Source organism: Rutidosis leptorrhynchoides, chromosome 3 (genome assembly GCF_046630445.1).
Source record: "Rutidosis leptorrhynchoides isolate AG116_Rl617_1_P2 chromosome 3, CSIRO_AGI_Rlap_v1, whole genome shotgun sequence".
NCBI classification, from domain to species: domain Eukaryota; kingdom Viridiplantae; phylum Streptophyta; class Magnoliopsida; order Asterales; family Asteraceae; genus Rutidosis; species Rutidosis leptorrhynchoides.
In genome coordinates this window covers 567,941,929-568,014,017 of record NC_092335.1, presented here as the reverse complement: position 1 = coordinate 568,014,017, position 72,089 = coordinate 567,941,929, and the positions used below count along the sequence as shown (strand labels likewise).

The 72,089-nt window shown below is 31.9% G+C and overlaps 2 protein-coding genes, 1 long non-coding RNA gene and 1 other non-coding gene across 6 annotated transcripts; 3 read left to right on the top strand and 1 right to left on the bottom strand.

The window, feature by feature from the left end:
- Positions 1–17,283: 17,283 nt before the first annotated feature.
- Positions 17,284–17,863, bottom strand: LOC139902787 (uncharacterized). The gene is made up of 3 exons (XR_011777680.1): positions 17,786–17,863; positions 17,472–17,535; positions 17,284–17,386 (listed from the first exon to the last, which is right to left on the bottom strand). It is a non-coding gene; the product is annotated as an uncharacterized lncRNA (long non-coding RNA).
- A 12,740-nt stretch (positions 17,864–30,603) lies between these two features.
- On the top strand, positions 30,604–30,677 carry TRNAV-CAC (transfer RNA valine (anticodon CAC)). Its single transcript has one exon. It is a non-coding gene; the product is annotated as a tRNA-Val (tRNA).
- Positions 30,678–39,531: 8,854 nt separating this feature from the next.
- LOC139898624 (methylsterol monooxygenase 2-2) lies at positions 39,532–46,049 on the top strand. Of its 3 annotated transcripts, none has more exons than XM_071881378.1 (8): positions 39,532–39,646; positions 41,441–41,578; positions 42,447–42,592; positions 42,745–42,864; positions 43,551–43,763; positions 44,140–44,220; positions 44,844–44,963; positions 45,933–46,049. In XM_071881378.1, exons 1-7 carry the CDS (start codon positions 39,617–39,619, stop codon positions 44,920–44,922), a joined length of 807 nt encoding a protein of 268 aa, XP_071737479.1. In that variant the 5' UTR covers positions 39,532–39,616; the 3' UTR covers positions 44,923–44,963; positions 45,933–46,049. The 3 variants fall into 3 exon arrangements, with proteins under 3 accessions (XP_071737479.1, XP_071737480.1, XP_071737478.1); XM_071881379.1 differs by lacking the exon at positions 45,933–46,049 and adding an exon at positions 45,047–45,092; XM_071881377.1 differs by lacking the exon at positions 45,933–46,049 and having other exon boundaries at positions 44,844–45,112.
- Positions 46,050–64,640: 18,591 nt separating this feature from the next.
- On the top strand, positions 64,641–65,054 carry LOC139902094 (uncharacterized). Its single transcript, XM_071884749.1, has one exon. The coding sequence runs from the start codon at positions 64,641–64,643 to the stop codon at positions 65,052–65,054; it is 414 nt and encodes a 137-aa protein (XP_071740850.1).
- Positions 65,055–72,089: the final 7,035 nt, after the last annotated feature.

Genomic DNA, 72,089 nt, shown 5'->3' with positions numbered 1-72,089 from the left:
ATACATTTAAATGTCGTTACAACGATAATCGTTACATATATGTCTCGTTTCGAAATCCTTAAGTTAGTAGTCTTGTTTATATGTATATAACTCATTATTAATATACTTATGGAGATACTTACTTATCATAATCTCATGTTAACCATATGTATATCCATATATATATCGTCATGTCATTTTTACAAGTTTTAACGTTCGTGAATCGCCGGTCAACTTGGGTGGTCAATTGTCTATATGAAACATATTTCAATTAATCAAGTCTTAACAAGTTTGATTGCTTAACATGTTGGAAACATTTAATCATGTAAATATCAATCTCAATTAATATATATAAACATGGAAAAGTTCGGGTCACTACACCAGATTTGCTTGTTTTGAATGCCCTGCACAGTAGCTAAGAGATTAGTTCTTTTTTGGAATTCATCCAAGGATGGGTTCTGGAAGGGTCATCTTCGATGATCTCTTCCTATCTGCTGGCTTGCTTGAAGAGGAAGCAGCGGATGGGGTTAGGGTTAGAGTACACCAGTTGGCTAAGTGAAACTTGCTGCTACACTTGTAGCATTTTCTCACATTTGGTATCGGTGACTGGTCATACACTGAGTAAATGGGTGCAGTAAGATAGGGTCTACTTTTAGATATGGCAGCTATGAGCTGGTCAAGCTTGACAGTCATTATCTCAGTGATAGATGACTCAGCACATGATTTCACAATTTGGTTCACTTTAGCTTTTCCATTAAGGGCAGCTTTCCTTTTAGAACCAGTACCATAATCATGGTATACTGCCTTGCCTTTGTTATTCGACAAGCTAGTGTGGGAAGTTACTGACCCGTCAGCTGATACCAGATGATTCGTGTGAATCTTGATTGCTGCCTTTGACTTGCCAGTATTGCGTTTTGCTGGCTTGTCAGCAGCTACTGGTTGACCAGTACAATTTTCATCAGCTGGCTCAGCATTGGTAGAATTTGAACATGAAGGGGAATCAATTGTTTTTGACTTTCTTTGGTTGTTTTCAGTGATTTCCATTTTAATGCGTCTTTCCTTTGGAGTCATATAGTAAATGCTTGAGGGATCAGTAGTTTCATCAATTAAAGTACTGGTTTCCTTGGCTTTTACTTCATCCTCCAAGATTTCTTTCATGGACGGTGGTGGGGTCTCTGTAGGTCTGACAAACTTATTTGTTAAGACATTTTTACCCTTAACTATCTTGGCAAAAGTATTTGACAAGACAGCTTCAGGATCAATTTCGAGAATGGGGTCCATGTAAGTAACTTCTGCAAGAGCAGCAGCATCAGCATAAGCAAAGAATGCTTCAACTTGGGCAGGCACATGTTCATTCATACATTTTGTTGTGCGTTGAGCAGATGTATGTGACAACCCAGAAATTTCCAACCAAATTTAAACTTTAATCTTTATATGTTTCCGACACGATAAGCAATATTTGTTAAGTTAAATTTCAAGAATTTTAAACTATGTTCATACATTCATTCAACCTCGACTAAGTTCCAACGGTTCACGAACCATTAAACGAATATGATTATATATGTATATGTGTATATATATTATAACTTGAAACGTAAACAAAATATTAGATTAAATACTTTATATGATTGTATATGTTTCAAAATGTTTATCAACGGAATTAGAAGATAAGATCAAATGATTGAATTATCAGATATATTGAATTATGATTACAAGTCTCTGTTGAAAGGCCCACGTTGATTTGAGAAATCTTTCCATTTTAACAATATTCGGAAAATGGTAAAGTGATTTATAAATAAGAACAAATTGTCAATCATTGAGAACTAGACAAAGGATAGTGGAAGATTGAATCTCATAAAGACTCGATTGATCTATTTAGTTTCAAACGTACAAAAACGTTTTCAGTTTAAAAAGAACTTTATTATTAAAACGTATATAACTTTTATAAATATCTAGAACCACTTTTGACAACTCATTACTTAACTAGTATGATAAAGATAACGATATTTATATTTTATTTTATTAAACGATTTAAATTAATATTATATATATTTATACGCGTATTATACGTACATAGTTTTATACTTTTACTATACTTAAACTTTACCTCTACTTTATTTTTACTTTACTTTAACTTTAATAATTCACTTTAATAATTCACTTTAATAATTCATACTTTAATAATTTACTTTAATAATTCATACTTTAATAATTCACTTTAATAATTCATACTTTAATAATTCACTTTAATAATTCATACTTTAATAATTCACTTTAATAATTCACTTTAATAATTCAAAAATCTATTATAAATAGAATTCATTAGGTTTCATTATTTCATAGAAACTTGAAAATATTTTTCTCTAAACTCTCTCAATCAATTTACATATATATATTTACTCCGTATTATTTCAAGATATTATTAGTATACATAAAATATTACGACGGAGTGCTGTCCGAGTGATTTCGAAATTGTTTTTCGAGTAGGATAGGATTAAGGAAATTATGGGTTATAGCTATGGAGGTGATTGAGTATGGTTCATGGGTATGCTCGTGAGGTCAATATAGTGTTTATCATTTCCGTTACGTCTACGTACATTTCCTGCAATATTGAATCTCAATATTGATACGTGAGTACTCATAATTTAACTTTTACATACTAATAGTGTATCCCTAACTAGTGCTCGAGTATTTAGAATTATGCATGCTTGTACTTTTGATATTGCCCTTAGACAGGTTAGGTTGAATCTTGAATTAGTTACACTTGCGGTTGAGATAAGGTATAAGATATGCATGTCCTTGGAAAGCTAGCGAAAAATTAAGAACTTTTCCTTTAGATATCGAATGGTTTCGATGAACGGATTAGAAGTTATAATCAATTGAATTTTCGATATTTTTATTAAAAATGATTATTATTATCGTCGTTTTTATCGTCGTTCTAGTTTTATCTTATTATTATCATTATTATTATCTTTATCAATAAAAGGAATTTATCATTAAAAAATGTTATTTTTTTTATTATTACTATCGTTATTATCATTAAAGTTATAATTAGTATTATTATTATTATCCAATTATTATTATTATTATTATTATTATTATTATTATTATTATTATTATTATTATTATTATTATTGGTATTATTATTATTATTATTATCATTATTAATATATATATCATTATTTAAAAATGGTTATTGTTATTGTTATTATTATTATTACTATATTATCATTAAGATAATTATTAGTATTATCGTTAATAATGTTATAGTAATTATCATTATTAATATTAGTGTAATTAAAACAAATATTTGTAACACCTAATTATTTTGATTACTATTATTATCATTATTGTGAATACGATATAAAAGACGATTAAAAGCTATTAAACGAAACGATTAGGAAATAATGGGCAAGAGTATCATGATAAAATTAAAATATTATAAGATATTGATTTAGATAAAATTATCGTTCTTATTATTTTTATCATTACTATTATTATTAAAAGTATCGTTAGTATTAAAATTATCATTTTAACAAAAAATATCATTTTAATAGAAATGTCATTGTTACTATAAAATATCATTATTATTATTATTTTAAATAGAATTATTATTTTAAAGATAATATTAAAAATTATCGTAAATATTAAAGTTATCATAATTAGAATTATCGTTTTATCATAATGTCATCTTAGTAATTATAAATATTGATATTTTTATAATAATAATTATTATTACAAAATAATACAATTTTTACTTACTATCATTATAGATATTATTTTATCAAATAAATATGTGATACAAACATATTTTACTACGTGTAATAACTTACTTTAATAATACCTATCATATTATCTTTATGATATTAAATGAACCCTATAAATTTTATTACTTAATATATATAAAAGTATATTTTAGTATATAAATTTTATTTATTAATAAATAAATTATATTATTTACTCTAATAAATCTTTTAAAAATATTTAAAAATATAAAACGACAATATTTAAACTATATATTAATCATGTATAGATTTTTGGAAATTATTTTGAGTCAAATTTACTTTTGTTGACTTTTGCATATTAGTCTCGGGCATTAGGATTGTGGTACACTATGACTTGACCTAATTTGTTAGACAAATATTGACCAACACATAAATATATATAATTAATTCAGGTTCGTGAATCTGAGGTCAACCTTGCACTAGTTCAATGACGTTATATGTATTTTCACTACGAAATACAGTATGGTGAGTTTCATTTGCCTTTTTACCCTTTATATTTTTGGGACTGAGAATACATGCGCTTTTATAAATGTTTGACGAAATAGACACAAGTAATTGAAACTACATTCTATGGTTGAATTATCGAAATAGAATATGCCCCTTTTTATTAAGTCTGGTAATCTAAGAATTAGGGAACAGACACCCTAATTGACGCGAATCCTAAAGATAGATCTATTGGGCCTAACAAACCCTATCCAAAGTACCGGATGCTTTAGTACTTCGAAATTTATATCATATCCGAAGGGTGTCCCGGAATGATGGGGATATTCTTATATATGCATCTTGTTAATGTCAGTTACCAGGTGTTCAATCCATATGAATGATTTTTGTCTCTATGCATGGGACGTATATTTATGAGAACTGAAAATGAAATTCTTGTGGTCTATTAAAATGATGAAAATGAATGATTATGATAAACTAATGAACTCACCAACCTTTTGGTTGACACTTTAAAGCATGTTTATTCTCAGGTATTAAAGAAATCTTCCGCTGTGCATTTGCTCATTGTAAAGATATTACTTGGAGTCTTTCATAGCATATTTCGAAGAATGTTGCATTCGAGTCATTGAGTTCATCAAATATTATTATTAAATCAATTTATAGTTGGATAGTGGATATTATGAAATGGTATGCATGCCTGTCAATTTTCGATGTAAAGAAAGTTTGTCTTTTAAAAACGAATGCAATGTTTGTAAAATGTATCATATAGAGGTCAAATACCTCACAATGTAATCAACTATTGTGAATCGTTTATAATATATATGAACGGGTCCTTTCAATGTACACCGTGAAGCAACAACCTTCTTGAGATTGTTTAGCTGGTTCTTAACATCTGCTGCCTCAACGTGAAGAGACTTTAAAGCAAAATTTTGTTTTTCAAGTTTAGAAATTTCATCCTTTAAGATCTTAATTTCATCAGTTTTGCTTTTAAGTTTTTCATTTAGAAATTTGTTATCAGATTTTAAAACTTCTTCACATTTACTGCCTCTACATAAATTAACTCTTAGGTAGTCAAACATTTCAACTTTTTCATCATCAGTATAGGTTCGAAAATTATCAACCTTATACAGCATTTCAGATTTCCATTGAGGTGAATCCTTTTTCAGATCAGCTTCCCTCATATCAGCCATGAACGTACTACCATTATCATCCTCATCAGACTCCTCGGCCTCCTTAGCCATCAAATACAACTTTTTACTAGAAGCATAACCAGCATCATCATCATCATCAGTATCACTGTCAGAAGATGAAGAAGAGCTGGTTTCATTCCAATCATGATGCTCAGCAACTAGAACTTTTTCTGGCTTCTTTCCCTTTTTATCAGCCTTTGCACTTTCCTTCATCTGAGCTTTCATAGCTTTGTACTTGTTCTTGTACTTGTCAACTTTTGAGAAAGAGTTAGCATGTGAGACATTAAGTTTCCTGGACATGCATTCAGCCGCAAAATGTCCAACCTTCCCATAATTGTAACACTCAGATTTAGGACCCTTGACTGATTTGCTGCTATACTTAGCACTTGGTTTCTTACTCCCTTTGTATGACTTGCTGGTTTTATTACGATTAAACCTTTTGAACTGCCTAGCCAGTAAAGCCATACCTTCAGCCATACCTTCAGCCATACCTTCCACATCATCTTCATCATCACTGCTTTCTTCAGACCCAGTACCACTATCCACATCATCTTCAGCTGACTCTTCTTCTGCTGTCAACTTTAGAACCAGTAAAGCCTTTTGAGCTTTCTTTTTAGCAGCAGCCATAAGAGCAGTATCATCTGTTTTAGAAGATTTTGAAGTGGTGGGGGCAGACGTAAAGTTTTCTTTCAAGTTTAGTTCAAGTTTAGCTTCTGCCTTCTCATGGTTCCAAAGTGTACCATAGAGGGAAGACATGTTAAAGTTCTTTAAAGTCTGGGTGATTCTTAGAGGGTCAGTCACTGGTTTCCATTTGGCAGACAATGAGTCAATGAATTTGTTTACTTGTTCAAAATCAGTATATGTGATTTTCAAAGTAAGCAGGTCAGCAACTAAGGAGTTAAACCTAATGAAGGTTTGCTTAAGGGTCTCATTCTTATAGGCAAAGAACATTTCATACTCTCTTTTCAAAGCAATAATCTTGTTCTGCCTAACCTCATCCATGCCTTCATAAGTAACATCTAGGTAGTCTAAAATAAGCTTAGCATTCAGTTTTTTCTTAATCAGTTTGAACAGGTGATTAGGTAAAGTTATAGCTAACAGAATTCTGATCTTAGGGTAAAGTCTAACACGACGTTTGTCCTCAGCATCCCATTTAGCTGGAGTGAGAACAACCTCTCTGCCAGGAATGGCAGGAGTGTTAGCAGTGGCTGGAATGCTATCAATAGTTTCAGTTGGGACAAATGGACCATCTGTGGCAATACCATGCATAAGTGGGTCAATAGACTCCAAGTGAAGCATGATTCTTGCCTTTCAAGTTTCATACTCATCTTCATCAAATTTGGGTGGTCTATTGGATGAGCCATTTTCAAGGTAAGTTGTATTTGAGTATGCAGCCATGAGAGAATTCAGATCCAAGATATTAAATTATCAAGACTGAAGCTCTGATACCAGTTGTTGGTCCCTTGATTAACAACAGGAGTATTGTAGAGGGGGTGAATACAATTTCTCTTTAATTAACTTAACAGTTAAACACAATTTAGTATTCAAGTAAGTAAATTAAATAGAGTCAGAGGTAATTTTCAAAGGTTATTCTTTATTGATAAAATCACAAAGAATTACAACTATCCTTGGCGGAATGATAGTTGGTTGATACAGATTTACCTAGATTATAGCTATGAGGATAAACTTAAAGCTATTATACGTTTTGGACTCTAAATAATAAAACTCACACCACTAGTTGTTACAATAGTGGATACACCAATTTATAGTAGTCCTTTTATCCGAGTTATTATTCCATTGTCCACTGGTACATAGGATGTCTGTACTTGTAGAGACAACTGCATCAGAGAGCGTGCTCTCCTCTTTTCTCTTTGTTAGCTATTTGCAGAAACACCCCAATTTATTTTGGCACCACTATTTGTTTAAACAAATAGAATATTGTGTTCCCTAGGCATTGACAAAGTATAGCACATGTCTGCACATACGTTAAACTTATGCATTCTCACGTGGTCTTGTAAGGTCACTTGTCAGCCGCCGACGCGTGTCCTTTCCTGTTCAACTTTGTCTTTGATTTCTGTTAAATAGTACAATTGATGTAGACCACTCAAAAAACTACTATGCTTGTAATGGAGCATATCTGTCTTGTGTAGTAAGCTGCATTCCAGCTATGTTGATTCTTCATTGCTGAGTCACTTGATATTATTGAATTGCTGAGTATACATTCTGTGCTGATTGAAGAACATTGTCTACCTTGTGCTGGTAGACTAAGTAGCAACTAAACACTCGACACAGCAATATATGCTGTCTATACATAAACAAACTTGTGCTGGCTGCACATAACATTTTAGTGCAAATAAATTACAGTTTTGTCATAATTAAATCCTTAATTATTTTGGAGACTCAACATATATATATATATATATATATATATATATATATATATATATATATATATATATATATATATATATATATATATAAGAAAAGATCTGGTGATGTGATACAATTGATACAGATTTCGCAATCTGTTTGACAAACTGAGCGTAAAACAAAATGCCCCATCGACCCTACCTATACAACCTTTACATTACCAACATAACCTAATACATTAAAAGCAACAACACGTGTTCGGGAAAAAACAGGATCCCGGGGAATCAACAAACCAACTGATGTCGTGTTTGCTGTAGCGTTGACGTATCCACCACCAAGAAAACTAAATCAAGAAAGTCTTCACTTAAACCGAAGTTTGCAACTGCGAACCTCAATCCACAAGTCCCACACCTACCGGGCAACCCAGGAATATAGTTTGTTATAGCAAGGCCCTTTGAATATCAACAAATTATAGTGTAGTATTAATTATTTGTATTATGCATAAAAAAATAAATTACTCCGTAATCTATAGTATCTAATAAATTTCTAAAATAATGATTCTTTAAGTTAAAAAAAATCAAAAATAAAGAGAAAAGTTTTAAGGTCCCATGATGATGTCATTAAAATAGTTAATTCTATTTAATAAATATATTTACATGTTAATTCTATAATTTGTGAAACATTATGTACAACCTTATGATAAAACACCCCAATGACTATATATATATATATATATATATATATATATATATATATATATATATATATATATATATATATATATATATATATATATATATAATATTTGAAATATTATGTACAACCTTATGGCAAAACACTCAAATGACCTTTTGTACAATATTTGAAGATTATGTACAACTTTATGATAAAACACATTCATGACAATATGTAAAAATTTTATTACAAATTGTAAAATCTTTTACAAAACACTTCACGAACACATGTACAGACTTTAAAGCATATTGTATAATATTCATATAATAATTGTATTTTATTATTTTATTTTAAAATATGAAGAGTCATTTGTTATTACTAATAATTATTATATAAATATAAATACTCAATTTTTAAGCAAACTTTATTATTATTATTATTATTATTATTATTATTATTATTATTATTATTATTATTATTATTATTATTATTATTATTTATAATTATATTTGGTATATTATAATAATTATTATTATTTAAATATGAATTCTTTTTACGAGATTTATTACGTTACATATGTATGTGAAGTACATGTCTCAATAAAAGCTTGTAATGTAGGCTTCTATGACAAAGAAAATAGTAATTATGATGAAAATTGGAAGATATTGGTGGACGAATAAATGTAGTTCATTTATTCTGACAAAGTTAAGTAAATCAATATATGTTTGTAAAAAAACAAGTTTCTTAGTCGGAATCCTTGGTTTTACGGGTCATTAAAAACTAAATGACTAGCCTTTACATTTACTTAATATCTAAAGCATATCATTAAAGTGTTTCATTTAACAAATCCATGGTTTCACGGGTTATTTCACTAATATTTAAGAAAAATCTCATTAATAGAGATATGTATAATCCGTCAGACCACTTGTATCGGTATAGACGTTTCTTACTCGTATTTCTTGTTTTTTGCACTTTTTTAGTGACTATGACGTGTTTTTTTTTTATTTTTTTTTTTTGGGTGGAGTAGTGGCGGTGTTGGTTAAAAGTATATTGTGATGATGTGCTAAAATATAATTGAGTTAAGTATTAAATATGAATAAAAACAATATTTTTAAATTAATAATAAAAAAAAAGAAACGCATGTTTCTTCTTTCGTTAGAATCAAACGCAAAACAAAGAAACGCCTAATGTGACACACGGATACGGCTGGGTGTGACGTTTCTTCGGATCCAGGTGTGCAAGATACGCGGTCTCTTCCAACTGATACAAATAGCCTAAGTACTAAATAATTAGGATATGTTTATATCTATCCGTTTTCCTTATTAATGTGATACATGAAATAAAGTTATACTGGAGGAGTATATATATTTATTATAATCTTTTAAAGAAATAAAACTACATAATATAAGTATTTTATGTTTATTTGACCCAATGAGTGTCACATTTTGTAAGTAACCCACTTTCACGATTGTTTTCAAAAAAGTTTATGTGTTTTATAATTTCGTTAAACAGTTTTTTTAGTAAGCGAGGAAAACCCTCTAATGAACGAGCACATTGACTTTCCCATAAAAGGTAAAACCCCGAGTAGTAAACATGAATAGAATTTCATTAATATTTGTTACACAACATGTAGCTACTACACATAGTTCGTCACTACTAATCCGTTTCAATTCAAGTAAGAAACACATACTTAATAACGCAACTCGCAGCGAAGCGCGAGCCTAAATCATATATATTAATCCTCATGAGTTGTCACTGTTCACAATGAAAACACCGTAAATACCCCCAACTTCTGAGGTAATTTGGCATTTTATTTATTTATTATTTTGTTCTTTTTTCTTTACAACTTCTTTTCACTTCCTTTTTTCATTCCGTTATTTTACAAACGTCCAATTAACTGACCAAAACCATCATCCGTTAACCGATCGAATCCACCTTGCAGCGAAGCGCGGTTTTGTTTTCCTCGTTATTAAGCATATAAGATGCATGATCTAAACACTCCTTTAGTATGGGTGAGGTTTTAAAAAACGAGTCAGACCATTATTGGTGGTGATGAGGGTGATGGGATGTGATGAGTGTTTTTGTGGGGTATAGTGGTGATTTGGCAAAAGTGATGACTTGATGACGTGATGTAGTTTGTAGTAGTATGAGGTAATAGTTGTGTGATGGAGTTATTTTATTATTATAATTGATTTAATTAAATTATAAAAGGATTTATCTAAATTGTAATTGGTTAAAATCCATCCCCCCTCACCCAGAGAATTTTTACCTCTATCACGCTCGGAGGCGTGATGGTGGTGGATACTAGGTGATCAAGCTTCACTATTAATGGTCTAACTAGGAAACTAATTACTACTCCGTACTAACTGTGTTGAAAAAAAAAAAAAAAAAGCCTTCATAGTGTACGTTCCTATTTCTGTTGTTACATTTGGTACTCTTCATATAACTATCCAAAACAATCATCATAATTTTGGTTCAAACATGGTATCATGATAGATACGATCACAAAATGAATGATTCACAAACACACAATTCAAAACCGAATTAGTTCTCACATATATTGTTAACAAATCCAATAATACTAATACGTACGGAGTATAAAGCTTCTACCATAAGTATTGGGATGTTGCTAAATTAATTCATACGATGATTAGACATACTTCATTTTCCAATAAATGCCACCAAATTCTATCTAATCATTGAAGACACTGAAACAATACCCTGCAAAACTGGCAAATTTTCATGCCGACGAGTCATAGGAAACGCAAATATGATATCATCTTTCTTTCATTCTAATTGTTATAAAAGGTTTTGTTTATTCACAATTTTCGTACACTAGCTTGTACCGAAATTGTTTACTTGAATATATATATAAACTATGTATTAAGGAAACATAAATCATACTGTACAATTTTTTTAGAAGAAAACTAACCAAAGAATTTTCATCAACCGATAAATCATACTATTGGGTTTGTATATAAGTAGCTAATAACTAGTGTAGATGCATGTGTTTGTTTCCCATTAATAGAGTTCAGTAATTACATTATAACATATATAACATAATAACATATAAATCATCATACAAAATATATGTTCAAGCTTCAATATGTTATTAATGATGATGATATTTTTTAATCAAATTAGATGAATCAAATAGAAAACAATATTCAAATATATTCATTCTCAAAACACTTGTAGAGAGTTTGAGCCATCTATCATATATGAACCGACCAATATATAGTACGTGATTATTAAAATATTATTTTTGAAAACCAAGCATTTAAATTTCAAACTTCAGTATTTCCTATCGGTCAAAATTCATGGAGTTTTCTATAATTACTTGCATGGTCACGTGACAATGCGATGGGAAATCTACTATATAAAGATGCCGATAGCTCACTTTCTATACCACAAGCTAGCTTTTAGCCATGGAGGTAACAAAATCACATTTGCTCGTTTGGATCATAGTTGTGACAATATGGACTCACAATGTGATTGTTGCTAATGGAAGAATGCCGAATCAATATGGTGGATATAACCCATCTCCACCATCTCAAACTCCACCATCTTCTCAAACTCCCCCACCCTCTCAAGATAATCAACCACCTCCAACACCTCAAAGTCCTCCTCCATCATCATCTTCACCACCATCTTATGATGTTCCACCACCGTCTCAAGATAATCAACCACCTCCATCATCCTCTTCACCACCATCTTATGGTAATCCACCACCATCTTATGATAATACACCACCGTCTCAAGATAACCAACCACCTACATCATCCTCTTCACCACCATCTCATGATAATCAACCACCTCCATCATCCTCTTCACCACCATCTTATGATAATCCACCACCGTCTCAAGATAATCAACCACCTCCAACACCTCAAAGTCCACCTCCATCATCCTCTTCACCACCATCTTATGATAATCCACCACCATCTCAAGATAATCAACCACCTCCATCATCCTCTTCACCACCATCTTATGGTAATCCACCACCATCTCAAGATAATCAACCACCTCCATCATCCTCTTCACCACCATCTTATAATAATCCACCACCATCTCAAGATAATCAACCACCTCCATCATCCTCTTCACCACCTTCTTATGATAATCCACCACCATCTCAAGATAATCAACCACCTCCATCATCCTCTTCACCACCTTCTTATGATAATCCACCACCATCTCAAGATAATCAACCACCTCCAACACCTGAAAGTCCACCTCCATCATCTTCTTCACCACCATCTTATGATATTCCACCACCGTCTCAAGATAATCAACCACCTCCAACACCTCAAAGTCCACCTCCGTCATATCCTTCACCACCATCTTACGGAAGTCCACCATCATATCAAGGTAATCAGCCGCCTCCAACACCTCAAAGTCCACCTCCAACACCTCAAAGTCCACCACCATCACCTCCTTCACCACCATCTTACGAAAGCCCACCACCATCTCAAGGTAATCAGCCACCTCCATCTCAAAGTCCACCTCCTTCTCAAGGCTATCAACCTCCTCCATCTCAAAGTCCACCTCCTTCTCAAGGCTATCAACCTCCTCCATCTCAAAGTCCACCACCTTCTCAAAGTTCACCACCATCTTATGGAAACCCGCCACCTTCTCAAAGCCATCAACCACCTCCAATGTCTCATAACCGACCACCAACTCATCATCATCATCACCATCAACATCATCATCATCATCATCAACCACCACATTCACCACCACCATCGCCTTCAAGTGGTAACACTCCACCAACTTCTTATTACTCTCCACCACCTTCTCCTGTTCAATATTCTCCACCGCCTCCAACATATGGGTCCGGATATCAGTCCCCACCCTTTGTTCAATCACCACCACCTCCTCCTCAATATCCACCCCCAACACCATCGCCACCTGCATCGCCATCACCTTACCATTACCAACCTCCAAGTCCGTACCTAAAACTCATTTCAACTTAAAAACTCGCTTCACTAGTCATCTACCAGCGTACGTTACTTTTATATGCAACATCGACTACGCCTCATGTTTACTTTTGTTCTTTTACCTATTTCCCATTAATAATCTTGTCGTGTACACGAGTGCTCTATGTACACTGACAATTACTGATCGTTAAAATAAATTATGTGTATTACCATGGACTTTTTGTGTCCAAACATGCTTTATTTGTATCATTTATGTGCACTTAAGGTTGATGATCAATAAAATAAATTTTATTTACATGCTATGAATTTTCTAAGTTATATTATGCATGTGTGTTACAATCTTGATTCTTGTACATATTTCATGAATTTTGTACAAGACATACAAACCTCCAATGACTTCAATCTTTATTGATTAATTAAACAATCACCACAGAATCCGACACAAAAAATAACCAAAGCAGAAATACAATCCTTATTACAAGACTATGAAGGAACAAAAGAAAAATTCAACTCTTAATCACAACTCTCAAACAATTTGTATCAAGATGTTACAGATTCACAAATCCTAATTTGAGCAATATACAGATTCGAGAGGAAACCAAAAAACAGATTGAAAGATATGAAATTAGAAACCTTAAATTCCTATTGAACCAAGCATAAATAAGATTGATTATTTAATCATAAGTTCAACACCCTCCCTCAATCTTATCCATGTAAACATTCTTAATTCCCAATTTATTACAAAGTAACTTATGTTGGGCCTTATTTAAAACTTTAGTAAATATATCTGCCACATGTTCTGAAGTATCCAAAAACTCAGTTTTGATAACACTAGATAAACACTTCTCTCTAAAAACATGAACATCGATTTCAAAATGTTTTGACCTTTCATGGAAAACTAAATTTGCAGCAAGAAGTAAAGCAGATTTGCTATCTCAAAAAAGATTAATCACTAAGTAACTTAACAACCCACATTATTTCACAAGTAGTAGCAGCAAGTGATCTATAATCAAATTCAGTTGAAGATTTAGACACAGAGGGTTGTTTGTTACTTTTTCAACTTATTAAAGATCCACAAAAATATAAAAAAAAATGACCAGAAACGAGCCTTCTAGAACCAAGACATTTACCCTAATTAGCATCAGAATAAGCACCAAGAGAAAACATACCTTCAGTTTTACATATTTAAATTCAGCACCAGAACTGCCTTTCAAGTACCTTAATACTCTACAAGCAGCCTTAACATGTGATTCTAAAGGAGCAAGTATATACTGACTTAAACATTGAACAAAATAAGAGATATCAGGTCTGGTCTTGATAAGGTAGATCAACTTACCAATAAGTTTTTGATATAAAGAAATATCAGTGATCCTCTTATCAGAATCAATTTCATCATAATTAAGAACAGTATTAGGTTTTAAAGGGGTATGCATAAGTTTAGAACCAAGCATACCAAAGTCATCCAAGAGCTCAATATAGTACTTCTTTTGATTCAAGCGCAATCCATTTTTATTTTAACAATTTCATTACGAAGGAAATACTTTAACTCACCCAGATCTTTAATTTTAAATTCTGACTTTAAAAATATTTAACTTTAGTAATATCATCTAAGTTATTTCTAGTAATAATGATGTCACCAACATAGACTAACAAAGCCAAAAAATGATTACCTTTTGAAAAAGTATACACAGAATCGTCATTAACACTTTGAAGTTTGAACAAATCGATTTGCAATTAAAAAGGAATTTCATTTTCTAGGAGCTTGCTTAAGACCTCATAAAGATTTGGTAAGTCTACAAACCTTAGTTCTATCATTATTAAAATATCTTTTATGAAGTGTCATATAAACTTCCTCAACAAGATCACCATATAAAAAACATTATTGATGTCAAGCTAAAACAAAGACCAATTATTCGACATAGCTAAATTTAAAATGCACCTCAAAGTAGGCATTTTGACCACAAGAAAGAAAGTCTTTTGATAATGAAGACCCTCTCCTTAACTATAACCTTTAGCAACTAACATTTCCTTATATTTTTCAATTTCATCATTAGACTTGTATTTAATTTTATAAATTCATTTACAACCAATGGGTTTTCTCCCAATAGGTAAATCAATTATAACCCATGTATCATTTCTAATTAAAGCACCCATTTCATTATTCATGGCGTCTACCCAACATTGTTGTTGAGGATGTCTCCGTTGTAAAGAAAGTTGGTTGCAACTTCTTCTACTATCCAATCTGCGTTTAAGGTATTCTTCAAATTAACCAGTTCATTGATTTGCTAGGTTTTTATATTTATGAATTTAATTGCTTATTATTTGTGTAATTTAGTGTGTCAACTGCAAATTTTTACTATTATTGTTTTTGTTAGGTTGTAATTCTATTTGCTTGCGTTATTCTCTGAGTTATATTAATGGACATCATATGATGCGTTTAGAATGTTGGAAAAATAATCGTTTCTGGAAACCCAAAGCTGACTGAAACAATAACAAAAAGCATTGACATTGCGAATCTGAATTGCGAAAACCTCTCAGTTGTTAGACCTATGGGTGTATTACAATTCTAAATTTCATTTTTTCATTATTGTAACTGTCAAATATATCTTTTATGCAGATTATGGTTTCTTGCTTTTTGAAAACATCACATTCTGAAGTATATCTTGGAGTGAAGGTATGAGTTACTTTATTCGTAAAACCTTGACATGTATGTATACTAGATTTTAAGAGCCCGTGCGTTGCACGGCAACTCTAAAAAATAGTCGTAATGGTTACCATTTGTATAGCATTGTTTGTTGTTGATAGCAGTTTAACGACGAAATACTTTAGTAGTATATGTATTGAAACCAAACAATCTGAAAAATGCATTTTGAACACATAAACCACGAAGTCGCTTATCATTTCTATCTTTCCATAAATTTCACCTAAGTAATATGGGTATAAATGAAGCAAATGCCAAATCGAGCCAGTAGAACTTAAATTTTCCTAGATTGTAGATAGATCTTCCGGTGTTCTTCAGTTAATCCCTCTCAACGTCAATGATGGATTTCACCGGATCTAAGCAAAACCAGTTTATAAACATAACTTTGAATGCAATGCTGGTGGATATCCATTAGTCATTTTGACTTTGTGAAAAGTAAAAATGCAATATTGCTTGCCCATAGTATTTTAACGATGTATTAGTTGACAAAGTATGAATCGGGATGTATTAGTTCACAAAGTATAAAAGAGGGTATAAAAATAATACTACATAATGAACAATGAGTGTTTTGGAGCAACTTGCCTAATCTTACAATATATTGCAACCTGGGACAATTTATGTAGTAACATTAGATGACCATGGACCGCTTGAACAGACAATGGTTATCTAGACCGCTTAGATGCGAAACTGAGCAACTTAGAATACACAAGTATAAATGGTGACTCCAACATGGCAATACATGAGCCCGTGCGTTGCACGATAACTCTAAAAAAGAGTTTTAGACAATACTATATATATATATATATATATATATATATATATATATATATATATATATATATATATATATATATATATATATATATATATATATATCACTTACTTATTTGAGGCCCCTGCCTTTTGCACTGGTGATTTGAAGAATCTGCATAGCACAGTATTCAATTCCCACTTTAACCACAAAAATAAAGGAAGGTAATATGAAATCACTAAAACATTCAAGTAGAAGTGATTGGTACATTTTTTTTTATTTTAGGCAAACTTTGACCCATTCAATTCTTTTAACCCACATCACCCTTAAAAGTAGCTTGCTTTACCTGATACAACGTAAAGTGAAGAATATTCTTATCCACCTTAACCTGACACCTTTTCTTGGCAAAGATAACTACAGATTCAAATGCAATAAAGTGATTTTGTATACTCCGTATGAGACCTCACTATGTAACCAAATAAACAATTACTACATATAAAAAATAACCCTAATAAACCAAAAGAGTTCCTCTCTCATCCATTTCCACAAAAGATCTATCAAAACAAAACATCTTACATTACTAAAAAATTAAATGTTAGAACTGAACCTTTTATTAAATAAAACATAAACAAAAATTACGTTGTAAGACATTTAGATGAAGGATATGATTGTCGACCAATACGACGTCAAAAATGTTGTAGAACTGAATATTATAATCGGATGACTAAAATTAATATACTAATAAATAATAAAAAAGATACCTTGAAAAGCCATACAATCATCAATCTATTGCGGTAACAAAACCCATATATAATTACTAATAAACAAAACACTATTAATTTGCACTCAATATTTCTTTTCGTAAACTAATACACGATGATGGTGCAATCATATTGTTCAAAACTAAATAGCATAGAAAATGAATAATAATGAAGTTGAACAATGAAACTCACTTTTTTACCATAAGTTTTGGTGAGAATTAACTTTTTTGCTTTAGTCTTCACATCATTCGAATCTGAGTCGATAGCATTATATCCTATCAAAAATATTAACAATATATGATATTCAGTATAAAATCAATCACCAAAACGCATATCAATCTATTCATTCTCCCATACCCCACTCATATGGGATTGGGTATTGTTGTTGTTATTGTTGTAATCTATTCATTCTATGAAAAAATATACATAGAAGGTGTTGATTTGAACTGGATGCACCCTTCTAATCCAAGCTTAACCCTATAATCAAAACATTAAAACTAAGTCATTTACTCCTTATAAAACCAAGTAAAATGACCCATATAACTGCACCAATAAGAACATGAAATAAACATGTGAAAGAAATATCTGAATATAGACAAGGGATCATCAACATAATTACCTGGGAATCCATAATCACTACCTGAAACATATGAGTCAAAATTGGGTTAGCTACAGGCCTGCTGCATTTTTATTGTCCTAAAAGTTCATCTACAAGTCATATAAACGAAGGTCCATAAGTCAGAAATCTAGAAAAGGGTCTAACTAAATATAAAATCCTGAAGTCAGTGTAATTAACTCTAAACACAATTAGTTACCAACCCTGCTTTTTATAATAACCATATATCATCATTTACATAAATAATTCACCAATGCATCGACTCCGAGCCATCATTTTACCAACCCTTATGACTGAAAAATAAGTCAATCACATACATTAGTTCCTACCCATTTTTACCTTCCTGCTATATCCATGAGATGATAAAAAAAAAAACTCAAATGAAAAATAATAACAAAAGCAACTTATAGAATCACATATAATCTCTCAGCGGATTAAACTATTACCTAACTTTTAGACTCTAAAACAACACTAAGCAACTACATACAATGACAAGTCCACCTTCCAACCTTGAGTTATGATTTATGCAGGTTGCTAAGTTGCTACATGGGTAACATATTATGGGTCAACCTGACCCGTTTTGACCCTCCCACTTTTCCATCTCTAGTAGTAACTATAAACCATAATTACAAAAAGATAACAAAGTAACGACCTACAGTTCGTTTTTACCACCATACTAATGAAATTCCCTTGTAACAAATGATCTCGTACCATTACACCAATAAAAGACCTTTTTAACTACCATCATACCTTAAATTTAAGGTTAAAGGAAAAATTCAATGAATTTTCACATTCTGATGCAAAATTTCACACGTAATATATAGATTCAAACTCTCTCATAATCGATTTGTAATATTGTTACAGAGTCATACTTATACACAACAATCAAGTTCAAAATTGCACAAATAATACACACAAATAGCATCGAGATTCAATAACCGAGAGTCATTTATCAAACTAAAACTAAGCACCTAAGTTACTCATAATTTTAGTATTAATTATCCTTAAATTTACACATTTCATCCTACTGGTAAAAAAAATGAATACAGATAGATCTGTATATATTGAGTACTATAACTCAAATCCCTATTACATAATCAAGCAACCTGAATGAAAATTTGAGCATTAATACTCGTTAAATCGACGCATTCAAAGTCAATATGTTACAAATATCTAAATACAAAAAATATGATATAATGTATAGATATAGAATTTGTATATATCAATTAGTAAAATAAATAATACCTGAAGGAAAAAATACATCAGCGTAAGGAAGACTGGAAGAGTAATGGATTCAAGCAAGCAACTATTCTTCTTTCCAACAACACAAACACACAAAGGCCAAAACCCTTGAATTTTGCTCATCGCCACAACAAAAGCAGAGCCGTTCAATTTTGACTGGTATACCTACACACAAAAATCAATTGATAAAAAAAACCTTAGACACGATCAAACCCTAATTTTGGGCCAGATCTTCAGTCCATTGAAAGAAAAATACAAACCCTAAATCAAAAATACAAATCACAAAAAAAAAAAAATACACGCCGTCAAAAATACAAATCAAAAATACAAACACACAAAAAAATACAAATCACAAAAAATAAAAAAAAATAAAAAAAAATAAACAAACCTCTGATTGAAACGCCGTTAACCCTAAATCTTTCCAAACTCTAAATCATTGCAAACACACGCCGTCTTCATGTGTATTCCAACCACCAGATGATTTCCGGCGATTTGAAGAAAATGACGTACCAACGAGTTTAATTATACCGGAGTTATTATATAAAAATTGTACCATTCGGTTTGTAATTTTGTAGGGAATAATTCTGTTGTAGCGGCGACGGCGATTATGACCGCTGGAGGCCATAATCGCCGGTGGAATTGGCTAGGTCGTGAGAAAGTTGAGAGAGAGAGAGAGAGTCTTCTGATTTATATTCCGTATATGATTATTATCACTTCATCACATAAAGCGTGACTATCACTGCCAAGGTGTCAGTCTGACAATTATCCTGACAAAACTCTTCCACGTGTTAATCATAAAATTAATCAGAATTAATTTTTGTTAATTACTAAAAAAAATGACGCGTGTCCCAATAAGTCTCCCTCTTCAAAACCGTCACCACCCACAGCTTTCTTTCTCTCTCTTCTAAAATCTGAAAACCTCAGCCCCTTTAAGCCGGAGATGAAGGCCGAACACTACCGCAATCGACACGCCACTACCACTAATTTATCCGTTACAATTTTACGCACCTAATGGTATAAATTTTGTAATCATCCGATTGTATTGATTTTTTTGCCCTAATTTTCTGTTTTGATTCAACGATGGTGACGACGATGGCTATGATGAATACGAAGATGAGTTCGATTGTTACGGAGACTAAAGAAATCTGAGGTTTGTGGTGGTTGTAACAATTATGTTGGTGTTTTTCGATGGTTTAATATGATCGATAGTTTGCCCAGATTCAAGTCTCTGTCCTTCATCATTGGCAAACGATGGCAAACGATTTGCAGGTTGTATATTCTTTTAACTTTTGATTGTTAAATTTCACATTAGATGATCTGGTAGATATGATTATTTGAAATATATGTTTTTGATTGTATGCTTTATAGATACAAGTTAGGCGAATTTGAAGCTGTGAAATCCATTTATCATGCGTCCGGAAATGAAAACATGTGCAGGTGTCTCTCATTGTTAGATATTCACTTTATTTTCCCTTAATACGATGTTTTCCTATTAATGGTCATACTTGTACACATTAATTAGACTTATTTGCACTTTTGTGAAATTGTTTCAACACACTTTTGCAGAATTGCAGATGTCGTAGAAGTAATTGAAGAATTTAAGAATGGTACGCATGATTCATCTACAAAAGAGGTAACAATTAATCTTCGACTTACTTTACATACGATTGCAATATTAATGCCTCTTTAGTTATTAATTTTTTACTCTGTAAGTTCTCTTGCAGTTGTATACCTATGCATCACTTCGATTATGTGTAGAATAGACAGTTAACTTTTATAAAACTTAAATAACACTACTTCAACTGCAAATGTTACTGCTCAACTTATGGATTTGAAGAATAGAAGCACAAATCAGACGCCAAGTATAGAAGATACCAACACAGGTATTCTCAATCAATGTTTATTTTGCATATGGTATTGTTTATGGTTTGGGTTCTCAGAATTCTTCATGCTGATATTTTCATTAAATATGGTAGGTTTGTTTTTAGTATATCAGTTTATAGCTCTCAGATTCACCTTACATATCAATAGGTCGTCCTCTACTTCAGTACTCCAACTGTATGATGTGGAGCTTAGGTCTGTTTCCAACTATTGGTGATCATGGTGTTGATGAGATTTCGGCCAAAGAGGCAAGTGAAGGTATGTTATCTTGGTTATTCAATTATGTTTTTTACGTGTAGTTTCTGCATTTGTGAAGTTCATTTATCCTGACAAATGTAATCGGTCAAGTGAGCATCTAACTGTTTGTTCTTCAGCTGCACTTGAGCATAGATTCTCTGGTGAAGAAAACACATGTTTGTTCCTAATGTTTCATCTGTGTGTAATTCTTCATTTATATTTACTTTTTTACATACGGTGGCTGATTGTAGTATGCGTTTTGTGTTTGAATAACTTATTTCTCAAGCTTTGTGCTTTATTGAATACGTCATAATCTTTGAGTAATTGCACGAAGTCATTAGCGATTTTATATTGGTGAGTAAAAATAAGTGGATAAAATGTGTGGGTAATGTGGTTGCTTTTTATAACGTTTTAAGTAATGGATACTGCTGTATTAGTATTTCATAATTCATACATAATTTTATGCTTTTTTCCAAACAAAAAAAAGATACAAACAAAAGTAAACTTTCCATCGTCCAAAGACAGATAGGAACCCAGTGTATCCATGTATCAGTGCCACACCAAGAAACAAATTGGAGGTGGCATGCTGGTCGGGTCGACAGGTTGGGTAAATAGTTATTACAGGTTTGGCTTTTTGGCTGTTTGGCTTGAAAGGGCATTTTTATTAAGGATTGAATTTGGTACTCGCTAAAACACGCTAGACGGGTTTAGCTTTTCTGTTCCATTTATAGTAGGATAAATGTGTTAACTATGATTATAAAACATGTTAGTACATGAGTAATGATATTAACTTATTTCTTTGAAAAGATTTACATGATTGTACACATCTAGAGTAAGACTTTGAGTGACTTTTACCTGTTAAACCCGTTCCTGGACCAGATATTATTATTTGACATGTCTGACTTAGAACGTTATGTACATGAACATATGCCATTGTTATTATACAACCTTCGATGAAACTGGCCATTCTTCAACCTATCATGTCAATTATGGTGATCCCTCATTTTATCATGCCATCTGTTCAGTTTCAACCACAAAGTTTGTCCATGTCATTTATATATTTATGTACAGATTGCGTATAATTTTTGTATTATAATATTATAATATATGATCATTGCGGGTCTGGATGATTTTAATTAACAGTCATGGATCTAACGGGTTTACATTCAAAGTTGATCAAGGTATTATACTCCTTTTTACTTTTAGTTACTTATCTTTTTATTGCATTTTAGAGTAAGTAAACATTCTTGAAGTCGTTATGCCAACAACAATACTCATGTCATTGTTTAGATTTACTTTTATATTATCTAATCAGGAAAATGTAATTATTGAAAACGTATGGGTTGAGGATATTTGTGGGGCTTACGATATCACTCAGTTATAGAATCTCATGGTCTTCTCATCCAATATAGTTTTGGTAAATTGTACATCAGTCGTTCTCTCATGGGCTCTTACCTGGTTTCTTTTTTTAATGTCTGCGCGGCACGGGTTCTAAAAGTTGCATCTAAGGTTCTTAACTTTTTCAGTTTATATGTCAACGTTATATCCATATGTAAATGAGACCTTCATTTCCTAATCAGTGTTTACTTGAGTACTGTATTTTGCTTTGGTCTAGATTGTACCTTTGAAACGTGTTATTCCAGTCACTCAGTATCGACTATGCGACTCAAATAAGTTGTTTTAAATAGACCTACATGAATAATTACGAGGTCGATATATGTGCAGGGATTTTAACAAGGTCGATGAGAAACTTCTAGATCCTGTACTTGAAGCCTTGGGCCAGAGGACTTGTGGGCTATCCACTCTCAATCTGTTTCACCCAGGCCTCACAAGAAGTAAAATTCTTCTTGGAAAGCAATACAAAATGCAACGCTTCTTAAATCATATTATCATTATTTCGTTACTTACATGTTTTCTATATCATCATCATAAGTCATAAACTTCCTTATACTACCATGTGCTTTTGTAGATCACTGCAAGTGGTGAAATAATTGGTTGCACCTAATGATAAGAAAGCTTTTTTCTATAATTTTATTTATTTATTTATTTATTTATTTTTTATTTTTTACCTCTTGCCTATAATTAATGAGCATGAAAAATACACTTGCTATGTTTGATTGGTGAGTTTCTCACAACTGCATGGACTTTATGGAATCGATGAGAAAATACATGTTTTCAGCATATTTCAATTTTTGAAGAGTACCCATTTGGGAGACTTCGACCCGTATGACCAATTGGGTGTCGATGCAGCTAACGGTTAATTTAGATAGATCATTTTTTATTTATAGTGAATTATTATAACTATACTAACCTGTCTATTTCGGTGTCTGCTCAGACTCCGACACACATTTGCTTGATAATAGACTTTTGCCCTGGAGGGCAATTATTTGCGTTGCTCGACAAACAACCGCTGAAATTGTTCAAATAAGATTCTGCAAGGTACCTCTACTACTTAGCATATATATTGTAGTAATTTATTTATAAATTAATTGTGTGTTGTTCAACCATAATTTAATACCCAATGCAATATGTATCTGCAGGTTCTATGCAGCAGAAGTTGTAATTGGCTTATAGTATCAACACTAAAGGTACGTAGTTATTCTTACTCAAATATATGTGCAGCCATTAATTAGCCATGTTTTCTAATTTGTCATTAATTGAAAAATCTAACAACTCTTTAGCAAATACTAGGGTGACAAAGAGTTCATTTGTACACAAATTAATATCAGTGTCTATGAAACATACTATTCTGAATGTGATCACTATGTTATTCATGGGTGGCTCTCTTCTGCTAAATGTGTAAGTCTAAATATTATGCTGTGTAAGGAGAGAGTCCTGCTTTTTTTTTTGTTCTTGACTTGCAGTTCCGAAGGCCTTTACAAAAAAAAAAAAAAAACAAAAAAAAAAAAAAAAAACTGATTATTATATAGGCTCAATTCTCAATAATTTACTGTCTTCTACTTTCTACTAACTATCTACATCATCCATATTTCATTATGGATTTGATTTCATTCAGTTGCATTATGAGTTTAATTTGATTCAATTTTATAATGGGTTTGATTTGATTCAGAAATGGCGAGTACTATATATAAAGTCAACTATTTTATTGGTTACTCTAGCTTTTGGTGGTGGTGCTTTTACTTTGTGGGTGGTAGTGGTGGTTTTATGCTGGATAATCAACCTTAAGCATCTTTAGTCGCAAAGAGGTAAACCCCTTTGGTTAGTTTCTTCTGTTTATTTTTTTATATTCAATGCCATCTTCAATTTTTATAGAATTTCAATTTATTGTAATTTTTATTGAAGCAAGATAAATGTTATAGTGTTTGTTTGTTTTTTTTGTTTTTTTTGTTTTTTGTTTTTTGTTTTTTTTTGTAACCTGGGTATCCAACTTTATTTTATAACTGACTAATCCCAGGGCAACCACCCGCTTTGCGAGCAGTCCGGAGTCATTGCAGGTGAACCTCTGTGACCATGATAGAGAATAACTTTGTGGGTGCCTGGAATCGAACCCTTGACCTCCACATTGGAAGGTAAGAGTCTTACCATGCCACCACCACTATCATGGTGGTTGATCTACAACTTATGGTCATCATCAATAATAAAGTGGTATTTGTGTACTTTAAGGTCAATTTGGATTTCTTGAAATCATGTTACTCATTTGATGCATTTCGTTGAACAATTATTACTTCTATACTGATATTATGTGATTCTTGGTTTATGTTACAATCCATGTTACCACCGTCTCGATCATCCTGTGCACCCAAACCAATAAACACATGTTCTAAAGTACTGTTAATATGGTGTTTGGAATGTATGTTATGTTGAATTATTACCATAAATACTATATACAAATTTTTTGTTGTCGTTTTCGGTTGTTGTGGATTGACGTTTCGTCACGTTCACTCAAATGTCATAGAAATTGTAGTTATGATGATAAATGATTCTCGGTTATGTGCTACAATTCGAAAAATGGTTTTATGGTGAATGCTTCGACTGAACTGGATGACTTTTTCAAGTTAATTTATTTATCTACCAGAGAATATGATTTTAAAATAGGTATGTTCAATGTAAAGAAGAATGCAATACTTTACATATGAGTCATTAGTTGGATGATGATATATTTACTTTTTTATTGTTAAGAGGTGAAGGGTACTATTAATGTGCAACTTTGTGTGTGCAACTCATCTACTGGAATTTGCTTATATTTTTAGATATATAATTAGGTCGCATTCTTTGACAGATGGGTAAGAGAAAGATGGATCTTGACATTGTTTGTTTAATTATCTACTATGATGTTTTATTTTCAATGTTTATTTGTTATTGTCATCATTAACTTATGTTTTAATAATTAGTGTAATTAGAGCCATCCGTGCAACGCACGGGCTCTCAAAGTCTAGTATAAGTAAAAATTAGGTTAATGGACTTTTTGATAGGGACACGTGTTTCTTTACGGGAATTAAGAAGCATTTAGAGTATTAATTTAAAAATTACACGTGGAAAATGAAAGGGAGGGACATTGTTCAGATGTGAACTCTAGGCTTTGTAAAAGGTAGAGAAGATAAGGGGTGGCAAATATAAGTTTTAATATACTTTTTTGTAACGATATGGGATGAACTACTTTATTTAACATGATTGCTAAAACCATACATTAACAACAAAAACTTTTAGGTGGTTTTATGCATTTAATAAATTTTGCATGACGTTAACCATCTTTTCTTATACATATGTAGTTTTATCTTAACATATATGGTTGTTTAAAAATAAGACATTAGGAGTCATCCGATTATCCGAAGAAGAAGATATGCAATCGTTGGTGGAGCTAATACAGCTTTTAGTAGTCGTAAAAGAAGATTTAGTACGTGTTACTTGGATACCTAAAGGTTCGTCATAATTTAATTTAGAGGTGGTAAAATGGACGGTTAGTTCAAGTCATGAAAAGTAAACTTCTTGATTGGGTTGACCCAAAATACACTCTTTCTCCATAACATATAGTTATTGTTTTAGATAATAACTACGTTAAACATGATTACCATAATGATTTTTTTTTTTTTTTTTTTTTTTTTTTTTTTTTTTTTTTTTTGAAAGGCAATGTTAGTGGTTAGCTCACGAAGTTAATTCACGAAAATCCCCCCCCCCCCCCCCCCCCGAGACTCGAACCCTGGTCTCCTCGAACACCATGTTAACATGGTGACCAATGAGGCAAAGCCCCATTGGCATGATTACCATAATGATGACCTTTTATTAAAATGTTAAGGAGATGTCATGCAGCTAAAGAACAGTTGTTCAGCCCATTTGACCCGTTTCATATGCTGCTAATCTTTATTTTATTATTTGACCCGTAAGAGTTGAAAGGTAACCAAGAATCCTCATTCACAAGTAAAACTAAAGTCAGATCTGTTGCTTCGTTTCACTAAGTACCCACTCTAACTTCTGCATTTTCTACGCTCAAAAATATAGGTGAAAACGTAAAAAAGATAGAGGAAAAAGGCATTGTGATGACCTCTTGAGCAACTCTATTTGTCTTTTGTTACAAACAAACCATAAAATGTTAGTACTGTATGCAACTACAGTTACCAACAGTTTCTACACAAATGATTGTTGATGGAAAAAGTAAGTCACTTCATACATATATCAACTAGTGAACTTCTGTTCTAAGTAAAATAGTAAATCAAGATTGCAACATTTATGATAACAGGACCATGTTATTCGAGTTTTACTGTAATGAATCATATTGCATGTTTGATTTCAATTCCGACCAGACTTAAGCAGGGCCGGTCCTGAGTGTTCTGTTGTCCGGGGCGAATCGATCAAATAATGCCCCCTACTCTATTTATAAAACAAGTGTTCGAAAGCTAATCAACTTATATAACTCATTTTCACGTTAATTTTTTTAAATAAATTTAGTGTGACAATTTGAAGAGATAAACTACAATAAAAGTGATGACTTCGAGTCTAGTTAAAATTTTTTTAGTGTCTTTTTGTTTTCATACGTGATTTAATTAATGCGTAAATTATAAAAGAAAAATATCAAGTTTACATTTTTATTCTTAAACATTTTTTTCAAAAATTGACATCTTAAAAAGATTCATTTTTATATTATTCCAAAATTTGTGTCACAATAAAATAGGACTTTCAAAAAAGAACGTTTGTTCCTTGTAGAAATAATTAAATTAAGGAAGATGTAAAAATAAGTAGTATTATGGAGTATTATATTAAGAAATCGGTAAACTTATTTTATGAATTCACATTATTATGGCACCTCTATTGCTAGAGTAGAATTTCAAAATTCATACGTGATTGTACAATTCGCTATATCTGTTGTACGATATATTGAATTTTAATAAAATTAACACATCTGACAAAGTAAAAAAAAGTTTACAAAATCAAGGAACAAAAGATTTTTTCTCTTTCCAACTTTTAACTTTTTCTTCCTCTCCTTTCCTCCATGAAATTTCTCCTCTGAACTTATAAAAAAAACTCAACCGTACTTAAAAAAAAAACTCAGAATTCCAGATTTGATGCCCCTTAAAATGTGATGCCCGGGTGCGGTCGCCCCACTAGCCCCACCCTAGGACCGGCCCTGGACTTAAGACACCAGTTTGCTATGTAGCAATCGTTAGTCAATCTGACCTGCTTATTAGGTACCTATAAACTGTTACCCATTATATCTCGAGGCTTTTATAACAAAAACATATTTTTGATGTTCGTACCAAAATAGTAGCTTCATGTATCTAACGAAACCGTGGATTGCCATCGAAATTATTGTTCGTAACCGCCATATGAAGCTGCAAATGACAACACACACAAAAATTACAAAATTAGTTTGATGCCATCTTCCATTAGAAAAGATCTTCATAAGATTGTGGGTTAAATCAGCGACTTTCCATTCGTGAGATACTAAATTATATTTCTCAACATACTTCTGAACACCAAAATTGGTGGTAGCTACGTAACTACCCTCCAACAAATAGCAGCTACTATTAACAAAACAGGTTATCATCTATTAATCTCTCATAGTTTTCTTTAAGTTTTTTTTTTTGCCGTGAGTTAATTACTCCGATACTACTATATATTCTGTACTAATTCTCTTACTACCTTTCAGTGTTTTGTAGAATTTTTTTTTTTTCAAATTAACATACAGTGGCACATAACCTCCACAATCATATGGGAAACTAACATCGATTATTTTATCCTATTTTATACAACATAATAACTTCTTAATTGCTTTCATGCTGCAAATTTCACTTTTGAGGAAAGAATATGCCAGACAGGCCGCAACTGAGATAAAATGTTTCTGCTATATTTGACTAATCAACAGCAAATCACTAAATCTGGTGATGTTGGTGTATTTGTTGGTCGCCTGCTCTTTCCCGTTTCAATGCCTAAAAATGTACACGCTCCATGGAGTTTTGTCGTACACGGTGTCCAGCTGGAAGGTATCTATTTCGATTCCAGTTTTAGTTTTAATTGATATGGTCTCGACTGTTTAATGATGTCAGAGGTAATCTTGCAATCGGTGTCATGAGTTCCGGTTGTGAACTTTGTTGCTATAATTTTGGCCTTTTTGTATATCTTAGCATCTAAATAGTTGTAAATATATACCGGCACGCTTTGGTGTTACTATGTTTGTAGGTTGTCGACGACGTTGTACATGGAACGGCACAAGTAACTCTTATACTGTTTTCATATATGTTAGCGTCAATTGAATTATTCAACAATTGACTAACTAGAGTTTTGTTGCACCTTCCGTGTAGATATTGCTTGCATTGTGAATTATGATTCGATAGCAAGGCACTGAATTCAACAGGAAACGAAGTCATCTCTTCACTAGAATTAATTAGCGCAGTTTTAGTGCTACCGTAGCCATTTTTGTGTAATCAACAGTAAGTTTTGTAAAGCATAACATTATGTACTTGGGTAAATTGGAACAATACGTAATTATTTAACGCTATGTATGAACGCTACGCATTTTGGAATAGTCCGTAAGCTATGCATCGAAGCCATAACCAAAATCAAACAAAACTTAGCCGCCGCAACGCGCGGCCGATACCACTCTAGTTAGTTATTTAATTTTCTCAATCAGAGATATCAACAACCAAGAATTGATTACGTGTACTTGTGGACTTTTGATGGAATGATGGAATTGAGTTGATTAAACTCCATGTTCTGGCCATCAGATGATTGCAATTAGAATAAACTGAAAAATGAAAATGATATGATGGAGTTGGTATTATTTTGATTGATTTATATTTATTTAGAGTTTTTGATTTAAATTAAATTTGTATGTATGGGGTTTTGAGATGTAAAAGAAAATGCGGCATTAAAATAAATTGACATATTTACTCTCAAGTAAGAGAGTAAAAGGACTAAACTGTCCATCATGTGTTTTTACGTGCTTTAGTTAATTAGGTTAGAGTAATGATTGTTAAATTTTGGGACTATTCGTGATGTATGCTAATATGTTTGGACCAATCATAATCATTTTAAACTTTAGTCCCTAACTTGATTTCTAATATAAAGTTTGAGGATCAACCATAGATTTTTTTTCTTTTTATTCGACTATCATATTACTCTTACTATTGTAATAATAAGTTGTGTTATTCTTAGTTACAATGGCGGATCCAGGAAAATTTTTCATCGGGGGCGAATTTTTTTTTTTAAAACGTAGGGAATTTTTTTTTGCAGAATATAGCTGTTTTGGGGCAAAATATAGAGTTGTTTGAGAAAACTTTGAAGGTTTCTGGGCAAAATACGAGTTTTTGGGGCAAAATATGAAGGTTTTGGGGCAAAAAAAAATTTCCACCGGGGACAAAATCGAAAAACCGAAAAAATTTGCACTAAAATTTCGAAATCCACCGGGGGCGGGCGCCCCCCCTCTTAATACACTGGATCCGCCAGTGCTTAGTTATATATATGGTCACTAATATATAAAGATAATTAACATGTAAATGTAGAAAATGCAATAGATGAGAGTATTTGCGAAATTCAAATGCGTTATATAATTAATTGAAAAAGGAAAACAGTCAACTATATTGTCTGGGTGGTGTAGTCGGTTATCACGCTAGTCTCACACACTAGAGGTCCCCGGTTTGAACCCGGGCTAAGACATTAGTCCTTAAAATTTTTAAAGCAGCAATACCTTTTATAAATATTTTTTCTGAAAAAAGATACATAAATAACGTATCCAAATAAGGGTGAAAAACAGAAAAAAACCGAGGACCGAACCTGAGCAAGTAATTTCGGTGTGGTCCATTATCCCTAAATTTTATATTTTTCGGTCCACGGTAGGGACGGGTCAAAACAGAAAACGGACTGGACTGAAATATTTACATGTTAGCCATCTATAATTCAACAATAGTCACTAGTATTATTGTCTTCTTATTATATTTTTTACTTTAAGATAATGTCTTCATTCGTCATTTTTATCTTTTTTTGAGATCATTGCATACACTTCTTCATTTCTCCATATAGTTGTGCTTAATATTATTAATAATAATAGTCTGGTTTTATAAAAAATACACTTATGGATAATATATATTTTGTAGGTCCTAAAATCATTTTATTTTAAACTAAAGAACTCATTTAAACATATCATCTAAATAAAATCTTTCACCCAAGTTTGGATGGGTTCCTTGTACTCAGGGGCGGATCTTAGTAGAGATAGAGAGGGGCATCTGCCCCTACTAAGATTTGAGTAAGTAGTGTTATATATATAATGATTTTAGAGTAAATAATAGTTTGTGATTTTTTTTTTCAAAAAGAAATGGAGAAAATAGATACTCCTTTCGTCCCAAAATAATTGTACTGTTTGACTTTTCAAAGTCAATTTACTAAGTTTTGACTTTAAATATTTGTTGGTTTTTGCTATAAATTATTTGATGCAATTTACATGAATAGATTCATTTTCGAGTATGTTTTCATTTGGTATAAATTTCATTCGATATTATATAACACAAACAAAGATATTTGAAGTCAAAGTTTAAGAAAAAAACTCAAAAAGTCAAAACAGGACAATTATTTTGAGACGGAGTGACTATAAATGGAGGTTGAAGAAAGAGAATATGAAGATAACCTATGTTTGTATCTTATGCTGTAAAAGTTGAACTATTATTACCATCTCATCAGATCTTTTAAAAACGAGGATGTGAATATACAATTACAAAAGTACTCTGATAATGATTTCTTTAATTTCTTTAATAAGTTATTGTTATTATTATATTGTTATTGTTATAATTTTCTCTGATATATATGTATATATGTTTGAAGATAAAATGCGTTAATTATCATATATATTTGAAATATTATGAAGTTAACTATATACATATTTATTTACTAGTAATATTATGAAATGCATTAATTTTTGTTAAATAAGTTTTGTACATAAAATATTTTTTGCCCCCTCTAAACGTTTTTTCAAGTTGAGCCACTGCTTGCACCCTCAAGTTCTCATGAGCAAGTTTTTTGGCGCTAAAGTATGTGCAAAGTGGTTAACAGGAAACAACAAATACACATTTTGTTTATCTGACATGTTTCTGGAACAACCTTCTAAGAGTTTATGGGATATTCAAGGTACATATATCGATGTTATAATGCAAGTATTCATAACTAATACGGTGTACCAAATATCTCTTATAGTCTTACATAACCAAGAATAATACATACACATTGTGAGCAAGTTGAAGATCAAAATGAAAATAGACGCTTTTGCTACGTCTCATGAGAATTAGACCGGCTGTAATCGCAATTCCATCTAGTCAATGTTGAGTGTACTCAAGTGGGACGGTTCTTTTCCGAAAATCGAACCTAAAATTATGGAACCAAACCGAACCGGAATTATTTGGTACGGTCCTCGGTACGACTTCCTTCATTAATTTGAGACTCGGGACGGAACCAAACCAAATTAGTGTGGGATGGAATTGTACCATGCACATGCCTAGATCCGAAGATCAACAAAGTGTAAAATCAAATCAACAAAAATAAGTAATCAAGCCTAAATCACACCGCATAAAAACGAAAAAAATGAGTTAAGCTAAAATACACCACCAAGAGGGTGGATGTACATTTAAGATAGCTACTTACACAAACGAGACTTGTTACCAAGACCCTAAATTGGAAACACCTAAACCATTCTCGACAGACCACCAAAACCAACAGAATAAGACTGAGGCCTAATGATCTGCCAAAAGCAGAGACCAAAACCAAAACCCCCGGACGCCGCAGATCGTCACAAGCCGCTACAAGAGGGGTCCCACCTCAAAAGACTCGTCCTGCCCTGATCACGGAAATCATATTTATAATAGAACAATCGTCACCTGGTCCAAAATTTGAATTCGAAACCAAAAAGAAAGAAATGGTACGGAAAACCCACGAGATCCTCCATCAACTGGGTGGTGGACCGCCCATTCGACGGAGAACACCTCGTTGCCACAACATAATTTATTTGTTGAATTTAATGTTCCTTTTCAGTATACACATTTAATTAACAAAGTGATCAACTCACCTTTTCATAACAAATTTAATTTGTTTTTGTGTATTGGACTTAGGGGTGTAAATGAACCGAGTTACTCGCGAGCTACTCGAGCTCGACTCGTTAAATATTCTATTCGAGCCGAGCTTAAACGAGCTCGAGCCCGAGCTTGAACTTATTTAAAGCTCGTTAAACGAGCCTGAGCTCGAGCTTCATATCTCGAGCTCAACAAGCTCGCGAGCCTAAACGATCTTTTCACTTATATAACACCAAAATATTAATTTTTAATAATTTTACATATAATTGTATAATAATTACTATTATATTAATAATATTTAAAATAATTATAGTTAATCTTATTATTTGTGGATAAAATTTCTGAAAGAATTACTTTGAAATATAATAAAAATAAATAATTAAATAATTAGGCTCGAATCGAGCCGAGCTCGAGCTCGAGCTTTATAAAATCTAAACGAGCCGAGCTCGAGCATGGCAGAGCTCGAGCCTGGCCGAGCTTGGGCTCGGCTCGTTTATAGCCCTATTTGGACTTTAATGAGTTACATATTTAAATGGGTTTTGGAAGATTGAAAGCCAGAGTAGATGTTATACTAGATGAAAATATTACCTTGTTAGTAAATATCGTTAGAGAGAAAGTTATACATAGTTTTAAAAATTTGGTTTATACATATTATATAGCTCAAAGTTACTATGAAGAAATACTGATATTAAATTTATATATGGAAAATCAGTATTAAAAAAATTATTTATACTTTACATTAATTTATTTGGTTTTGTAAAATTAAATATAATGAACTTAAGTGTAATGCTAAAGAATACGTTTAGCATTCTCCATTAATTGATCATATAACTCATCAACGAAGATGTTTCACGAAGTGTACTGATTAGTGTTGACTTGGATACAGCTCATCTAGATTTTTTATTTTTTAAAGGCAAATACATATACCCAACACGCTTTTTTTACACGAATGTAAACATAATATTCACCATGGACTTGAACACATGACCTCAAAGTCAGAAGGGCACATCGATAACCCCAAACCAATGACCCTTTGGTTCATTTAGATTGTTTCGTTAAATAGTTTAAGCTCGTTAATATTATATGCATGTTAAAGAGCCAAAAATCGCAATCAGAGTTCCTTTGTCAAACTGCTGTTAAAAAGTACGTTAAGTCTTAACATGTGCATTGCATGTGAGGGTAAAATCATCTTTTTATCCTTTTCTTCTCATTTTAATCTAACTTATTTTTTTTACCTTCCACTAAATCATCTCTTTTTCACCTTCATATTCTCAAAATGATAAACCTTACTCTCTTTTGATGTAACTTATCATGAAAGCTGGTACCACAATTTAACCCTAAAATTTTTGTTATACATTAAAGAGATTGTAACCGGACTGAAAGGGTACATCATCATCTTCTTCTAATACCAAATAAAGAGATATTTGATTTGAACATAGAGGTAGGGATTCTTTGATATCATACCATGCTTCGTCGGTATGGAGGTACATAGTGGACAAATTCGGAAGACAATCGTCTTAATAATACATCACGTATGTGTGTTGAAACAGTACACGTTGTTTCAAAAATGCGAACAAGGCTTCTAAACCAAAGTCGCGAATGTCAATTTCTTCAAACGAAACATTTGAAGCACGCTTGTAATCGTAAACTTTGTAATCATAATTGAATTCACTCCTGTAATACACGTCGAATGAGACAATGATCAGAGAAATGGTTAATATTTTTGAAGATGACTGTGTGAATTGTGTGTTTGAATGTTTGAGAAGTTGAAAGTGTTTGAATGTGATTTTGAGTTGAGAAAGTTGGAGTATATATAGTGTAAAATATAGCCGTTTGTTTAAACGTCACCAACACGTGTCAACTGTCAACCAACAAGTGTTTCAGCTCACCCTCACGCCTCCGTGATGGGCTCATTGCGCTAGCAAAATTTACCACCATCACACCGCACAGTGGCGCAATGGTGGCGTAATGGCATCATTTTTTATGCATTCACGCTGCACTACAAATGGTCTTAAGAGTTTTTTCTATCTCACTAAGGCTGTGTTCCAGAGTTTTATCATAAAAGAAAAGAAATGAAACGGAAGGAGATGAAAGGGATGGAAATGATATCCTTCCATTTTGGAAAGAAGTATTACCGTAGAAATCAGACTAAATTCTCCCTCCCATTCTCTTCCCTTCCTCTTAAATGAAAACTAGGGAACACACCTACTTTTTACTTTCTTTCCACTTACTTTCTTTTCTTTCAAAATTATAACTTGGGAACAGACCCTAAAAGATTCAAGCTCTTTTAACGAAACGAACATTTTTATTAAATATGAATTTTTTCATAAAAGTTAAAAGCTAAAACCTATTGTATTCTCGAGTTTTTCTTTTAGCGGAAAAGAGTGAAGATGAAAGGGGATGAGAGTGTTTTACTATCCTTCTCAATCCGTCCAAATATGGGCGGAGAGTTTTGGTGACAAAATATAAAGGTACTATCCTTCATAATCATCTCCTCTCCTCTCATTTCCGCGGAAATTTAAAACTCGAGAATCGCTATTATTTTTTAATCCATCCATCTCCCCTCCTTTCCATCCTAAATAAATCTCGAGAATACAGCCTATTAAAAAAATAAAAAAAATCTGTGCCAAACATGTCATCTCCCTTCTTATTATAACAAAAGAAAAAATAGGAAATAAATTTTTAAATTCAGCCTTTAAATTAAATCTTATCCGTTGGATCAAGATTTTACAATGAAATCCAACCATTAATTTAATATACGAAATTCAATTACTAATAACTTTTAGGCTTTTTTATACAAAGACAATTATACCCTTAAAACATAATAATATTACAACTAACAATTAATTAGCCACATAAATTTCGGAGTTTCACATGTAATACGGATTTAAATCAAATCAAACAGCTGCTACGCCTCCTTCTTCTCCATCTATTACGATTTCTCATCCGACTTCATTCAAATTAATTAAAAATACGATCTTAGCATCTTCAATACCTTAATCGAATGATTTAAGATGATCATTTTCAGCCGACTACGTATCAACTGATGCATTACTTTCTTCAATTCCTTTTGCAACTTCAACTGATGATTATTGGTGAGTGATTCACTGCTATACTTTCATTAGCGTTGTTTGCATTTTGTGATTTTATGCACGGTTACTAATTGATGGTGGTAAGTTGTCGTTTATCTTTTGATATCTACCCTAACCTAATTTATTTTTTGTTCGGGCATAAAATTTGAGTTGTGGGTTTGATGCCTCCATTAACAGCAAGAGATAAGATTGATTGTTGTTAGTTCGTAACAGCTGTGACAATTTTTAGGGTTTTAGCATAATTTAGTTTTATTCTGCTTGCCTTCATTATTGATGGGTGTTTGTTTTATGGTGGTTTATTATTAGGTGCGTGTTCGATATTCTGCTTTCTTTTCACAAATTCCCAGTTGAAAGGTTATTTTAGATTGTATTCTACAGGTTTGTCCTTTCTTATTATGTCAGATTTTGTTTTCATTCTTTTTACTGGTCAACGATTTAGACTGTTGTGTGTTACTATCGACTATGGTGATGATCTTATGTCTTTACTGTATAAGGGATTGTTTGTTTGTGCTTATAAGGTATTGTCAAATAATATGATGTAAACATATTATCGATTTTAGACTGACATCGTTCAATATTAACTATGGTCTTGACCTTTTGTGTGTGTGTGTGTGTTTTTTTGTCTATAAAGTATTGTCATTTGATATGTAAAAGAAAGAAAATTATTTATGATAACAATTCTCGGGACGGATTATTTTTTTATGGTGATACTATTGTTTCTGCCTCTTGGGATGTATTTTCGAGGCAATTAACTAAGAGAAAGGAGCTTATACTTTATAACTATATGAATTGTCCATCTGTTAGGAAGTTACACCTGATAACAGAAATGTATGTTTCTTCTGCGGTTGTTTGCCATGCACTGTTGCATCTTGCAGTAGGATTTGAGAGTTCTGAAACGCATTATTTGGCCTCTAATATGTGTTTTATAATCTGTATTTTATTGGTTACACATATTTTAGTTACAATGCTGATGTAAATTGTTATTTGCATTTGCTGTGTTGGTAGGTCTCACTGCTACTTCGTCGACCCGTTGTCAGATACCTACCCCGTTGTGTAAATTTCCTGCTGCAGCTCAGTCCGAAGGTGTGTATTAGGTTTTATGTTTCTCTTCCATGTTACTTATCATTGTAGTATTGTTCATTTGTATTTTTTATGTTATATTGATCTATTTTGTTGATAGTAAAGTACACATGTGAACAATTAGTGACAACCAGGGAATATGATGAACCATTTGAACTGCCACCACCCATAAGTGCACTTGAAGGTACCTCACACACGCTCAATTGTTGTTGATTAGATTAATATGATAAATGGGTTCCAAAATGGGTCACTTTCTACCCGTTTAGGGATCCCAATGATTTATGGAATTGATTTGTTCATGGGCACAATAATGTTATTAATGCTACCCTATTTCCACATAACATTGGCCTTGGAGCTACGACGTGAGTCCATCTAATGTTTTATATGTTTCTATTTTCTAATAGTGAATTAGATTAAGCCAAAATTGTTTGGATGAATTTGACGTAATTCGACATTGACCTTTATATAATCTTTAATCCACAATAGGGATATTGAAATGTTTTGAATGTTGCAAACATCTTTTGTAGGTATGAAGAGATCCAAGATGGGGAAGATGTTACGAGACTTACAGTGAGGATACAGGACTTTTTCAAAATATGACACACTATATTAGGGTTGCAAGGTGAAATTCCAAAAGGATCACGACTAGGTGTCCCGTACGTCGCTGGAAAGTACGTACCTTTTAAATGATATCTCTCATATTTAATTAGGAGCGTTAGTTCTGCACGAGATGTTATTTTGAAACACCTTTTCATTGTAAACTTATAACTATGTCCCATCATTTTCAGGGACAAGGTAGCTACATGCGCAAAACATTTTGTGGCCGGTGGTGTGACAACTCACGGAATTGATGAAAATAACACAGTGGCCAACGAGCATGACTTGCTAACACAGTAGCAATCCTAAACACCTTTTTAGAGTCACCTTAATGTTTCCAACCACTTTCAGCGGTATATGTACTATATAGCTTGGCCGTGGACATGGGTTTTTGGAATATTTTCTTGCCCGAAGGTAATTGTTCTTACTTTTGCTTTTTTTTTTAATTATTTTTCTTATACAAAAGGTACATTATAGTTTTTCTTTTTACTATTGCAAATTAGTGTGAATGCTTACTCGAGTCTATGAGTCTACCCAGTTGTAGGTGTCTTGAAAGTGATTTGTTTGCTTCTCATGTTGTAGAGATTTATAGTTATTATTAGTTTTTTTTTTTTTTTGTATTAAAAATTGATTTTGTAGATATTTCTTCATTATAACAAGATCTGGGTGGTTGGTAATATCTGTAGTTACTGCAATGCAATGCAATGCAATGCAATGCAATGCAATGCAATTTCATTTTTGTATCTTATTTAGTCATTGTTACAAATCATTTTGTGTTCTTTGTTATTTAATATGATTACAATTGTTTGTTAAACGGGTGTCTTTCAAAATATGTTAGTGTAAATGATATTAGCTAAATAAGTAAAAAAAAAATTTTCTTCTGAGTATTAGCTTTTTCAACTTTATGTTTTTTTTTCAAGTTATAACTTGTATGTTTTATTATCAGTAATACGACACTACTACTTAAACTGTTTTAGTTTCTTATCAACCTAACAAATACTACATAAAATATATTTATTTTGACAATTCAATTTTTGATTTGTCCCTAAAAAATTTCGAGAATTTGTGGGTCTTAATAATTCGAAAGAGCGCTGGCATTGATCGCATTTCAAAACTATCACAAAAGATTGAATTAGATTAATCACCAATGGGAATTGGGAAACTATACCTAAATTAAAATTTATTTTACGTTTTTAGCAATTTTGGGGACTTAAATTATATTTGTTTAGGAATTAAATGTTAAATTTTGATTTTATTATTATTATAAACCTTTGTTGCATCGTTTACCTTTTCACTTAGTATATTTAATGATCATATCAGTTGTTAAACTGCTACCAAAATATTTTTTAATTAAACCCTCGAATTCGCGGGTCTTTAACTAGTTTAAATTGTATTGTATGGAAGATATATATGGAAATCTCATACCGCTAATACGACGTCGTACACGTTTCATCATCCACGTCCACCTTCCACCACAGAGTACAAACAATTCTATTTCATTTAGATCAATATAAAACCCCCCCCCACGGTATACCCCCAAAAAACTCATACGAGTACTATCCAGGGGAGTGATATAAACCAGACCAGTATTATTATCATTGTTTTTATTTTATAATTATTAATTATTATAAATCAATTGATTTTTATTTTTTTAATTTTATTTTAATAAAATAATTACTAGAATACAAATATACAAATACAAACAGTTATTGTGCACGTCGACCTCAGATTCATTTCAACAAAATCTCGTGGTCTTTCTTTCTCACCGGATTCCATGGCTTCCGTAATCGAATCTGCTTGGAAGGTATCGTAATATTTCTTCTCATTTTTCATTAATATCACCTATTTTCCCCTAGATTCAACCTATTACTCTCATTGCTTGATACTTTCTGCTACTAATTTCCGATTTCTGAATGTATCAGAAGTTAATGTTTCTCTCTTTGAATACTTAAATCCGTGTATACATTGATCTATAATTAACAATTTCTATTACTGTGTGTTTTTATTGATTCACTTGTTAAAAAAAGTGGTTTCGTTTTAGTATTCATTTAATTTGGTTAGTTATTGTGCTACTATCATCTTATATCGCACATGCATGATGTATATAGTATATGTATAATTTATTAGATACAGAATTAGATACATTATTCATTATTACTATTTTATTACAATATATGAATCAATTTAATTTGATAAGTTCATAAACTTAACAACTGTATCTATATTATAGTGTTAAGTGTTTCATTGCGTTTTGTAACAATTTTATGCGAAAGTTTTTTCAGTAAACTAGCAGAGGCACTAGATGCATGACCATAAAAGTTGAGAGATAGTCAATTTGGACGTTTTGAAGTTTTAAACAAACACCTCAAGATATTTAATTTTCAACTAGTGAATTTGCTATACTTAGATGATACAAACTATGAGTTTTGAGTACTTCTTACGGTTCTTACAAATATATATATATATACTGTTAATTGAACTGTCAAGTTCTGTTTTTAGTTGTAGGCGTAACAAAGACATTGCCGTGTGAAGTGAAAAGACTAGGGATGTTTAGTATGATCTATTTTTTTTATGTTGACATTATGGTTAATAAGTGAAATGACATTCGACTGAAAGCTTTTTCAGCTCTATTGTAGCGTCGGTATGCTGATTGTCTTATAAGTGTTGGTCATAGTAGGTCTAAATCATTTTTTTTGATTTTTTATTTAAGCTGTAAGAACTTGCTGAAGTTCTAATGATGATTTTTTTTCTAGAGAAGCTTTGTGGTTTTAGAGATGCTCAACGGTTGTTCAGAGACATAGATATGTATTTTCTATATATAGCAGTTAGCATCTTGTTTGCCAAAATTAATCCGCCTTTTCTAGTAAGGGTCGTAAGGATAATGAATTGAGGTAAAGCAATTGGAAGTGAAATTAGGGTCTAGGTGATAATGTTTTCTTACCACCACTTCAATTTATACAAAATATTGATAATTTTCTATTCAATCATACAGAATACGTGGTTGCTCATTTAGAGGATCCTCATTATTCCCTACTTGCAATTTTGTATGCATTCGAGAAAAGATGAGCATGATCAATAGTTGTGGTTTATCCAGACGGCTAGAGTCCACATTCTTATCAATTTTTTTTTACAAAAGACGTGTCTCAGTATTAACAAGTATAATTCAGTCTTTTTTTTGTACGGTTGTGTTTGACAATTTACATTCACAATAAGTCAAGGCAAACAAGTAATGCAAGTAAATTTTATACAAAATGCTAAGTAGAGAAACTTTTTGTTAAAAAATATCTATACATCACAAGAAAGTTTTACACACATATAGGACTCGAATTATTAGGAGGCTTTCTCCACATAACTTTTGTAACTTCAAGACTTGTAGAGCTTTGTGGATTCTCGGGCCAACCTTTGATCACAACGTCTTAACTTTATGAGTTGTCACCCTATGCCAATAAGTTAATGACCTGTTGTTATTTGGCTTATAAATGGGTTTAACTGGGTTTTCGTATATGGAAACAATATCTTATGGTTTAGCACTAAGATATGAGGTTGATTGCTGAACTTTTTTTTCTCAATTTCTATGTTTATTTATATATTTTTGCAGTATTTAGTCACTAATTTCAGTGACTTCCAACTGGCATGCCTTGGAAGTTTTTTGCTTCATGAATCTGTCTTCTTTTTATCTGGACTTCCGTTTATATTCTTGGAAAGGGCAGGATGGCTCAGCAAGTACAAAATTCAGGTTTAACATTTTCATGCACTGAATCTTTATTTCACAAAATGTTACAGTTGAACACTTTGGTTATCTGTTGACATAATCTAGACCCTTTTTATTAGCACTGTGCAGTCCTAACAGTTAACTAATCTACACTTCTTTTGTTACTTGTAAACAGAACCTCGACATTTATGACATGACCTCAAATGCTGCTTTGACAAACGTTGAAATTTGTATACATTTGTAGATAGACCTTAATATGAATGAAAGAATTGAGTTGTCTTGTAGGTTTTTTCTGAAGTACCTTTACATGGTACCTGAATTTTTCATTCCAATACCTTTAACTGTGTATTATTCACTTACCCAATGAAGAAATATTGTTCACGCAGCTGAATACTCTTGTTGAGGTTTAAGGTTTTTCAGGAAGCCTTGGGATCGTCATAATCGAAAATGACCTGATTACCTGAACTTGTTTCGTCAATCAAGTAGTGCTACATAATCGAACCAAATCGTTATACAGTATCTGATAATGCTCAATAAAGAGGATAGTTTTTGCCATTGTTTTGGACCTGATTCGCAAGCATTTTTGTTAATATTTATTCTTCTGGCTGAAGAAAATACCCTTAACCCTTTTAGACTGATATATATTGGAGCACATGACCATTTATGGATCCACTGTTACTGTATACTGATGATATCTCTGTTTTTTTTTATAAAAAAAAACTGGAAACCATATCCTTCCTTGGGATGTGTTATGTATGCTTAAAACGTCAACTTGGATGTTTACTAATGTTTTATGTGCCCTGATTTATGACGTGTTTACGGAATTGTTTACTCAGTGGATGTAACTTGTTTTTTGCACTTGTTAATTCATGGCATTTGTTTACTTGTGCAGACAAAGACCAACTCGACTGAAGCGCAAGATAAATGCATTACTCGGCTACTGTTGTATCATTTTTGCGTCAACCTTCCTGTTATGATTGCTTCCTATCCTGTCTTTAGATTTATGGGAATGCGAAGTAGTCTTCCGTTGCCATCCTGGTATTTTCACGTTTTTTTTTTGTGCTACAACGGTTGACCACATTCTTTTTTTTTTTTTTTGTTGAAATTATTCTTTTCAAATATTTATTTATTTAAGAAAGTATGTTTGTTGAGTTACACTCATTTATGTCGTGAATCTTTTACCTTTGCAGGAAAGTAATGTCAACACAGATACTATTCTACTTCGTTGTTGAAGATTTCATATTTTACTGGGGACACAGAATATTACATACTAAATGGCTGTACAAGCATGTACACAGCGTTCATCATGAGTAAGAAACTTATAATATTTCAAAAGTTATCTACTTTCATATTTTCGGACTGAAACAATTTGAAAGAAGTTGGGTCAGGCTTTTACACAGTTTTCCACATATTTTGACTTGTTAAATATTCAGTGTGTCAAATGTGATAAGAAATTTATAATATTTTAAAGGATTTTGCTAATGACCTATCTAAGGACTGTCGTTAAAACACTTAAACATGTTGTACTATTTAATAACCGCTACTATAAAAATCATTTTGTAACCGCTTTATACAACATTTTATGCGTGTTAATGACAGGCGTTGTCGTTAGCAAAATCTTCTTTTAAAAGTTATCTACTTTCTGTATACAATGATTTAGGTACTTTTGCATTAAAATACAATTTAAGGGTGACCTTCAGCCCTTTTGGCATCCTTGTAGTCTAGTTCTATTTTTATAATATTAGAAGTTTGACTTGTTTCCACTCTGGGTGGAGAAATGACTTGTTTATATTCTCGGATAGGGGAATGATTGTCTACATCTCACCTCCCTCATACACCACTCATGTGGTATTGAGTTTGTTGTTGTTGTTGTATTAGAAGTTTGACCTGTTAGATGTTAAAACAGTCTCTGAATCAACCTGTGCAAAATAACTAGAACAAAATTGTCACGTTTACTTGCAGTTATATATGTTTATATGCATTTGGTATGTGCCAGGTATGCAACCCCTTTCGGATTGACTTCAGAATATGCTCATCCAGCTGAGATATTATTCCTTGGTTTTGCTACAATTTTTGGTCCTGCCATCACGGGGCCTCATCTGATAACACTTTGGTTATGGATGGTTGTTCGAGTTCTTGAAACAGTTGAGGCACATTGCGGTTATCATTTCCCATGGAGCCCCTCAAATTTCCTTCCTTTATACGGCGGGTAAGTCTACGCACAAACTTAGATTTGTGTGTTTAGTTGTACGTACTCTCATATCACCAACTCCTCCGGTCCCAATTTTATTGTCAACTAACAAAAAAAAAAAACACTCAGTTTAGGAAATGTCATTATCACACTCTACTTTTTGTAAAGATTACAGTTTTACCCTTTACTTTTTACCTATTTTTTTGTCCTAAATGCATAAATTATGGGCAAAACAGAACTTTACCTAATTATTTTTTTCTATTCATGGAAGTAAACAATCTGAGACAAATGGAATAGTGTAGTGGACAATAAAATAGTTAAATAGGGAAGGAGTATTCATTTTCATTTTCGCCAACTTTATAGGAAAATTTAACCCTTTTTATGAAATTCTCAGTTCCGAATTTCACGACTATCATCACAGACTTATCTACACCAAGTCCGGCAACTACTCGTCAACTTTTGTCTACATGGACTGGTAAGACTCTAATATGCTTATTTGACCTTGGATGATATGCTTTTTGCTTTATGGTACCAACGATTGCAATAAAAGTTAACATATATTCATCTTTGAGCCTTTACTCTTGGTCTGTCCTACCTTTAAATACCAGGGCGTGTTTGGTAGTAGGATGCACACAGACAACTACTTTGATTTTGTGTGTAGCCAACATGTTCTTAGCTCTTATATGAAATGCTATAGATGACAAAATGGGCATGCAACACTTGTAAATTATGGTACTGGTCGGGTTGGGTCAAATATGATTTTAAGATTACTGTATCATATGCCAGTAATTAACTGAGTTCTTTTATTCTAAAGATGTAGGAGGTTAGAAGCAGCAAAAAGATGCTTCGAGGGACGTTCAAACCATTTTCCCTTTTTCTCTTTAAAAAAAAAAAAAAAAACCGCATAACTTATTATAGATGAAACACAACCTGGTTCAATGTGTTTGTAGATATGCGTCTAGATTGCCACCTATTATGAATGAGAAGTGACGATTGCGATGACTTGCTGTCTGATTTTGTAATCTGAAACCGTTTATGAAGCTGGCGTTTTTGTGTATTCTGGTATCTTACGTTATTTTGACGATATCCTTTGTTCAGGTTATTTGGCACGGATACTGGTTACAGAAAACTACAGGCACTAAAGAGCGAAGAGGACGCCAATTATAAAGAGAATTAGCAGTCGGTTTTGGACTGTTTTTGTGACTCATCGTGAAAAAGGTCGGGTCTTTTATTTATTGTGAAGTTATTTATCATTGCATTTTTCTTGAACAATTTATATAATTATCAGCAACAAATTACAGGCACTAGATCCTCTTATATGTTATGGTGTTTGTAATTTTTAACCATTGTTCAATGATGCAAGACTTTTTGAACCTGTGGTCAAAATTCTTCTTTTTTTTTTTCTTTTTTTTTTTTTAACGGCCAAAATATATAAACAAAAGAACCTCCCTTCTGTTACTTGGAACGATGCTTCTTTTTTACTTATAAATCATAAGGAATATTATATGTTTATCAATAAATTTTGTCGGTATCAAGTTTTAGAAACATAGCATGGTACCCAAATTCCAAAAGAAAAAAATAATAATCAAAGTGACCTTTTACAAACGTAGTATAACAATTCTTTTTTTTTAATTTTTTTTTTTTTAATTTTACAGTCGTTACTGCAAATTCCAGGTCGCTTGACATGAAAATTTTTATCATAAAAATAGAAATTCCAGGTTGATGCCTTAATTTTTTCAATTATCACCTGAATATTCAGGTCACGACCTAAAATTTCCAAGTCTATGACCGTAAAATGCTAGTCGTAACCTATTAAGGGAATGAAAGAATATTTATTCAGATGTACTGATGAGTGATGACCATTTGTATATGACCTAATCAGGATGTCATGTCACCGTTTTCGACCAATTATCCTTGGTCACCCTATATGTGGGGCTAGTAAGGTTCAAACTTGAGACTTAGAGAGTTCTCAATTGTGACATACTTCACCTTTAGGACTAACAGCCACATTAGCGTCACGTCAGTACTTCATTTTCAGAACTAACTTAGGACTAAACACCATTAACAATGACATATTTCTTCATAAAAATCGAGACCCACTATATTATTTAATTAATTAAGTGTACAAGTATACAAGCAAAATATTCCACATATACTCACTTTTATCCGTCGAGCAACATTTCACAGGAAGACAAGAGAAAAGGCGAGGAGGTGTGTGGCCTGGGCGGATCCCTAAGGTGTGGACGGGGAGGAAGTAACAACTGTTGGGAGCACTCTTATATTGAAGGTATCCAAAACGCAATCACTAACGCTGTATTCTCGAGTTTATTTTTGCAAAGAAAGGAAAGGAGAGGGAAGGATAGAACATTAATCAAGCATTTTTTAGTTTTTTTTATGATAGAAAGGAGAGGAGAAGAGTGGGTTAGAGGGGAAAACTTGTGGGCTTTTAACCCTTCTTACTATCAGCTTAATTTTGAGGTGATTGGAATGGATTGTCTTTTTTACTCATAAAAAAAACATTACATCAACTATCATAATACGTACATTCACCATTATGTAATTATACTTGAGGGATTATCGTACAAATGACCAATTATCGTACAACAGCTATCATACATGTATCATTTTCTCTCATCACATCATTAATTTATTTATTATTTTAGTTAATAATTAATACTCCGTATATAATTCAATTGTATGAAAAATAAATTCATAGTTTTAATAACAATATATAATACTCCATATAAATAATACTCCGTAAATAATATACTGTAGCGAAGGTGTAAAAAGACCAAAATACCCTTGCCCGGTTACTGTTATACTGTAGCCAAGGTGGTGATGTGGTGGAATATGATTGGTGGACTGTGTCCATAATTAGTATATAGTATAATAATACAGCACCTTATATATTTATTTTTTTATTCGTTGATTGTAGTTATTTATTGTGAATAGCTTTTATTTGTTTATAGTGTTAATTTATACAACTCAAGAATAAATATAGATAGTTATTTATTTTCTTTTCTTTTACTTTCACTCCAACTCAAGAATACACATAAACTATTTTAAATTACTATCCTTTCCATCCTTATTGTCTCAATCCCTTTCCACCACACTCCTTTCCGCTTTAAAAAAACTCGAGAATACAGCGTAAGCTATTTTGAATGATCTAAATAAAAATAAATATATTTATTTATTATTTATTAAAACAAAACCAAATAAAGAAAGGGTCAAGTCGAATACTCGTATCTTTAACAATGATTGAAGACTAATCTGGATCCAGTATGGTTTTTTAAGACATGCTAACCCTTAGTAGACTTGTACGCCACAGGACGGCCCAGTTTTAGACGATTGTGACTTCTAATTTATTTTAATTATTTTGAGTTTTAAGTGATATGTTGTGATCAAATGTTATTACAGAATGAGACAATTCACATAGATTAGTTAGTACAATTTAAAAGGACAAAATTTTGGCTTTATGATGTTTTCGAAGACAAGAAATAGATGGTTTCGATCGTGGTGGTATGATCAGAAATAACTAGAAAGTGACATAAGAAAGTGTTGTTACGGGATATATGTATTGAGAATGATGATATGATAATAGTTATTCTTATAATTTATTATAATAATCATTTTTTTGTCTTATCTAACAAAGATGTATGATTGGACTTCAACATTTTTAAAATCAACATATGATATGAATCAAAGAACTTAGTGTGGCGTGGTGTTATATGCTTTGACAACGTCTTGGTTTATTTTGTCACATAAAAAAACGAGGCTTAACGAATTAAAGGTAAATTGATACTACTAACATAGGTTAATAGTCCACGTGATAGTAGCCTATCTCCGTGAAACATTCATTAAAATTGAGGTTACATGTTCAAATCCGATCCAAAATATTTATAGTTATACTTATATTTTTATATTATTTTTTAACGGCGATATCGATATCGAATGCTCTCATTTGTCACCTACACACGCGTTAGGAGGAAACCGAATTCGCGACGATGTTAGCAGTATTATTGAAGGTTGAGAAAACCTTCTAGAGACCTTGTCAAATCGCAATGATGTTGGCAGTGCGTCAAAAATTGGAAACTCTCTGCTTAAAATGAGAATTGAACCTGGATTGACAGTGAGAAATAGAACCGGTGGACTTTGCATAACACGTTTCAATCTTTCAAATGCACATGTAGCTTCACTATTCCAATACCTCAAATTGGATCTCACCCTCATACTACTCAAGTAAAACTTTGGTGATAATTATATTTTTCATCACTTGAGATTTGTTTGTAGAAGGAACAACCTCTTTACACTATAGATGTCGTGTTATACTGTCTTGTTAGTTCTCACCAAGGGAGGTAAATGAGACGACTTGGGACCCATCTAAGAAAATGAAAATGAGATTTCAACTTGGGGTGTTTTGGCACAGAAGATTCTTGGAGGTTATAAAAGCTTAATCTTATAATTTTATTAAGCTGTAAATCATAAGCTTCGTTTAGTAGACATAAAAAGTAAAGCTTATGAAAATCATAAACTCTTAAAAAATAAGCTACTCATAGTAGCTTATAAAAAAAGTAGAGCTTATGAATTGAAAAATAAGTTTCAGCTAATTTACCAAACACTTATTAAAAATAATAAGCTCTAGCTACAAACTTTAAAAATAAGTTACAACTTCAACTTCAACTATAAGCTTCAGTTCCAATTAATTTCATCTAAACATACTCTACTTTAAAGTGTATGTTGTACGAGAGAGAAATATTCTACTCACATTTCTCTTCCTCCTTTGATCAAGTCCCAAGCCACCTTATATACCGAAAAAAATAGGCGAAACTCATTAGAATTAGTCCACTACTAGGTAGATAATGCATTAATAGGTGGTCCAAAAATAGGTGGCCAACTAAAAAAAATCAAAAATCAAAATCATAGTAATAAACATAATTACTACCACAATGAACCCCAAACTCTCTCAACCCTTCAAGCCATCTTTCCCCAATTTCATCCCAATTAATAACAACTACTCAAATTCTCACCCTTCCAACACCTTTACCCCAAAGAATCAGAATGTTAATTCACCAAAACCCACCATTTTCTTGGGAAACCTTTCTCGATTCACTAACCCGTCCACCATCCGTAATATTTTTTACGGTTTTGGAACGATTTTGAGTATCTCTTGGAAAAAGGCTCGATCCTATGCCTTCGTTAAGTTCAAATATACCCATGTAGCAACCAGAGCATTGAACTCAATGAACGGAAAAATCATAAACGGAATGACCCTCACAGTTGGGTACACAAAGAAGGATATCATTCTTGAGCCCAAATTTTCAAATTATCACAATCATCATCATTCACAAAATCCTACTGTTACTCCTTCAATTAACCTTCCTGTTAACGAGGATACTTGTAAAAGTATCAACCTAACTGCTCTCATCATTGACAAAACACCCATCTCTGCTCTAAAATTGTTTAATTGGTTGAAAAGTCGGTTTATCGCCATAGAATCGATTTCAGCATGGGGTCTCTTCGGCTACATTGTTCAATGTTCCGACGAGGAAAGTTTCAAGAGGATGACGATGGGACCGAATCTAAGTGAGATGGAATTCCTGGAGGTTGTTCCAATGGCTCAAAGAAGGAACAAATTCTCTAGATTTGCCAAAATAGCGATTTCGGGCATCCCATATGATTGTTCTTCACCCAATTGTATGATCGAAGTTGCACAAAACTTCGAAAGAGTTTTACACATTAACCCTAATTCGCACAGGCTTAAACGCACAGATGTTGTGTTCGCGTTGATTGAAATTTTCAACCCCGGTCCTATTGGTAAAATGGTCACAACCAATGTCGCCAATATTGATACTTGCAATGTTTGGGTTGAAGAAATCGATTACAACGAAGAGGTAGAAATTATTAGCGATGAAACTATCTTTGAATATAACTCGGTCTTACAGTGTGCCATTAAAGCAGCTGCTGAGGTACAGAAATCCGAACATCTTGATTCTCCGGTGCCGGATAACGGTCATGTAGGCACGGAAGCCGAAGTGGTAGATGGCGAGTTTAATGTGCCCGTTGAAGATTTGAAATTTCTCACCCCTCAAAAACCAAGTACATTTGGAGTGGTGCATAACTCTCTTGAGAAGGTTACCCATGCTGTTAGAAGTCAAAAAGGTATGGGGCAAAGTACAAAGTCAATTGCAGAAGATATCAAAAAGTCACTGTTTAAATCTTGTGATAGGGATTCAATCGAAAAAAAGAGGATACTAGCACTGTTTTCTGCATGCCCTACTTTATCCCAAAATACTCCTTTTAGTCTTGACAAGAAAGACTATCCTGTCCTTGATGTTATCTCCCCAAAATGCCCTCCAAAAGTACCCCTTTCTATGTCTGCTAGCCAACCAATTAATTTCAATAAGGTTTCAACCTTTGCTACTAAGGTAACTGAAAATACTAAACCTACTGCCATTTCTAACGAAGGGTGTATAAGTTCTGTGTGCAGGACTTCTTGTAACGAAATCAAAGAAAGATGCACTCCTTCAAAAGTTAACAAAGAAATTTTTTTACAACCAAAAGTCTCTAACAAAAATTGTGGTCGTAATAGTGGGAGCAAATGGATCGATGCAATCCCTAATATATCCGATATTTTTGACACTACAAGCGAAATTGCACATGTAGTTGGGCAAGGCACATCTAGTAAACAAAGTGGTGTTGGTAATTCATCCTTTGGGGCAAAAAAAAATTACTTACAAAGAGGAATTGTTTAACTTTGGGGTCTTTTTGGAGAACATGAAGGATGATTACACTCCTATCAAACACTCAAAACAATGAGGATCGCCTCGTGGAACATACACGGCCTAGGTAACTGTGACGATCGCTCCAAATTCATATGGACGAACACGTCATTCATTGATTTCATTGCGAGGTATTTGACATCTATATGATACGTTTTGTAAACATTGCATTCTTTTGAAAAGACATACCATAAATGAATATTTAATTCCAAGGTTTTCGACATCTGATGATTTCTACATATAGACAATCACCGTAAATAATAGTTTACAATAATACTTCCGTTGACAATGCAGTCAAAATAGATACATGATGATGGTTTTGTGAATGCAACGTTTTCTTGAATAAAGCATGCAAGACTCCATGCACATAGCTTGTATAACATGTATGCAAACAGCGGAAGACTTCTAGGGAACCTGAGAATAAACATGCTAACAAGTGTCAACACAAAGGTTGGTGAGTTCATAGTTTTAATGTTTTGCATAATCTGTACATAAAGGTGGATCACAAGATTTCAGTTGTTTCATCCAGAAACGTTTATCAAAATATTCTACGAAATTGAGCACCCTGGTAACTAAACTTAACGTATATATAATTTGTACCCTTTGTATAATCATCTTAATAAATACACGCAAACCAACGTGTACGCTTCTCAAATAGCATACGTCCGTTAAAAGGCTAGTGCTCTAGCTCGGACGGGGATATCAAGCCCTATGGATCCATATACAACTACTCGCGCCCACCAGTTCTTATAACCGGCAGTTACTACTTACCAAAGCTAAGGGATTTTCGGTTCAAACTCGGTGTAGAATTTAGTATATACTTGTATCCATTGCGTTTAAAATAAAGTGCATGTATTCTCAGCCCAAAAATATAGATTGCAAAAGCAATTAAAAAGGGAGCAAATGAAACTCACCTTAGCAGCATATAAAGTCATTCACCAAAATGAGACTGAAACTCGGATTACCAAATAACCGTAGATCTCAACCTAGAGAACATATGTTGGTCAATAAATGTCTATCAAGCTAGGTCAGGTCATAGTGTATCATAATCCTAATGCTCGAGATCAACATACAAAAGTTATCCAAAGTCGTTTCAAAAAGTCAATTTTGACAATAGTTCAACAAAACGAGACATACCTTATATAAGGAGTCATTTACTCGGTTGGTAATATTTAAAAGTTCACTTTATCAATCTCGTAAACAAGTCGTTTTAAATATTAATTGCAGATTCAAAAGCAATTCCAATTAACGTCAATCATAATTCAGTTGATCGTATCTTTTAATCCGTTCATCGAAAGTATTCGATATCTAAATGAAAAGTTATTGATTTTTCGCCAGCTTTCCAAAAAACATGTATATCATATACCTTTTACCAGTAATATATGTATTTAATTCGTGAATCATTATAAACTGTTTAGCGACGAAATTTAGCATACAGGCATGTATAAATATATATACTCGAGAACTAGAAATGGATACACAATTAATATATAAAAGATAAAATATGAGTGCTTACGTACCAATATTGATATTTAATATTGTAGAAAATTACGTAGACGCAACAGAGATGATAGACACTAGGTTTGATTCACAAATATACCCCCGAATATTACCCATAACCTCTTTGACAATAACCCATAATTTCCTTAGCTCTAGCTTGCTCGAAAACCCGTTTTGAAATCATTTGGACATCCCTCCGTCGTGATATTATATATATATTATTATTTTTGTATCGTAAAAATAATAATACTAATACTATTAATAATAAGATTAATAATAATAATCTTAATATTAATAATAATAATAATTATTATTATTATTATAATTATAATAATTATAAATAATAAATTAAATAAATAACATAAGTAATACGGAGTAATATAAAGTGTGAGAAAACTGAACCAGAATCGTGCAATTTATAGAACTTTTTCTAAAAAAGCACCCCATGCGATCGCATAGGATTTGTGCTTCAAGGCCATGTGACCGCATGGCCCTCTGATCCAGCTCACAAACTTTTGTTTTCTTGTTTGTCGACATATTATTTAAATATATATAATATATTTAATTTATATAATTAATTATATATTATATTAAATTCATGTGCATAGTTGACCTGTAATTTTCGTTCCGATGACTCGTACGTTGTTACTCAACTTATGTCCCGGTTTCGGTTTCTCAAATGCATTTTCGTACACTTAGAAAACTTGCATTTTACGTTTCGTGACACGTACCTTTGTTAAAATATAGCCTTAAATTATCCATAAACTATATCACTCAAAGTATATCTTAATCTTTCGAGTGTTTTGGTCATTTACTTCTATAAATCATTGTCTCGTTATTTATTAATATAATAGTATTTATCAAACGTTTCATAACCAAGTTAATATCTATTCTCAATATTTTTAAACACGTTTTAAAATATACGTCGCAAGTTATTCATACAATTAATATTCCAACTTATCATATATATTTAAATAAATATTTAAACCAATAAGTTTAATGTATGGTATTAAACAATTAATACATTGTTACGTTTTCAAGTTATAGTATATATATATGTATCTATATACATATAATTGTTCGCGAATTGTCAAGAACAAACCTGAAGGTATTTGAATATATGAAAGTAGTTCAAAAATTTTGAGATTCAGTTTACAGACTTTGCTTATCGTGTCGAAAATGTTAATCATACAAAGATTAAGTTTAAATTTGGTCAGAAATTTCCGGGTCATCACAGTACCTACCCGTTAAAAAAATTTCGTCCCGAAATTTGAGTGAGGTCGTCATGACTAACAATAAAAATGTTTTCATGCCGTATATGAGTCGATAAATAGAGTTTTATCACTGTTTGAATAATATGGATAAAACAATCCAATTACTCAAAGCGTATGAGAGAAGTTATCATAATAGAGTGAAATAGAGATTCGTCTTATCTTTTGACGTAGTAACGATTGGTTTCCGAAATTTAAGGAATAGAAAATCTTCATAATATGATTTGATTCTTCGAAATTTAAGGAAATTATGATTTCCTTTGATTAAATGCGTAATCTGCCTCGATTGTTATGTCTGATATTTCGCTATAAATTAACTACTTCCGTTTCATTATTTTCACCACTCCTACATCTTCTTCCTCATTTCATACTTCAAAAGATTGTGAAATGCTTCATCCAGTTCTGATTCTTGATATACTTTTAACTTTCATATCTGTCATTCTTCTTTTTTATCTACCACCAAAGGAAGTTATTTTCTTCTACTATTACCTTGGGGTTATAGTGTTTTTCATTCTCTCGTGTCTTTATATTGCTATACGCATTGATATACACGGTTTGTAATTTCGGGGTTGTTATCGGGCTTTATATTCTCCATTATATCTCGGAGCTTCATGCTTTCGTTTTCTTTTCCCGACCTTAAGTCAAGTGGATAATGGTCCAGAATTCGTAGGTATGAAGTTTCAGATGAACATAACTAATGTTCTATGAAAGAAATGGTAATAGCACAATCTGACTTGTCAAATTACCAGAATACCTCAAAAAAGACCGAATCATTAAGAAAATATTTTCTTGATATTTTTAGAGATTATATAGAATGAAAGAGTTATGTAACATGGTTCATGATGAGGGTATGATATGTGAACCTTTATCACGTTCCATTATAAACTCAGCATGACTTACTGTAATATAATCACGTTGATCAAGTGTCATTATATTATATTAACTCATGCTTCAATTCCCAACATTACTTCAAAACATTTATATTTTAAACTTGAAAGTTTCAGAATTTAGAAACTAAAATAGTTTCTTTTATGGTGTAACACAGATATCGTAAAGAGAAAATTGATTTTCAATAAGAATGATTATGAAATTATCTCCAGAAATATGGAGGATATTTATAATGAAAGATACGATGATATCTTAGAATTTCTAATATCAGAGGATGATGAAGAATATTGTCCGCAAGGGTTTAGATTCGGAAGCAAGGTATTCGTTAATGGCTTCAACAGATACTGAATCATTTAGATTCTTTGAAGACAGGTTTCGTCCTTGTGATTTATCCACAGCCTCTTTCATACTTTGCTCAATCCGTTTTCCAGTTCCAAACTTTCTCTTTTTCTCAGCTTTACCACCATACTATTCTTTATCATCAAACTTTTGACTGTTAAGGTCGTTTACAGTTTTTGCTGCTTCATCAACATTTTTCCAAAATTCGGAGAACTAGTTTCGTAGTTTGGGGTGTTTTTCGGAAACTTCACATTCGAAGTATGTAAGTCCAAGAGGTAGACGTTATATGTACACATATAACTGTTGGCGTAGACGTGCTACAAGATTTCAAAATACTGAATGCTAATTCCTGATAGTTGGTATGGCAATTGTCGTTACAAGATGTGGATGAGTACATGATACGGTTTCAATGAGTATAAGGATTTTTCGGAAGGTCAAAGATCAATGAAGTTGTTGGTAAATTTACTGCTAATGTGGTGGAACATGAAAGGTTCCCCAGTAACAAAAACGTATATGCCAAAGTTACAAGTCTGAAAGGTCGTCGTTGACTGGTTGAACGGTTGATAATACTGGATACTTTTGGAAAGGAATTGCAAGGTTATTTTCAGTAATAACAATGCTAAAGGATCTTTCACATTTTTGAAGTCAAAGTATAGCTTTGAAAGATGTAGATATCTAAGAATGATGTCACCCGTTAAATCTTGACTGGATTCTGATCCGTCAATATTAGAATATGTAATTGAATTTGTATGGAAACGATTGTATATCGCTGTGAGCATAGTTAATAATTTTTGAATCAAAGTTGAAGAATGTACAGTGTAACATATTAATTGTGAACTTAAATATTTTCCGGGAATTACCTACCCGTTAAAGATTTCACAAGTAATATTTTGTACAAAAGAATTTTTATTACCGTCTTTATGAAAATATATGTATGTATATTTTCTTCAGATGTAATACAGATTTGATGAGTTAATATCATTTTAAGCTCATTTGATTTTTGACTTGAATTCGAAATGAATAAAACATTAAAGAGTTGATAATCTTTACGGAGTATTTCACTAATGTAATCAATACTCAGTTTTATTGATATTTTCTCAGTGAATCATGTTGGTGCTCATGGAACTCTTGCTAACTTCGCAAGGTACGAATGATGTTTTCTAGAAAGTTTCGAATACATCGAAGATGAAAGTATAAAGTCAACCATATAATTGAATAATATACTTAGTTTATTATGAAATGGAATTCATTGAGTTGAAAACAGAGATTGTAGTTAACGATGGTTAAGTCATTAACGAAGTATGTACATCATAGCATATTAGTAATATGAATTAACCGAGTAGTACCTACCAGTTAAGATTCACACGTAATAACTTGGTACGAAAAGATTTATTTTGATTTCAAAATTCATATATATTAAATATACATAAAATTTCTTCAGGGGAAATGAGTTAATACTTCATCGGTTATTGTTGCTGGTATTTCTTGGTAACTACGGTGCGTATGACGTTGATGCTCGTGGAACAGATTGTGAAGTTGAGGTTTGCGATGTGGATGTTGTTGGTGGTGGTAATGGTACTGTTGGTGTTGTTGTCGGTGGTACTGTTGATGTCGGTGATGCTGCTGGTGCTTGTAACCTTTGCACCATATTCTCCAAAGCCACTACCCGAGCGCGAAGCTCGTTGACTTCTTCTACTACACCGGGATGATTGGCGGTTCGGACGAGCGGATGAATAAGATCCAGAATTTGAGAGAGTATATGATCATGACGAGATATTCTGGAGATGAGAGAGAAAATGGTATTACGAACAGGTTCGCCGGTAAGTGCTTCAGGTTCTTCGCTAAGAGGGCAATGTGGTGGATGGAAGGGATCGCCTTCTTCTTGTCTCCAATAATTAAGTAGGCTACGAACCCATCCCCAATTCATCCAGAATAGATGATGGCTAATTGGTTGATCCATTCAAGTTACACTTTCTTCAGAGTTCAGGAGAATATCCATATCGGAATAGCTGTCGGAATTTAAGGAATTTGAACTAGATACGGGATCCATCTTGTATAATTAGATAGATGATTTTTGATATGAAATAGATTATAGAATTTAGTTTGGTATTCTTCAATACATAATTTACATATGTATATATAATACCAAATTCCATAAATCACGGAGAAATTTTCGGAAGATGTCAGGAAAAGTTTACAGTAACAGATATGCTAAGATATGAATTTTTGTCTATACACTATTTATGCAATCAATGCAGTAAAACGTGTCTAGACTTAAGAATGATAAGCATATAATTTTCGACAAGAAATGATAAGCAAAACTTTTAACATGCAGACACGGTCGAAGTCCAGACTTACTAATGCATCTTAACAATTATCAGTTAGACACATTCATGCAAGACCTGGTTCGCTAGGACCAACGCTCTGATACCAACTGTGACGATCGCTCCAAATCTATATGGACGAACACATCATTCATTGATTTCATTGTGAGGTATTTGACCTCTATATGATACGTTTTGTAAACATTGCATTCTTTTGAAAAGGCATACCATAAATGAATATTTAATTCCAAGGTTTTCGACATCTGATGATTTCTACATATAGACAATCATCGTAAATAATAGTTTACAATAATACTTCCGTTGACAATGCAGTCAAAATAGATACATGATGATGGTTTTGTGAATGCAACGTTTTCTTGAATAAAGCATGCAAGACTCCATGCACATAGCTTGTATAACATGTAAGCAAACAGCGGAAGACTTATAGGGAACCTGAGAATAAACATGCTAACAAGTGTCAACACAAAGGTTGGTGAGTTCATAGTTTTAATGTTTTGCATAATCTGTACATAAAGGTGGATCACAAGATTTCAGTTGTTTCATCCAGAAACGTTTATCAAAATATTCTACGAAATTGAGCACCCTGGTAACTAAACTTAACGTATATATAATTTGTACCCTTTGTATAATCATCTTAATAAATACACGCAAACCAACGTGTACGCTTCTCAAATAGCATACGTCCGTTAAAAGGCTAGTGCTCTAGCTCGGACGGGGATATCAAGCCCTATGGATCCATATACAACTACTCGCGCCCACCAGTTCTTATAACCGGCAGTTACTAGTTATCAAAGCTAAGGGATTTTCGGTTCAAACTCGGTGTAGAATTTAGTATATACTTGTATCCATTGCGTTTAAAATAAAGTGCATGTATTCTCAGCCCAAAAATATAGATTGCAAAAGCAATTAAAAAGGGAGCAAATGAAACTCACCTTAGCAGCATATAAAGTCATTCACCAAAATGTGACTGAAACTCGGATTACCAAATAACCGTAGATCTCAACCTAGAGAACATATGTTGGTCAATAAATGTCTATCAAGCTAGGTCAGGTCATAGTGTATCATAATCCTAATGCTCGAGATCAACATACAAAAGTTATCCAAAGTCGTTTCAAAAAGTCAATTTTGACAATAGTTCAACAAAACGAGACATACCTTATATAAGGAGTCATTTACTCGGTTGGTAATATTTAAAAGTTCACTTTATCAATCTCGTAAACAAGTCGTTTTAAATATTAATTGTAGATTCAAAAGCAATTCCAATTAACGTCAATCATAATTCAGTTGATCGTATCTTTTAATCCGTCCATCGAAAGTATTCGATATCTAAATGAAAAGTTATTGATTTTTCGCCAGCTTTCCAAAAATCATGTATATCATATACCTTTTACCAGTAATATATGTATTTATTTCGTGAATCATTATAAACTGTTTAGCGACGAAATTTAGCATACAGGGATGTATAAATATATATACTCGAGCACTAGATATGGATACACAATTAATATATAAAAGATAAAATATGAGTGCTTACGTACCAATATTGAGATTTAATATTGTAGGAAATTACGTAGACGCAACAGAGATGATAAACACTAGGTTTGATTCACAAATATACCCCCGAATATTACCCATAACCTCTTTGACAATAACCCATAATTTCCTTAGCTCTAGCTTGCTCGAAAACCCGTTTCGAAATCATTTGGACATCCCTCCGTCGTGATATTATATATATATTATTATTTTTGTATCGTAAAAATAATAATACTAATACTATTAATAATAAGATTAATAATAATAATCTTAATATTAATAATAATAATAATTATTATTATTATTATTATAATTATAATAATTATAAATAATAAATTAAATAAATAACATAAGTAATACGGAGTAATATAAAGTGTGAGAAAACTGAACCAGAATCGTGCAATCTATAGAACTTTTTCTAAAAAAGCACCCCATGCGATCGCATGGGATTTGTGCTTCAAGGCCATGCGATCGCATGGCCCTCTGATCCAGCTCACAAACTTTTGTTTTCTTGTTTGTCGACATATTTTTTAAATATATATAATATATTTAATTTATATAATTAATTATATATTATATTAAATTCATGTGCATAGTTGACCTGTAATTTTCGTTCCGATGACTCGTACGTTGTTACTCAACTTATGTCCTGGTTTCGGTTTCTCAAATGCATTTTCGCACACTTAGAAAACTTGCATTTTACGTTTCGTGACACGTACCTTTGTCAAAATATAGCCTTAAATTATCCATAAACTATATCACTCAAAGTATATCTTAATCTTTCGAGTGTTTTGGTCATTTACTTCTATAAATCATTGTCTCGTTATTTATTAATATAATAGTATTTATCAAACGTTTCATAACCAAGTTAATATCTATTCTCAATATTTTTAAACACGTTTTAAAATATACGTCGCAAGTTATTCATACAATTAATATTCCAACTTATCATATATATTCAAATAAATATTTAAACCAATAAGTTTAATGTATGGTATTAAACAATTAATACATTGTTACGTTTTCAAGTTATAGTATATATATATATGTATCTATATACATATAATTGTTCGCGAATTGTCAAGAACAAACCTGAAGGTATTTGAATATATGAAAGTAGTTCAAAAATTTTGAGATTCAGTTTACAGACTTTGCTTATCGTGTCGAAAATGTTAATCATACAAAGATTAAGTTTAAATTTGGTCAGAAATTTTCGGGTCATCACAGTAACAAATCAAGAGGGCGTATGGCGGGGGCTTTAGTTGGTCGGTTTCAATCCCATTTTTTAGCAATTCAAGAGACCATGGTCAAGGAAGTGGAAACGATATATGGGAAGAAGATCCACTGTTGGTTAAGGATTTTGCAATTCATTTTGTGAAGTTGTTCACTCCTAATGCTATGTTGTCACAGCCTACTGCCAATTTAGAATGGGCCTCGCTGAATTTGGGCCAGATTACAGCCCAAGAAAAGTCCAAATGTGAGGCTATTTTTTTGACTGTTGAAGTGTTCAAAGTTATACAATCTTTCGGTGGGAACAAAACACCGGGTCCGGATGGATTTTCGTTACAATTTTTTAAGAAGTTTTGGAGTTATTAAAGAAACTTTCATGGACATGTTCGAAGAATTTCACTCTAATCCTTCTTTTCCTAACGGAACATCAAAATTGAAGGTTTTCCTTTGGGAGACAAATCTCAAGTTTGTTCACGGTCTTCAAGCTTACGTTTGGGAGCATATTCCTTTCTTACTTTGTCATTAATGTTTAGTTATGTTTCTTTTCTTGTGTAACGTTCCACGTTTTTGTATCATGGTTGTAATAGTTCCATTGTACTCTTTTTGATAACCTTCATTTTTTTGATGAAGTTATCATGTTATTTATATTTCAAATATTCTCTTCGCTGTAAAAAATAAAAAAATAAAAAATAAAAACCTAAAACAAATCATTAAAAATAACACGTGAATTAAGAATGACCCATGATAATAGGCATGTAATCATATGTCAAAAGATCGACAAGACCACTCCTAGTAGTTTATTGGTACTCGTCACCCATGCCATAACTCACGAGGGCGTCAATAGGTTTGGCACCGCCCTCGTCGCCCTCCCCACTACCGCCCTGCCTTGTATCTCTTTTAAACATGTTTGAACATAGGAGAAATTTGGTGAGCAACAGATAGTTTAACAATTATTTATTTTCATTTAATTAATTTAAATCTATTTTCAACTATAAATATAACCAGATTCTTCTTATATTTTCACACAAATTAATGTAATGTTTTATTTATATTTGGTTAAGTATTAATTTTATTTATTAAAGAAACTAAATAAACATAAAATAATTTTATAAAATTTATTTAATTAATTATAAAAAGAATTAAATAATAAGGAAAAAAGAATTTAAAAATGAAAAAAAGTATGTCATGGTTGATAGTGTTCAGTCATGAGTTAATCCTGATGAGGAAGTGTTGATGCATGTGACACTGATCTGTGGCAGTTAGTCCCAGGGCCGGTCCCAATAATTTATGGGTCTGGAATGAAATGAAAAAAAAAAACTCTTAGACCTTAACGAATAATTTAAGTTTTTTTTAAAAGGTCTTTTGGGCCTTGCTAGAGTGTTATTAGATTTTGATTTCTTTTTTATAGGGTATTTGATTGTTGTTTTGAGTCTACCGTGTTTCGTCGTCGCCGATTCAGTTGTGTTTTTCTAGTTTCATATTTCTCAAATATTCAATTATGTATGTATGTATATATATATATATATATATATATATATATATATATATATATATATATATATAGTGGTAGGATCAAGAGGGAAGTAACCAATCGGGGGGAAGCAATTTTTTTTTCTTTTCGTTTTTTGAAAAAACTTTGTTCACGAACATTATAGATTGGATGAAAATATAAACATTTAATAAAGATACTTTGTGATAAATGTTTTATTTTGGCGGGAAAACGCTCGAAAAAGTAATATATAACAATTATCGTGTTTTTCGAGCGTATTTTGAGGTTTTAGATATTAGGGTTTGGATATTAGGGTTTAGATATTAGGGTTTATAGGGTTTAGATATTAGGGTTTAGAAATTTAGGGTTTAGGATTTAGATTTAGGGTTTAGATTTAGGATTTAGATTGAGTTTTTAACACGAACGGTTTAGAATTTAGGGTTTATGGTTTGGTGTTTTGGGTTTATGAAATAAACTCAAAACACCAAACCCTAAACTCTAAACTCGAAATCGGGCTAAATTTTAGTTCACAAAACATGAAGAAAAAAAATGTTCACATTCTTTACGAACAATATTATCTTGAATGTTGTTTTTGTCGATCGTTTTCCCGCCTAAATAATAACATTCATCACGAAGTGTCTTTTCTAAATGTTCATATTTTCGTGTGAACTTGATGCCGGAAAAAAAAAGAAATTTGCTTCCCCCCGATTGGTTACTTCCCCATTGATATATATATATATATATATATATATATATATATATATATATATATATATATATATATATATATATATATATATATATATATATATTATTTGGGCCCCTAAAAACGTTGGTCCCTGAGTATCAATCACTTTGTTTTTCCTTCGGGTCTCTCCTGATTAGTTCTGAGGAAGAAATATGTTATAATCAAGATTGAGAGTGGTCTAAAGGTTAAAACAGAAATTAAGCAAGAGAGAAGCATAGACCTAGTAAACCAATTTAAAAACAATGATATACACCTTTATATGGGTCTTAATTTATTATTTTTGTTATTTAGATGATTACGTTATCCTTAAAATCATCTTGCCATCACTCATTATTTATAAGTCATTATTTATAAGAGACGTGGAATAGAAAAAAGAAAAATACATGTATGAAATGAAATATAGAGACTTTTATCAATGTAGTTATTAATTATATATTCAGTTACTATATAATTTTAAACCATTTTTTTACAAAATTATAACTTTCTTGTAAGTTATTAAAAGATATGTTAAGATATTAAACAAATTTTATCGAGCTTTAGTTCGAGTTTGAATTCAAGTTGAAATATATGTACATTAAACTTAGACTAAATTACTAAAAAAAAGTCCTTGATAGTATAAAGTGGCAATATATATTTTTCTCTAATCTCTATCTCTACATATACTTAAAATCGTACATGCTACTCTATACAACTTTAAATATATAATAGTGACGTGTTAAAAAGTACAGTAACATGTACTCGTACAAAGTTATAGTCGCTTAGAAAAATGCTAATGAAAGTCACGAATGTATAGATGTAAAAAACTTAGGTGTTATAGTTGCAGTTGAAATTCGATCGTGACTGTCTAAAATCTCATTTGTTACGTACATGTGTTTCGAAACTGTAAAAGGAAATTAAGTTTATTAAATATAACTAAAAGAGATGATTTCTCATATTATGAAATACCTCATAGAGCAAATATTTTACTATGCAATTTAATAAATTTATTATCTGTGATTATTTCTACCCTTTTGTTGTTTTCAATTTCTAGTTATTAATTTCTACCCTTTTGTTGTTTTCAATTTCTAGTTATTAATATTGGATTTCCCCTTATTTAAATCGTGCATCTCTATCAATTATAGTGAATTATAATACTCCATTTTCTCAAAATAAATATCCTGATTGACTTTTACAAGTCAATCTTTATTTTAAGTTTTGAATTCAAATATTTTATGGTGTTAATTTTTTAATTTGTTTTCGTTAATATAACTTTCATCAATTATTTTATAACACAAAGAAATATATTTAAAATTAAAGTTGACGAAAAAACATCTAAAAAGTCAAATTAGGACATTTATTTTGAAACGGATTTAAATTGAAAAATTATCTACTTAATTCGATTAGAATGTTTCTTATTTTGTAATTATACATTAGCAAAGCATTGAAAATCGCTTTATCTGAAAGATTCATCCTATATTCATACATGCATGTTAATCCAGTTAATTAATTATTCCTGGTGAGCTTTGAGATTTAAGACATCAATTATTAACATAATTGTGAATTAAAATAAAGGATGCCAAAATGAATTGCAGTCAAAACGCTATACTTTCAAACGTATTAAAAAATATACTCACAATCGGATTTTGTTATTTGTGAATGACGTTTGCGAACAGGTGCCGAATTTGCACATTTATATGATTATATAATAAGCTAATATAATTTTCTTGTTCAAAACATAAATATATGAATTTGCATTTGAATATCGTGTCATAGTATATTACAGTAGTAGTATTACATACTACTCTAAACTTCAAAATTCATATAAATATTCTAAATATATGTAGCATTGAAAAGTCTCACAGATTCTTTAGCTACACTGGCGGCAAATGGAGGATATATATATTATTAATTATTATTTATATATATATATATATATATATATATATATATATATATATAGGGGCAGGATCAATGGGGAAGTAACCAATCGGGGGAAGCAAAATTTTTTTTTTTTTCGTTTTTTTTGATTTTTTTTTTCCGGCATCAAGATCACACGAAAATATGAACATTTAGAAGAGACACTTAGTGATGAATGTTATTATTTAGGCGGGAAAACGATCGACAAAAATAACATTCAAGATAATATTGCTCGTGAAGAATATGAACGTTTTTTTTTCCATGTTTTGTGAAGTAAAATTTAGGCCGATTTAGGGTTTAGGGTTTGGTGTTGAATAAACCCAAAACACCAAACCCTAAAACCTAAACCTTAAACTCTAAACCGTTCGTGTTAAAAACTCAATCTAAATCCTAAATCTAAACCCTAAATCTAAACCCTAAACCCTAAATTTCTAAACCCTAATATCTAAACCCTATAAACCCTAATATCTAAACCCTAATATCTAAACCCCAATAGCTAAAATCTCAAAATACGCTCGAAAAACACGATAATTGTTATATATTACTTCTTCGACCGCCAAAATAAAAACATTTATCACAAAGTGTCTCTACTAAATGTTCATATTTTTATCTCATCTATAATGTTCGTGAACAAAGTTTTTTCAAAAAACGAAAAAAAAAGTTTTTGCTTCCCCCCGCTTCCCCCCGAATGGTTACTTCCTCTTGATCCTACCACTATATATATATATATATATATATATATATATATATATATATATATATATATATATATATAATATAATATAATAATACTATATATAGTTGCAGGCCAAATTACCATTACCATTTACTGTAAACCCTAATCATAATCTTTACTCAGTTGACCCATCAACGATTAATGGAACCAATTAACTCGATCCCAGAAATCTCAGATGAATCGACAACCATCGTCCAAGAACAACAACAAAATTCGACAAGTGCAGTAATTGTAAGTAGATCATATGAGTGTAATTTTTGCAAAAGAGGTTTCACTAATGCACAAGCACTTGGAGGCCATATGAATATTCATCGTAAACACAAAGCTAAGCTCAAAGAATCATCATCTTCACTGCAACCAGATGTAAACAAAACAAGTCGTAAAAATAAACGACTTTTGCTTTTCGGGGACGAATCTTCTGATTCAAGAAATAATCGTCAAGAAAATGTAACGAAGGATTCGTTATTACCGATGCAAGAAGTAGACCTCGAGCTCAGGTTAGGACATGTTCAATCCCCAGATAACAAGATTACTACTACCAGAAAGTTTTTCTAGCTAACATGATGTTATACCACTACAAGAAAAATGGTCATTAGTGACCAATTTTTAGTGACTATTTATTATTTGGTCACTAATAAAATTTTTTTTTTTTTTTTGGGTGTTTACTTGTTAATAAATTCTAAATTTTTCTTGGAATACATGGAATTGTATTAAATCACCTATTTTTAAATCCTTAATTATGTTATTTTCTATTTGAGAGAACAGATAAACATTTCTAACCTTTTAAATATCTCTTCTTGTTTACATTATATTGTTGATATTATATTGATAGGCAAAGGCAAATTCTTGTTTCGCGTTATATATAACTTATATGTAACTTACTCATAACTCATGGCTGTTAATCTCTCTCAATTTTCAAAAACACGCTTATGTGATTCATGTTTCGAGTTTATATATATCTTATCTTAGGGCAAGGAACTGTACGTGATATCAATTTCGTAAAGCTAATCCGAGTAGATAAATCTATATAATTAAGTCTTTAGGTATATGCTGATATGAAACTTATATATTGCCATGTAATTAAACCAGTTGGTATAAGCTTATAATTATAACTTGGTAAACTATACCAATGTAAAGAGATTTTTTTTTTAAATAGTAATTTTTTTAACCAGACTTGCAAAAATGGAAATTTAACAAAAAACGTTACGAAAATGGTAAAATCGAAGTTTCAAACTTCGGTTTTGTCAAATCCGAAGTTTGGAACTTCGGTTTTGTCAAATCCGAAGTTTGGAACTTCGGTTTTGGCTTGCGTGTCAGTGGAAAACCTAAACCGAAGTTTGGAACTTCGGTTTTGCAGTAAAACCGAAGTTCCAAACTTCGGTTTTGCAGTCTGCTTCAACAGTTACAATAATGAACTGAAACCTGCAACCCTAGTCTCAATTATGGACTGAAACCTGCTACCCTATCATGTCAAAATCTGATTTATCATCTTTTTTCATTTATTTATATCACCATTATCATGAACTCAAACACAAACATCACCAAGAACACAATTAAAACATTTTAAAGTCAGTTTCAAACACCAACAACACAATTCAAACAAATCTTAATCAGTTGCATACATCAACAATTACAAAAATGTCTATAATTCGTCCATTCATGGTTCATTTTCTTTGAGGAGGCCAAATTTCATTCCAAAATGGTTGGCTTACTGGTGATCACACAACGATTAGAAGGAGTTTTGTGTTGAACACCAAGGTTAACTGTATGCAGTTAAACCAAATGACGTATAATTATGTAGGTGTGAGTCAAAGATCACACACGTTAAAAATGTTCTTGTGGGTTCTTTTCAATGGAAATGAATGGAAAAGTAAACTTACTGATGATAGCACTTTGGAAACAATATATTTTTATTCTCAGAATGATCCAAATTACGAGGCTCAAATTGAAATTCAGTTTGAGGAAGATTTTTCAACCGCCCAAGGTTCGGGTTATATGGATCTTATTCAAACTTTGGAGGGTGGTCCATCAACATCAAACTACCATTCAACAGTTGTTGAAGATGAACAAGAACGAAGAGATGAAGTACAAAATGTAGTAGACTCAGATGATGGTATGTCTATTGCAACCGACGGTACAATTTCTGATTATAGTGTTGAAGAGAATGTTTCCGGTGACGAAGGTAGAGACGAGCAAGTGGAACCACCGCTAGAGCCTGCCCCAGTTTCACATTTCGGGTTTGTTAATCAAGGTGAGGCTAGTAATAGTTTTTCATTCGATGATGACCAAGAAGCTTCATGGGTTTTTTATGATAAGGAGATCGGTATTATTTCAATAGGAATGGTGTTCCAGAACAAAGCCGAACTTATATATGCTGTTCGAAAATGGAATATACTCCATAATAGAGAAATAGTTATTACACAAAGCAAGCCGGGTTATTGGCAAGCACATTGTAGAACAACTAGCTCAAGTTACAAGGGTCCACAAGAAAGATACCATTGTTGCTGGTGTGTAAGTGGTTCGACTCACAATCGATCGAAGGTATGGAAAATTACAAAATGGAAAGATGAACACACGTGTTATGGACACGTGTCGGAAAACAACAATCATTGTTTAACCTCTAGCTTAATTGCTAGTGAAATTGAGTATCAAATATGTTTAAACGTTGCTTATCCAGTTGCCAACATCTAAGCCCAAACCCTTATACATGGCATGTGGATGTTCGTTACGGTAAAGCATGGAATGCTAGGCGTATTGCAATCGAACGATTGTTTGGAACTTGGGAAAGTAATTTTATTCAACTACCAAATTAATTGAATGAATTAGTTTCTACCAATCCAGACACAATTGTTGTATTTGAAAATGGACCTGAAATTGAAGAAGGTTTCGACACATTTAAATTTGTGTTTTGGGCATTCGGTCCAGCCATTAAAGCATTTAAATTGTGTATTCCGATCATTTGCATCGATGGCACCCATTTGAAAGGTAGTTATAGGGGTAAGTTGTTAACAGCAGTTGGCAAAAATGCTAACAATCAACTTATACCCGTTGCCTTTGGACTAGTTGATGAAGAAAGTAACGAAATTTGGGTTTGGTTTTTGCAAATGCTCCAAGAAAATGTTATTGAAAACGAAAAGCTGTGTGTCATCTCTGATCGACATCCAGGTATGTTGCATGCAATGGGTGCTCAAACGTATGGTTAGGAACATAGATAATGTTTGCGCCACATTCGTAGAAACTTGTTGAGCAAAGTCCCTAAAGTAAAATCGCTCAAACACTTGTGTTGGACAGTCAGTTCAACAACGAATCAAATATTGTACAAGAATTCCCTCAAAGCCATCAAAAAGGCTAGTATGGAGGCTTGGAAATATTTGCATGATGCTGATTTAGACAAGTGAACCGTGTATAGGGATAGACTGAGGAGTCGTTGGGGTAACACAACGATAAATATTGCTGAGTCCCTCAACAATGTGTTTCGTCATGCCCGAATGATGCCGATCAAAGCGTGTATTGAATATACATTTGATTACACCAGACAACATTTCTACGATCAAAGTCGAGATGCAAGGCAATGTAATTCACTACTGTCCAAGAACATGTTTAACATCTTTAACGAACGAGCAAAAAGAGCTCAAAGATACAAAACAACATGTTATAACGAACAACAAGGTGTGTTCAAGGTTCAGTCAACCTATCAAAGAAGTGGAGAAGGTGGCACCGATTACACAACGGAGTTTGAAGGGAAAAGGTGTTCATATGGAATTTGGCAACACCAAAGATTACCTTGCTCTCATGCCATTTCTGCGTGTAGCCATCTAAACGAGGATATAAATAAATGCATCAGTAAAAAGTACACAACTCCTACATGGAGATAGCAATATAGCCATCATTTTAATCCACTAAGAGACGCGAGCTACTGGGCACATATACAATGGAACATTATGGCCGATCCATCAAGATTGATTAAGCACAGGGGGAGGAAGCAAACAAAACGCATTAAGAACTAGAATGCCATAGGTTTTCAGTAGTAATTTGTTGTACTTTGTTTGTTGTAATCGCTAATTATGTTTTATGAATAAAAAGGTGTTGTTGAAATAATGAAATTGCACGTTACTAATCATATTCAAGTACTAATCTAAATACAAGTAACTTTAATTTATAAAAGGTCTAGGTGCATAATAGTATTCACCATGACTATCATACATCGTATCGAACTCAAGTGCGTCTTCAAAAACACCAAATAAAACATACAACTCTATCTTTTCTGAAAGTATACACGCTTTTCCTACTAATGTATACCATTCTTCATCATAGCACATTGCTTCGGGTTCAACAACTCCTGGTTTGTAGTAGTATATGTCCATTGAACGTGGATTCTTTGCTAGGTTTTCTCGAAGAAACTCATTCAACTTCTCCATATTAAAGCCCCGAACATCTACGTTATCAAACGTCATTTTAGGCCCTTTAGAGAGTTCTGTTTTGCCATCATTCCATTCAAAATCACAATCATGATACACATCAATTGATACGTATTTCAGATCCATTTTTGTAACGTGTTTATGAAACAATCAAAATTCACTTTTATAATCGTAAATATACAAATTAATCCGAAGTTTAAAAGTTCGGTTTCAGACCTTTCAGAAAAAGCATGCAAAACTGATGTTTGAAACTTCGGTTTCTCAGGTACTAGACTGAAAGGACCTGTTCATATACATTATAAACGATTCACAATAGTTGATTACATCGCGAGGTATTTGACCTCTATATGATACATTTTACAAACATTGCATTCGTTTTTAAAAGACAACTTTCTTTACATCGAAAATTGACAGGTATGCATACCATTTCATAATATCCACTATCCAACTATAAATTTACTTAACAATAATCTTTGATGAACTCAATGACTTGAATGCAACGTTCTTCGAAATATGCCATGAAAGACTCCAAGTAATATCTTTAAAATGAGCAAATGCACATCGAAAGATTTCTTTAACACCTGAGAATAAACATGCTTTAAAGTGTCAACCAAAAGGTTGGTGAGTTCATTAGTTTATCATAATCATTCATTTTCATCATTTTAATAGACCACAAGAATTTCATTTCCAGTTCTCATAAATATACGTCCCATGCATAGAGACAAAAATCATTCATATGGATTGAACACCTAGTAACCAACATTAACTAGATGCATATAAGAATATCCCCTATCATTCTGGGACATCCATCGGACATGATATAAAACAACATCGAAGTACTAAAGCATCCGCTACAACGGATGAGGTTCGTTAGGCCCAATAGATCTATCTTTAGGATTCGCGTCAATTAGTAGACTGGTTTACTAATTCTTAGGTTACCAAGCAAAAGGGGCATATTCGGCTTCGATCATTCAACCATATAATGTAGGTTCGATTACTTGTGTCTATTTCGTAAAATATTTATAAAAGCAGCGCATGTATTCTCAGTCCCAAAAATATATATTGCAAAAGCATTTAAAAGGGGAGCAAATGAAACTCACCATACTGTATTTCGTAGTAAAAATACATATAACTTCATTGAACAAGTGCAAGGTTGGCTTCGGATTCACGAACCTAAATTAATTATATTTATATATATATGTTGGTCAAAATTTGTCTAACAATTTAAATCAGGTCATAGTGTACCACAATCTTAATGCTCGAGACTAATATGCAATAGTCAATAAAAGTCAATTTGACCCAAAATGATTTCCAAAATCCATACATGATTAACATATAACTTGAATATCGTCGTTTTATATTTTTAAAAGATTTTAATAGAGTAAATAATATAATTCATTTATTATTAAAATTTATATAATAAAAATATACTTTTATATCTCTTAAGTAATAAAATTTATAAAGTTCATTTAATATAATATGATAGGTAGTATTAACGTAATTATATTACATGTAATAAAATATCTTTGTATTACATATGTATTTGATAAAATAACATTGATAATAATAATAAGCAAAACTTGTATTATTTTGAAATAATAATTTTTATTATTCTATTAATAATAATATCAATATTTATATTTACTAAAAGTGATATTATGAATAAACGATAATTCTAATTATGATAACTTTAATATTTATGATACTTTTTAATATTATCTTTAAAATAATAATTCTATTTAAAATGATAATAATAATGATATTTTATAATAACAATGACATTTCTATTAAGATGATAATTTTTGTTAAAATGATAGTTTTAATACTAACAATACTTTTAATAATAATAGTAATAATAAAATAATAAGAACGATAATTTTATCTAAATCAATATCTTATAATATCTTAATTTCATCATGATACTCTTACTTATTATTTCCTAATCATTTCGTTTAATAGTTTTTAATCGTCTTTTATGTGGCGTTCATTTTAATGATAATAATAGTAATTATAATAATTAAGTGTTACTACTACTAATTTAATTATAATAATACTAATAATAACTAATATTATGATAATGATATTACAAATAACTATTTTAATGATAATAATAATAATAATATTACTAATTATAACTTTAACGATAGTAATAATAAAAATAACAATTTTTAATGATCATACTGTTTATTGATAATAATAAAAATAATAATAATAATTTGATAAAAACAAGAACGACGATAATAACGACGATAATAATAATCATTTTTAATAAAAATATCGAAAATTCAATTGATTATAACTTCTAATCCGTTCATCGAAACCATTCGATATCTAAAGGAAAAGTTCTTAATTTCTCGCTAGCTTTCCAAGGACATGCATATCTTATACCTTATCTCAACCGCAAGTGTAACTAATTCAAGATTCAACCTAACCTGTCTAAGGGTAATAACAAAAGTACAAGCATACATAATCCTATATTCTCGAGCACTAATCAGGGATACACTATCAATAAGTAAAAATTAATTTACAAGTACACACGTATCAATATTGAGATTCAATATTGTAGGAAAGGTACGTAGACGCAACGGAGATGACAAACACTAAATTTGACCTTACGAGAATACTCATGAACCATACCCATCACCTCCATAGCTATAACCCATAATTTCCTTTGCCCTATCCCACTCATAAAACCCATGTTGCAATAGCTCGCGCGTACCCCTTGTCGTAGTATTTTATGTATAATACAAGTATTATCACTCCTAATAATACTAATACTAATAATAATAAAATTAATAATCTTAATAATAAAATTAGTATATAAATAAAATAAATAAGTAAATATTACGGAGTAATATACATAGATAGAGAGATTGAGAAATGGATTCGGCACCAGACTGCGAGCTTTATAATGTGGCCTCACCAAACCCCCCATGCGATCGCATGGGGGTTCCTTGAGAAAAGCATGCGATCGCATGCCATGGTATCCCAGCTCATATGCACTATAAAATTTGTTGCCGACACTTCTTTCATTTACATATACTACGTAATAGGTTTATTTATATATTAATTAATATATAATATATTTAATCTTTAGAATTAATTAAATATTATATTATATTTACGTTAATGATAAAAATATAATTTTTACAAAAATGACTCGTACGTTGTC

Excerpts from the sequence above, each read along its gene's own strand:
- LOC139898624 (XM_071881378.1), top strand. The coding sequence starts at position 39,617 with ATGGCTTCCGTAATCGAATCTGCTTGGAAG. Across the intron at positions 39,647-41,440 it reads TAATCGAATCTGCTTGGAAG|TATTTAGTCACTAATTTCAG; the intron begins GTATCGTAATAT and ends ATATTTTTGCAG. Across the intron at positions 44,221-44,843 it reads ACTTTTGTCTACATGGACTG|GTTATTTGGCACGGATACTG; the intron begins GTAAGACTCTAA and ends TCCTTTGTTCAG.
- LOC139902094 (XM_071884749.1), top strand. The coding sequence starts at position 64,641 with ATGGAACCAATTAACTCGATCCCAGAAATCTCAGATGAATCGACAACC.